We start from the raw sequence: 72,089 nt of genomic DNA, 5'->3' as shown, positions 1-72,089 counted from the left end.
GGAACAGTATAGTTATTATGCACAATATGATAAAAAAGCAAGAGGAACGATGCATCAGATCATTACTGCAAAGTATTACGGTGATTAAGAACAGGATACATCACCAATTACCACCTTAATAACATCATCCAGGCCCACACTTTGGCTGGAAAGCCCCGTTGCAGCCAGTGCCAGAAGTCTTTCAGTAACTGGGATGTTCCTATGCTCTGTGTCCCCCCATAGCTGAGGCTGCTGGCCCCGTCCTGCAGCTGGCCCACCTTTACACTCGGTGAAAACATAACCAGCGTACACACCTGGTGTATGCAAGCTTTTCAGTTTGTGCTAAGCGCAGGCGTGTGTTGTCTCATGATCCATAAAGTCTACGCCAGGGACATTGGTCAGACTCCTGAGCATGGTCGAGTTCCTGCCATGTCACAGCTGCACACACTATTTATTGTCTGGATGGTCCTGGTCACATCCTGCCTGCTCGGGGGGCTCAGCACAAGCACCACCTGTCAGATTCATTAAATGCGATTTATAGTTGTCCTTGAGCTCCCCGAGCTCACTGTCCAAGTTAAACAATTCCTAATTAAATACACAATCAAATACTTTTTCATAAGTAGTAATCAATCATTGTTTAACAAAATTTCACCACAATAACATTTCTCTGTACATGGCTAGTCTGAAAAATAATATAAAGCAGAAACTTTTGGTGTACAAAGCAAGAAAAAGTATTGCAAATATAGGATTGAAAAATACGGCTACTTCAGATCTTTTCAGAAATCACCATTCTGGAAAATGTATAAAATGAAACAATTTTCAAAGGTATATCAGTCAATAGTGAAAAAGAGCAACAGACTAAAAAAAAGTTAACCAAATTTTAATTTCATACACTTTTTAATTTAAAAGCATATGACAAGATCCATTAGCAATTCTCTCTGGGAAAAGAAAAATGCTTGAAAAAATTAAAGGGCATAAAAATTATCCTTGTGTGAAATTTCAGTTTTATGTTAAAAGTTGCCTGAATCATTTTAAGATGCATAAAAATATTCAATAATTTTGTGTATGGCAATTTATCAAAGTCATTTGCTTTGCTGGAATGCAAGTTTTAATATGCAAATGTAAAGTAAAATCACTACTACAGTTGCATATAAATACTATTACTCTTTTCCCTCAAGTTAATTTCTGTGTTGACAATAGAGAAACAAGGCTGCTTTTTATTTAATATAGTTCATTTCATTATGTATATTATTCAGCTATATGTTCTAAAATGACAATTTGATTTGGTTTCACGTGAATATTTGGAAGCTTTTTGGACTGTAAAGCTATACTATGCACCAGAATAAGCTTTAGCTTCATGTTAATATTCAATATTGTGCTTACAAATTGAATTAGTCAGAGAGCTGCAACTCCTATAGGAAAGATTCTTGGTATAAAATGTACAGCTTAGTGCAGATTTTATGCTATCAAGCAGATTTATTATGGCTTTATTTACCAGTTCTGTTTATAATGTGTGCCTTAAGATGACATGTCAAATGGCAATTCTGCTGGAGCAGCACTAGTAGAAGAAGAAACTGCTGTATCTCGTTTGAAAGTATAAAAGCCGATGGTATTAGAAAAATATATTAAGGGAACCTGAAATTCAGTGTTGAAAAAACCCCTTTTTGCTTCTGAGCTTAAACCCCAGTGAACAGAAGGAAATATTCCATTTGGCTGAGGTGGATTTGGGTTCAGGTTTCAAAATAGTGAATAGCAATTCAAAATGCTACTTTTGAATAAGGCTGTAGCAGACCACAAAATAGAGGCTGAGCTTTTATTACCTCTAGGGAGTAACCTGTTCCCGGGGGAATTCTGCTGGTGGTTTAACTCCGTGCAGGCTGTGCTTCCAGAACCACTTCAGCAGTGATGGTGTCTTGCAGTAACACATGAGTGTGCTTATTTTTCTATTTACAGGAAAGTAAAACAAAACCCCAACTTTGGGGCAATTAATTAATGAGGGAGAAAAAATTGCAAAAGAACTGTGTAAGTCAGGTTCATGAAGTGAAAGGAAGAAGATGATAAAATTGTGGGGGTTTTGTTTATCGTTGCTTCATTTTGGGGGAGGAAAAGTGGAGATATACAAGAGAAAGGCATCGTTCAAATGGTTCCAGAGAAAAGACTAGAAATACAAATGGGGGATGGGGGAAATGATGTGTCTAGACTTCTAAAACAAACAGCCTGATTAATCTTTTGAAGGGTATATCTTCATGGACAGTAACAGAACTTCATGGTTTCTGTTTATTTTAAGAAGGAGAGGCAACAGCTTCTGTAAAGAGTAGAATGACAAATCTTCATCAGAATAATTTTCTTTTGGGAAATGGGGTTTGAAAATCAATACACCACAAAAAGTACAAAGCTTGATTTCCTTATTGGAAGCCAGTTTGGTTGCTCACACCTTAAAGGTTCTCCTAATCTTTCTATCACTTTTTTGACTTCCTTCTTTCACTTCTTTTGTTTCAGTGGCTGGTTTTTTATATTTGTATTTTTACATTCCTTTTAAAAATATCAATTTATATGATAATTTGATCATCCAATATGCATATCCAATGGATAAAAAATATTTATACACTACATACTTGATCCTGAATATTATTAAACACAGTTGGATTGCCATAAATGCCTGCAGTATTATTTTTATTTGAGCAAAATGTGTCTCTATGAGCCTTGTGCTAAGCACAATACAAACACGCTAAAAATGCAGGTATGCTTTTATTCTTACCATATTTTTCAATTTCAAACTGTAAAAGAAATTAAGCCAATGAGAGAACACTAGCAAGCAGATAGAGATCATTTGTGTGATTACATATGTATATATGAATGTGTGAAATTTTGCTTCTGAGGCTAAAACAACACTCTTGGATCTGCAGGCTACTATACCCTCAAAAAGCTAGCTGTAATCTGTATCGACAGACATGTACCAGCAGACATGATTCTCTTCCGAGTTATTGGCAACGACTTTTTCTGTCTCACATATGTAAACTCTAAACCTAACACCACTGACAACAAAATCTGCTAAATCTTATTTCACTTACTGTTGCTTTGAAATAGGCCTATGACAGGGGTGCTGGCCAGCACACAGATTTTAAATAGCCGCCTCAAATCTTTGCATCTCACCTTTCTAAAATATCAACATATATTCCTTATCAGTTAACCGGCTAGCACCTACAAACAGTCCCTAAAGGAAGTGGAACGAAGCGAGTTTGATGAATCATTGTGACAATCACTTCCTGCCCTTGACAGTTAAGAGGATGATGATTTTAGAAAACATTGGGTTTGGGATACCAAGTCTACATTTGTTTGGAGACAAGTTGTTAAGGAGATATAATGAATCTACTTCCTACTCATTGCTTAAATGTTTAAGAAACCAAAATTTGAAGGAATAGCAGTGTGGACTTCATTAAGTGGCAGTTACTGCATTTCAGAGAGCAAATGGGGATGTGGAGGGGACAGCATGTAGCCCACTTCCCAAGCAAGCTTCCGGATGAAGGTGCCCAGGTGGGTCAGTAACTCCTGATAGCTGACCCTGTCCTTCCCGATAGCAGTCCTGTGAGGTTTCTAGCCACTCCAAAAAGGCTCAAACCCTTCTTAACAACTCTGCAGAATTACTTAATCCTCACAATCCCATCACCCTTTCCAAAATCTCCTTTTCACCTTTACAGGTTCTAGTCAGAGACCCTTCCAGCCCTCCTCTCACCTGTTCCAAGGCTTGACTACAGCATGGTTCTAATCAAAACTTGCTTCCTGTGGGTAATTTGCTTTCTAGCTATCACCCCAAACCTGTTCCCACCTCAGAGCCTTCAGCTCTCAGGTAGAGCTAGGCCATCCACTTGCTGCTGAGATCAAAGTTGTCTGTTCAGATGTCTGGTGCTGGAACCCGGTGCTGAACTGGATGCCAACATCTGTGTGATCCTCACAGTTGCCACAGACAGTGGAGTTCACCACCTTTCACCAGAACCGCCCCCATTTCTAATTCTTGGGTTTAACCCTTGATTGAAAAAAAAAAAAAAAAAAAATATCTGCCTGGGGTCAAAACAAAAAGAAGCAAAAGTAGAACCATAGTAACACTATCCCAGAGCATCCGTGCTTTGCTACACATGGCGTGAACCTCTTTTTCTTCTCTTTCCCTGAGCAGCCAAGCCCTGTCCTCTGCAGCCTACTTTCTGCAGGGACAGCAGTGAAAACCACGTTTTTCTGCCATGGTGAGGTCCTCAGAAAAAGTTCCACCGAGGCTACAGAATCATCATTCAAGGTAACAGGTTTCTCAGGGGCTGCTTTTGAACTGCCCATCTAAAGCTGTTAAGTTTCTGCTCAGCACCCTCATTCTGACAGTCACTCACAGCAAGTTATTTCCCCTTTTCTCTAGAACCCCTGTGCACAGAGGACTCTAGTCTTAAATTGTTCCCTCCTGCTTGGATTCGATTTCTGATCCTCTATGTCCAGGTCAGAGCAGTGCTTCTCAAATCCATCTGTTCTCTCTTGTCTCCTACAAGATATGGGATTGTGCTTGTATAGGAGAATAAATATGATATTTGAGGACTAAGAAGCTCCCCCTCTCCTAGTAATACAATATAATTAAAGTTTTGTATCGATTAATTTTTTTCAGGAGGAAGACTGTTTATCAACTGCTGTTTCACCAGTCTAGTGACACCTCCATTAGAGAAGGCTTTAGTTACAAAGATAAAAAAAAAAAAAAAAAGATAAATGTGATGTTGCATGTGATCAACCGACTCTCATCTCATGGCTATTCCACAGGGCATGTTCACCATTAAACACTGGAGTTATGAATTTAGTGAAATACAAACAGAAGTTGAATATGTACACCTTTATTTTAGAACATAACTTCTAAGTTTTATATATATATGTGTTTGTGTGTGTGTATATATAAAATACTATATAACTGTGAGTTAAATTCCTAGGAATTGTGCTTTACTTAATCACAGAAGTTAAACATTAAGTAGAAATATTTATTCTGGGTACAAAACATTGCCCTGTTTGAAGACAACTCAATATTGATTGACTTTTCAGTAGCTAGCAATCATGGTGGTTTTATCATATTGTAAGTTTCTGAGATAATTTAAAATAGTTTAGAAAACATTAAGACCCTGTGCTATCCATTGTTTTGCTTTGAAACATTACATGTAATGTGCTTATTTGATGTCCTTCATGTTCAAAAGAGGAGTTTCTAATCTAAATTAAAAATAAACCATTTTCTCAAGGTAAGATTATTCTGCAAAATCCTCACTTTCCTTCCTGGGAGCCCACAGCTTTAGCAAAAGAAAGAGCTTATAGAAAGGCTGAAGTGAAGTATACTATCTTCCTTACAAAATGAATTAGAGGTTCTTAAGCCAAGTTGCCATTATGTGCAGAGAACAGCTATACAAGCTGATGTCTTTGGAGTCTTATTGCTGGAGAAGAATTAAATAGTTGGAGATGTAATTGCAGCACAGACAGGGAAAAACCCTGTATTATGCCATCAGTGGCAAATGCATCCCATTATTATAATTTGTGCCACTGGGCTTGAAAAAATTCACGTCTGCAGGGTTAGCGTAGCCTGAACATTTCTGCATCCATGTTTATTCATAAACTTCTACCTGGCTGAATAGTTGCTAAAAGGAATGAAAGCATTTTCATTTCCACTATTCTCACACTGGTATAACTTCAATGAATTGAAGTTTTAAGTAATTTTATACTAGACAGAGAGGAGGATCAACTAAACGACTAAAAAATGAAACCTTATTTCCCAAGGGACAAAGAATTATACCTTCAATTAGTTTAAAAGATCACTGAAGACATCTCATCCTAATGCATACAAAGAAAACTATCCTTTTATACATATAATTCTACTGCCCAATATTATGTAGTCAAAATTGGCACTATGACTATTACATTTATGATAAATGATGTCTATGTTTTTCTTAAGATCTTTAGATACACATCCACATGCCAGAGTTATCTACCTGCGTAGCCCTCACGTCACTTCATATGTATGCCTGAAAACTGCTAGTGCTTTAAAATAAATAATCATGAATTTGCATTGTAATTTATGGGAAGGTCCTACCCTGTATTTAGATGAATATATTGACTTGTTTTTTATACTGAAGTACACATCTTCAGCTGTTCTTTGATTCATAAGGCAAAAGAGGGCTAATTAACAGGAATAGGGGCTTTATTTAGTTTGCACTCTCGTTTAGGTTTGAAGTATTCATTAGCTGTAGATAATGTATATTCTGTTCTATTCCTGTTTAGGTAATAGAAAAATCTAGTGGTCATTTTACACAAGCATCAAAATTGTGTGAGACACTTTCTTGCTAAGTTTTTTTGGGTTTTATTAATAAATTTGAAATCACAGTGTATGAGTTGTAGCTTTTACAAATTAGTGATTTTATGATTTGTCAGCTGCTTAGCTGCTTAATTCAGGATTCAAGCACTGAACAGAACAATGAAAATTAAACCAAACAAATGAAGATTACAAAAAAAAAAAAAAAAAGCTTTAAAGGATGCAGGATGCTTTCATGCACATTCAGCTAATACTACTCACTTCTGAAAAGAATAATGCTGGATTTTTATTTCTTTCTATTTATTTATATTTCTGGGCTAGTTTTAACTTGCATGCACTTCACTTTACCACATGGCCACCCAGACACTTCTGCTACAATGAGAAGAAGGTGATAGAAAGGTCACAAAAGCAAGTGGCAGCAGCTGAGAGGTGTCAGGGACTGCCTCTCTTGCTTTCAATCCTCTTATAATGTACAGGAAACTAGCCTTAATAGAGTGCTGTTTGTAAGAAAAAGTACCTCTCAGAACTGTGCTCTTTATTTAAAATTTTGAATACTTTGGTTTGCCCTGTGGCTGCTTTAATATTTAAAACTAGCCAAGTGTTTTTAAAATGCTTCTATTTCACTAAACTAAGTTACTGAATCAATTACAGAGCTGCTGACATCCTTATGCCTTATTTTAGGTATCCATTATTTAAAAAGCCTTTAATCTGTAAGCTATCGTATATAGTTATAAATGCTTTCCATTAATTTTCTTTTCCCTTGTGTGTGGAATAGGAAGGACATGTCAATTGTGGAGAGGCTAGATGACTTCAAGGCCTCGATATCTCAACAATTATTTATTGATTGAAAACTGTTACTAAATCCTTATTGAGGTATTTGCTTATAAAATACAATTCCATTTTACACAGCTCAGTTTCATCAATGCTTCAGTCCTTTTTTGTTTGTTTGCCTGGGCTTTTTTTTTTATTGCATGTCCTGTCTGAGCTGCAAACGCTGAAGATATAATCAGGGCAACTTCTACATTACATCTACAGTCTTCTGTTATATACCCATACAAATCGGCAAAGAGAAGTTAATCCCCCAGTTGTGTTGGGAATTAATGAACGTTGCTTTTCAGACCCATGCCAAATAAATCTCTACTAGTAAGTGAGATCTCAAAAAAGGGTAGTCATTAAATGGAGCTGTGAGGTTAAGCATTATTGGAGTTTCTAAGTCTCATGGATATGCGTAGCACAGACAACACTGGGAGAACAATGATGTTTTGAACTGTGCAGTGTTACTGTATGAAATACATTAAAGAATAATCAAAATCAGCTTACTCTAACTTCACCAAGGAGAGCTCCAAACAGGTGAAAGTAAACAGATACGGATATCAGCGTGTCTATATACTCATACACAAGTTCAAACTGTGTATATATATTTTTTTTTCTCAGTTGATAAAGGAATGGGAGCTAAAATCTGTGGTCAGCAAGCAATTTTATAAAAAGCTTTTAACCAGATTAATACTGAAGATTTTGTTTCCTCATTAGCTTTTTCAGTGTGGAATTAATATATAACAGCACACAGTTAAGAATTCAGCTTTATTTGTTCCATCATATAATCTAAATATTTAATTTCAGCTGTAAGAAATTACAGCTATATTTGATGATTGATTTTGACCATGTGTTACAAATGAATCCTTTCTTAATTAATTGTTAATGTAATAGATAGTAATATTTTGTAATCATAGTTTCTTAGTAATAACATTTAATCTTAAAATTTAATTTGCCATTATAGATTTTTTTTTATTGGGATATTCTGGACAGTTTGAATTTCTACAAGTGACATGAAAAGTTTTAAAATCGATTAAAATCACTGGTGTTTTTGTTTTCCTGATTTTTTTGAAATGTAATATACTTTTCTTCTTTTCTACAGTGTAATGATTTGTTACAAATATCGTGAAGCAGAAATTCCATTGCACTGTCTTTAATTTATATTACTTATTTTGTTGAATTTTGCATGGCTAACTGTATTTTACAGAAAGGAAAATGAAAAGTAAGCCATATCCATTTCACTTTTCTGTGGAGTATACCGGAAGATCAAACACCGGAATATATAATTTATGAAACAGGGTACACTAAAACAGAAAAATACAGAGTTCAGAATTCTTGCATGCAAAAATGAAGATTTTTTTTTTTACTTTACTTCAGTCCAGAAATACAGTGAAATGCAGCCTAAATTTTACAGTCTTCACCTGGGTTTCTCTCCCTTAATGTATGTTAACCCATTGCTGATGATGTCAAAGTATACACAGTCTTTATGCCCTGTAAAAGCTGCTTTGAGAAGAAGCTAAAAGAAATGTTTTAATTTTTGAGTAGAAGCTTAATAGAAAAAAAGATATGGTAATGTTCCGTTCCACCATGGAGGCACATCAAGATACGATTCAGTACCTCATTTTGAAGACAGCTTCTAAGTTACTTTGAAGTAACTCATGGAATGCAGTGGAAAAGGATAACAGGAGGTGCTGTAGAAAAGGGTAGCAGTTAGCATAGTTAGGGTCAACTGTGCAATTTAGCACTGTCAGAAGCAACACTCTTGTAAAGGTGCCTACTTCACGCTAGAGGTATGACAGAGGATCATACTCCAGTGTGAAATTATCATTGGGACTTCAATGATTCAAGGGTAGTCTTGAAGAGGAAGGAAGAGATTGGAAATTAGTCCACTTATTCCTGAATTTGTAGAGTTATTGGAATGTCATTGGAGAAAAATAAGGTATTCAAATTTGCAGCAGCTTTACCATTTATTTGTACGCAAGCCATAACATGAGACCAAGTAGGGCATTAGTTTCCATTTTAAATACTTTTAAAGAAAGCAGGTGTATCTGACCATTAATACAGAAAGGAAGACAAGAAGCAACACATCATTGAGGAAACTCTGTCTTTATAGAAGGCATTTCTACTATTTTAAAATGCAAGTCCTGCAGCAAATCCCACAGAGACTGAAGTGGAGAACAATTCTGTCCTTTCACCAGAATGTTTTATTTATAGTTGGTATATAAAATGTTCCTGTATGGAAAGATCTAAATGGTCTTTTGTGTGTTTTAATAGTCTTTCTTTTTCAATCTATTGTAGTTCCTCCTATTAACAGCTGATCTCTTTGTCACAGCTATTCACTACTATCTGTTCCTTGCCTTGTTTTCAAAACGATAGTAAAAGACATAATCTAGTTACAAAAAGGACTGCAGAAAATATACCATAATCCTAGGCTAAAGTTAATTAAACATTTTCACACAAGATTGGAGTGACCTTCAGCACCTGCAACATCCATTAGCAACTGAAGATGAAAGAAAGTCCGAAGAAGAATCTGTTTTTCGCTAATGTTAGCTTTTTTTTGTTTTCTTAGACCGTCATTGTTCATTAATCTTTGACAATAAGATCAACAGCAGCTTAAATGCTTTTTGGCTTTTGGGAAATCATCTTTTTTTTTTTTCTTTTTTCCTTGATAATTTTTTCTACTGCAAATGAAATTTAGCCTTTCTTTCCTTATGTCAATAGTAATCAATACTTATTTCAAAGTTTATGACCATCTCAGTGTTTTCTATGTTGCTAGAATTGGAAGCAAAATGTAAAGAAACTTCATTGCTTCAAAGCAATTGGAAAGTGCTGAGTAAATAACTCCAGTGAGCAAAGAATTTTTGCTAGAAGATCCTGGGAAGAAAAAAGGCAGCAGGACTCCAAATTGCTCTGCCATATCCATCTATTCTTTAGTTCAGATACGTGCAACTGCATGAACTGAAAATTTTGTATATCCTTTGGAGAATACTGTTTAAAAATCTGGTAAAAAAGCAAGTGAGAGAGAGACTTTGTGGCGTGGGTGATTTTCCATTGTGAACTGAAACTTCTAAAGTGGCTGAGCTGATGACTTTATTGTGTTGTATTTATTATAGTATTATTATTAGATAGTGCTTATTATGATAAATAGGCATTAGTTTTATTCTTTTAATAGTATAACATAATCTTCAGGCAAACTCTTTAATAGTGTAACAGGATCCTCAGGCAAACTTTTCACTTCTGCGGCATTCTGCATGATGGCAACGTTCATGACGAATCACAATGCAAAAGTGTTGTGATTGCATCCCTTTTCTCACTGGAGCTAACCAAATAATTTATGGAAAATAATGGATTCTCCAATCTTTATTTCTCATTCTGTTTATCAATGTCAGTTTAGCAGATCATCATTTTATTGGCATATTTGTTGTTCTAAATTCTTGCACAGATTATCAGTCGCTGTGGTCGAAAGATGCCTGTCTCTCATTTCTGTCGTTCACAGCATGGAATTTTAATACTTTGCTTTGTTTGGAAAATTTTATTCTTATTATGGCATAGGGATAAATGTCTTGGGCAAATAGGAGCATATATAATTCAAGATATTGCTCACTTTGATATTTGAGGAAGATAAAGTTGTGATGTTTGCTTACTTGAAGGATTTGAAAGTGCCCAAAGCCTGATCTTTCCATTTTCTTTTGTTCAAATTTCCTGAAAGCTTCTATATGGAGCCACCACTCACACAGATTGTGTTTTTTTCACTGGAAGACACTGTCCCCTGAGGTTTGTTGTGGGAGAGGTGAGGAAGTCTGGAGGGAGCACATACTGTATTCTCTGGTCCAATTTGCCAACAATGCACCATCGCGGGTAAAGGAAAATCTCCAGATCTACACTCACAGTTATGTGAAAATCCAGAGTGCCCATAAAGTGGTTTGCTGAAAATTTAAGTTTCACTGAAATTAATCACAAAAAATGTGATTCAAGCTAGCTGGACAAAACACATGGAAGCAGGAAGAAATATTTTATTTCCCTAGTGCACGTTTGAAAGATGAGATAAGTATAAAATGTCATACTATTTCCCACCTGGGTTTCTGTGTTTGTCTGTTTTTATGGGTTTTGTGTGATTGTTTTTGCCATTTTTCTTGACTACCTTAGCTTCCAGAAGGCTTCAGGGTCCTGCTGTGCTAATGCCAAGACCAGAAGTAGAAAGAGCCCCGTGCTATACCTGCACAAGGGGCAAATGGTTCCTGCCCTAGAAAGCTCTCAGGGGAAGAGTGAGGTGCATAGTAGCAAGCAGAATAGCAGGAGTTACTTTTGTGTGGTGGAGACAAAGTCAAGACAGTGATAAAACTCAGAAAGTTAAGCAGAACTCTTGTTTTTCCATGGTTTTATGCTTAAATTTGTATGTGAGTGATTGGCACAATAATGTCTGCCTTTCACACTCTCTGTTTGAAAATCAGTGTCTGAGATGTGCTGCTGGATGAATACAAGGAACTGTCTTTTTTTATTATGTTTAATGGTATAAACAGATATCTCAGCTTTCTGATAAAAATATGTTTAGATGCTTAAAACAGCCTGTGAAAAATGCCTAGTATTTGATGAATGTGATAAAGTTTCCTTGGAATTCCTGTGAATAAACTAATGTGCTTGAGTATTCGTGTAAAACAATTATAAAAAGGAAATAACTACAGAATGACTGTTTAATTGATATGGAAATCTATGAAAATTCTTATTGGAACATCACTTTGTTCTCGTATTTTGACTGCCAGGTGGTTTATCTAAGCAGTTTCTTTTTTAAAGAGATTTCTAGCATATTTAGTATGTAAAACCGCTATGTTGTAAAAAGATTAGAATCATAATTCTTTGATTATAAACACCACCACAGTGTCACAGAAGCTAGCACAGCTATTCCTGCTCACGTCAGCTGAGAATCAAACGTACACACGAACCCTTGTTTATCTTGAATGATGAGAGCAGACCTCTGAATAGAGCAGGTAGGCTGGTCCACGCTGTGCAGTTAAGCTGCATGAATCTCAGCTTACATTGCTGAATCTACTTCCTATGTAATGTTTTTAGTAGGCTTGAACATCCTGACACTTTTTATACAAAAATCCTATAGCAAAGTAAAACTTAATTTCCTGCTGTGATGAAGTAGTTTGCAAGACCTTGAATTGCCTTTCATTTCTATGGCACTTCTTACAGACCTAAAAGTCTCATTTAGATTTGATGTTGGTCATTCATGTAGATTTAATTTAACTTGTTTCTGTGGACTATATATCTAGCACAATCCCGTTTTATTTTTTATTATGTTTTTAATATAGCAACATATTCAATGGCCCTTGCAACTTAGGTTTTAAATTATCTTTATTGAATAAAAAAGGAGGAGAAAAAATAATTTTCTTGTTACATGATAGTTACTATTTTATTGCCTGGTATATTGTTATCTTGTTTTCCCTAAAAAAACAAACAAACAAACAGCTCTGCTGTCTGCAGTACATGTGACATGCCACTGAAAGCATAACCAGAGCGTATGCCCTTTGTGCCTCCATAGGGAAGATGCTCCAAGGACCATTTCTTCTTTTTCAGTACTGAGCTCTGTGAAAATACTGCTAATTATTGCTGACCTAGCCTGTGACACTATGAGTTCAATCACACAATTTCAAGCAGAATCTGAGCAACAAGCTAGTCCCTTGCTATATCATTATACATCTCCTACCCTCCTCCTTGGGACGCCGGGGGAGCAGATTAAAGCCACAACACATTTGGAAGGCATTGCATGTGACCTATGAACCTTGTAGTTAATCTCTGTTGTCTGAGGAGCAATGAAAAACCTCTCATAATCTGTATTTTTTTAGCTCATATCATTTGGGCTAACACACTATATACAATATTTTCTGCTCTTTGACTCTGGAGAAAAAGGTCTACGAGGAGAAAGAGACAGAGAAGGCAGTATTATAAAACCAATCAGTCCACTGTCTACTGGGCAAGCAGTAGCTATTATCAATAGTAAGTGCTGCTAATCATTAATTTTCCTTGTCACAAGACCATATATTGGATTTTGCATTGGTCGTTCTATAGCTATTGTATAAACAATACAAAGCACTCTTGGTTTTTTACCCTCTGATTTTAAAAGAGATCTACTAATTAGATAATTTGTAGCATTAGGGTAAGTCTGGGGATTTTTCACTCCTTGGAAAAAAAAAGACAGCTGTTTTGCAATCTCTTTGTCCTTGGAGACTGTTGAGAAGGTTATTCTTTATCAGTTTAGCAGCTTTCCAAATGCTTATAGAAGGGTTTGGGGGTTTTGTTTTTTTGTTTTTTTTAATTATTATTTTAATATTCAATTATAGTAATCTTCTGTCTTTTCTGTATTAATATTGAATTATATACTTTTTATTCCTATTTTTCAGTGGTTGAGGTGATCATTATGCTACTGCAAAACAACATGGAATAGCATTGGTTATTAACTCATGCATAAAAATATAAAGCTTACTTTGTTCTTTGTTAAAAGGTATTTTGAGACCATGTGAGCCCTGACTGATGTTCAGTAGCAATGTTTCTGATCTGACTGGTTCATTTCAGGAGGGACACCTGATGACAGAAATCAACAGAAGGTTCAAAACCTGGATTTTATAACTACAGCTGGAATTTTACTCCAAGCAAAAAATAGCTTCATATGGCTAGACTTCCCCTAGACACATTATACTGTAACATGAATGACCTTGCTCTAACTGATAAAATTGATACACTCAAGCCTTAAACATATAATGAACTTTTTTCCACTTAATTTTAATTTATTTTGATAATTAGGGAATGTTTGATTGCACAGCTGCACTTTTTATTCAGTTGGAAAGTTTGGGTTGAATATGTCAAAGCATACACATGAAGACAGGCATAAACACAAAAAACACACCTATACGTAAAATATACATTTATAGTGTACATACATATACATGTGTAAATATATATTAACATATATTTATTTATAACATGAAGTTTCATAATGTCTTTGAGCTAGGGAGTGTATGTCTTTCATGGAGGAGTAAAGTGAAACATGTTTCATTATGGATTTTTTTTTGTAAATTTACAAGATTTTTCTTGCCTCCAGGTTGGGTGTCCAACACGTGATGCACCAGCTTTGATTTTTGGAATCACCAAAGATATATAGCTTTTCTTGATTTCACATATAAAAAGGGTGCTTTCAAAAACCAATAAAAGTCAGCATGAAGATAGTTTCAAGGATACTGTGACAGCTTAGTCAGTGTTGGCAACTTCAGGTTGTAGCACATTCATAGTAAAATTGTATCTTGACCTCAGATTTCTGAGGTGAATTTTTAAATGTGCCATCTAGAAGAAATTTGCAGAGACTGTTTAAGAATGTGGACTGCCATTTATTATTTAATAAATCATTCAAATTATTTCAGGTTTTACTTGATCAAGTAATTCACTAACAGGATTTTTAAAAAATACCCTTTTTACATGAATGATTTTTAAAATGAGGTCTTAGTAAAATATAAATTAGAAAAACTACCTTGGTTAATTTACTGCATTTTAATACAATAAAAGCATACAAAATCTGTGCAGTTTACTTTTCCCATTTTGATTAGTTTTGCCCAGGAATTCTGTCTTTCAGTCACCAGAGAATTAAGATGGGGAACTAATCCCTTTCTGGTTCCCCTATCCTCCTTTACTTCAGCAATGCAGTGTCTTCAACAGTTCTCTAGTGATAGAAAAATGTCCTGACTTTAGTAGGAACAGAAATATATAATCAAATACTTAATCAAGACTGTGCTTAGCACAGTCCCTAACAAATTTCCATCAATAATCTTGTTCTTTTTGCACAAAATCTAATACAGCATGGCAAGGGCTTGATGGAACCTTCTAACACTGCTACTAATACCACTATTGCCACTGTCACTGCAACTTTTATCCAAAAAATAATTAAAAAAACCCGATGATATCACTAACATTTAAAGTAAACCTTATTTACCAGAAATATTCTCCCCTGCTTTCTCATTCCTCTGCAGCTGTTTGCGTATTCTCCAGCGCTGGTCTTAGTCCAAAACTAGGCCTTCCTGACTTTACAGTAATGTGAACTAAATGACTGGCCTTCTGTGTTATACAACTATAAAAAGAAAATCAATTCTTCCTCACACTTCATAATACACCATCCCTTCCTTTAGGAGACTTTAGTGCAGACATAGTCTTTGAGCCTCTTAAAATACATTCTTGGACAGTTAGGTTTCTGTTTGTCTAAGAACATCTATTTATCTTATATACTGATTGTCCCAGATATGATTAAGTTTTTTCTCTTAAGCAAATATATTAAAAGAACATTAAAGCTCTCTGTGTTATCTCAAGGTTGTTATTTAACAAAAGGTTTTAATACTCAAACCTCTCCAATTACAGCAAAAGTAGATGAAATGAATGGTCATCTCTTCCATTTAAGGAACTGATTAAGAAAAAATAATAATCTATGAGTTAGACAAAGTGCCACCTATACTCTGTTGTGTTTGTTTGGGTTGGTTTTGGCTTTGGGGCTTTTTTACAGCTTGATTGCTCATTTATATTACCTTTTGATTTATTTGTCATTTACTGGCAGCTGAAGTATGTTTTCAGATCTTTTGCATAGATTTAATCTCTTGATGGAAATCACGTTTGATTGACACTAATAACCACTGCACTTTCCAGAACAGCTTTAAGGTTTTTAGCTTTAAATAATTTGTGTTATTTTTTTTAATTTATAATAAATGTAGGTGTTTTTGCATGAAAAGAGACTCTACTGAAATTAATGTGTATAATAAATTATTCTCTCGAAGCACAACAATAAAACTTTACATTCAATATATGGGACAAAAATGCATTTAAAATAATTTCATTAGTCTCTCTTCCTCTTACAAATAAACACATCAATACAAATATGACTAATATAAATATGCATGGTGCTAGAAAACTTTCTGCTTAACATACAATACAATCTAATGTACATTATGCTATAAAACGAACTCATAATTTAAGAAAATAAAAATCTGATAATGAAGGTAGACTTTCTTCCTAAACCAGACAAAGTTGCAATTCTTTGATCTTATTACTAATAACTAAACAATTACTTTTGAAATCTTCCACATCAGCTACACAGTCTGAAAATAATTACATATTTTTTCTAAGGTTCACGGTGAAAGTCCTAACTATGACTTTTCTAGAATTTGGGTACTTCTTATAATAATTTCTCTTCTTTCATTTTTTTATCTTTTCTATAACTCTGGTGGTCTGTAACTTTATTATTGGTTACCTGTGGAAAGAATAAAGGTTTATTTATTTCCCTCTTACTCATTGGTAAATAGCCTTTTTTTTTTTTCTTTTATTTATTTTTATTTTTTTTAAATGCATCTACTTCTCAGTGATGGAATCTGAGCTGCCAATCTGAAAGGTTTCCCAAAGTTACTCTGCAAGGGATCCAATATCTATGATGTCCATGCCACTGTCATGGTAAATGTAAATGGTGAAAAGTTGAACACAAGCTCTATTACATGCACAGTGAATTTGTTTTCACTAGAGTGAGACCCACGTACCTCCTCCCCGAGCCTGTTCCTGGATCTGCTGTTCATGTGCACGTGTACTGATAACCCCAAACACCCTTATGCCAGTCCTAGCACAGAATACACACACACACACAAAAACAAACAAAAAAACCCGCAAAAGGCAGCATGTTGGCATGTTTACTTATTTTTTCTGTCATAGCTTTTGCTAGTTACTTGTTCTGTAGCTTGAAAGACTGAAAATACAAGTTTTATCACAGCATCTTTTAAACCACCTAGCAATTTGAAGACTCTCCAGTCCAAATGAACTATAAGTGTGTTTTGTGTAACTGTGGGACATGAGTTGTACCACCTATCTGTGTGGAATTAGTTTTTATTTTCTATACAACCAGTGCAGAGGGGAGAAAGCTAATTATCTTATGGGTTCTCAATCACTCTGCCTCACCTAACCCCATGAAGCTCCTATCTACACCTCCTTCAAACAATGTGAATACTTCTAAGTGTTACGTTTGGTGGGGAACAGGAGTACCTGTTTCTCAGTAAAGTCAGTATTTCTGTAGACTCTGTAAGATTTTCTCCAAGCCAGCATCTCTTTACAATATTATAAACATACACACAAAATTTACAATATTCATTTCCAGTGTGTTCTGTGGTTGTGTTTTTTTTTTTTAAAAGGGTTATCCTCCTGGATAACACCCTTATTTGCAAGTTTATTGCAAACGGTAAAGAGTTGTACACAAGCCTTTTATGTTTTCTCTCTTCTTCTCACCTATTTTTCTTTAGTGTGCTTCTTCTTCTTCTGCCCTTATTAGCACTCGCAATAAAAGGAGGCAGAATGTTCTGATTAGGTTTTGCAATCTAACACCATTTAATCATGTGATTTGTTGCATACCTGTGGTAGCTTGAGATTTCAAAGAAGCAAACAGCTCTAAGTTCTTATTCACCAGACTTAGACAAGGTGTGATTTTATTTAATTAGATGGAACTGGGCATGGATGGAAAAATAGATGTTGTTTGACTTACACAGACTTAACAGATGAGGTGCGTTCAGTGTATCACTAAAAGTTTTTATCTGAGGCCAAAATTGGTGGGGATTTTTTGATTTATTGTTTAATTCTTATCAGCTCCAGAGCTCACCACTGAAGAAATGATACAGTAGGTGAACCAGGATAGGTGAGCTATAGGGAAAACGTGCAATTTTTACTATTCTGTTGGCTGCTGAAGCTTGAAAAGTGGACCTTGACTTATCATTCCTCAAATAATCTCCAGTGAGTATCTCAGCACAAATTCTACCATAACATATGACTTGGTCATGCTGAACTGATGGCAGAAAGTTTGTTTTATTAAACAGGGAACAATTTCACCAGGTAAAATTCTGAAAAGCTTAGATGTTATTTGAAATTGCTTGGTGAATTTTGCGTGAGCCTCTTTGTATGTCTATTTAACACTCATGCTCATAACCTTGTATCCAAATACAAATTCAGACTTCACCTGCTGCTCCATAAAATAAAAAAATTAGTATATTTTATAAATGTTTTCACTAATTTCTGGGGTTTGAGGTTCAGATAACTTATTGTTTGTGCCTATTGTTTATGAATAACAGTACTTAGTCAGGTATTAATCAAGTATTTCTGAAAACATTTACAAATGATAGTTCCCCTCATAAATTTAATAGAAATAAATATTTATCAAAAAATGTACTGGAAGGGTATTGAATTAATTTCATAACTTGCTGACATCTTGTTTTAAAAATACTAAACAAATATCATCAGATATGCAAATTCATATATTTCAAATATTTTACAATAAAATGCAGAGAGTGAATAAATAGAATAAACTTCTGAACAACTTCTTTAGTCTGCAGAGTGTTGGCTATACTAGAAAGAAGTTTGAGCTGGTTTATGCATGACCTGCTCAACAAAAAAAAAGGAGTGCTTGGCTTGAAACAAGGTTTTGTGTAATTAATCTGGCTCTATTTGACAATGTTTTCAAGAGATTGGAGCTACATGGTCTTTTACTTTAATGTTTGTTTGCTCAAAAGATCTTAACTGCTGAACCAGTACCCATGTGAGAGGGATACGATCACTACAGGCACGAAAGTCAGTGTAATGTGAATCTTGCCACTGAAATCTTATATGGAGGTTTTATAGTTCACAGCCATCTCTCTAGAAAGCTCTACTGTTATACCGTACTTAGTTGGAATTTGTACAGAACTTTGCAAAGGAGCTGCAGACAGGTGGAAACTTACTCTGAAAACACTATGATGTAGTAAACATCTGAAGATGCTGGTACAATTCAAAGGAAATTACATTCTAAGCTTTATAAATGCTACTTTACTGTTATTTAATTAGAATTAACTTTTGTCAACAAAAGAATTCCAGGATGTATAGATGAGATCAACATAATTTTGAGTGTCTCTGCTCATTTTATTTAGTTAGTAATTTTTAAGGTGCATTTGATTTTGTTGAATATTCAAGTCATCTTAAAATAGATTTGGCCACCTAACAAAAGCAAGGATGAAGTACAAGAGGCTGTTTCTCCCTTTATAGTATTGGCATTTCCCACAATGAAGTGTCAAAGAATAAGAGCTAGACTCCCAAAAAGACAAAAATATTTTGAGTTCCTTGAGCTTGCATTATTTGGTTACTTCTCAATAACATTTCAAAAAGCTTACTGAAACACAAATTTCAGTAGCATGGGTAAGAATTTTTAGAAGGCAAACCCCTACATTCCTGCATCCACATCTTAAAGCTTGTGGCAGAGCTTTGATTACTAAAAAAAAAAAAAAGTAAAAAAATCATAGGTACAGAACTGGATGCAGGGTTGGGTTATAGAGGAGGATTTTAACAATATTGCCTGGAGGTATAGGGATGGTGTTAGGAAAACCAGAGCTCAGCTAAGCTCAAGACTTGTGAAGGGACTTAAAGGCAAGAAAAAGGTCCCCTACTGCCACTTTAATAGTAACAGACTGAACAAAAAAACCTGTGTGGCCATTGCTGAATGTGAGGAGGTGGGAGGTGATTTAGTAGCAGTGGACACAGGTAAAGCTGAGATCATAGGAAAAGCTGAGGTACTTGAGGTTTTCATTCATCAGCTGTCACTCACAAGGTGTCCTAAGCCTCTGTGCTTAGAGATAGGATTCATGGAAAAGGTGACTACCAGTGGTGATTGAGGATTGAGCCACGGACACCTTGCAGAAATGTCACCTCTACAAGTCTATGTCACCATGCCAAAACAAAGATACACATTTAGGTACAATTTTTTTTTTTTTTTTTTTAGTTTTTTTCACCAGACTCTAAATCGAAACATCTCTGAAACGCCAAGTCAGTCTTTTTTTTTTCTCCTTTCCTTTTGCCTCCTCACCCAACCCCTTTTATTTGTTCTGTATATTTACTATATTTTTTTAGTTTCTCTTGAGACATCTGAAATACTAGAAGATAAAGACTCTACATTACAGTCATATTTAGACACCCCACTTCTGTCAAAAGTGCAAAATAAGTCTGGGAAAAGGGTGTAAATTAGCAAAAATTAAGTGCCCTGCTGATTTCGGGTGAAAGTAAACACCATGAGAGGGAGAAGCTTCTGCACTGATGCTCTCCCCCTGACCGCGGTACAAGGGGATAAAGAAGGAGGGCTCCTCAGCACCTTTGCTGCTGCTGTTTGTGTTTGCTTTGCTGCTCTGTCTGTGCTCTCTGCTGCTGGAGGGGAACGGTCAGACTCAGGTTCTGTGCAGATGGGCTACAATGTTTGCTTGCTGAAGTTATACAACTGAATGTTTCTAAGCTACCATCGAGATTCTCTTATCCCACCAGCTTTGTTGGTATTCTTATGGTGTTTGGGTTGTTTGTGGGGTTTTTTTGGTTGGTTTGTTTTTGTTTGGTTGTTTTTTCTTTTTTTAAGCAGTATTGGAAAACAGCTCAAATTAATCATTTTATTTAAAGACAAATCAAGACACTTTCTTAATCCATTGTATCTCAAAATATATATTTGGAAATGTATGTATATTTATCTTACTACTTATAAAAGGGGTTTTTTTTCTCTTCTTTTTAGAATATTGTAAGAAATTAATGCTATATCTGCTGGTACCTTTAAGCATATTTCCTGCTTATTAACAAAATTAAGACTGTAATCACAAGGTTATGAAATAAGTTTATAGAAAGAAGTTTGCTTGTTTGTTTGTTTTAAATTATTTTAAAAGGCTGTCTCCATAGTCATATTTACATGTAGGAGCACTCAAAAGGCACAGGGCTAAATTCAGCTAGGATTCCTCGTACTATGTCAAATGCTAAGCACCACTGCCAGGTATTGTGTGTATTTTGAATATCTGAACAGCATGTTGGTATAACAGTCTCTGGTGATCTGACAGATTACAAAGAAATTTAAAAGTGTGTGTTGGGTTTTTTTTTCCCTTTCTCTCTTTTCTGCTTACTGATGCCTTCTGTGAGGAAGATCTTTAAGAATACAGCCTTTGCCGACAGCGGATTTTGCAGTGATTCCTGGTGCATATTAATCATGCAATGCTGCAATGAAATTTGTAACCTCCACATAAGTGAGTTTTGGATTTATTAGCCAGATCTGATAAATCAACAGCATAATCGTAAGTAACAAAGTTTGTTTCTAACAAAACAAAAGTTTAGTTTGATTAAGAAGTTGGAAACAAGATTTAAAATTTGAAAAAACTAACAACACAGGCTTGTGCTTTGCACAGCATTTGGTTTCTTTAACTTAAATCTCAAATAACCTTGGGGACTTGAGGGGAATTACAACAGCCACTGGTTTCTTCCTACATGAAAGGCATTAGCAAACAATACATCTTTTGCTTAGGGAAAGTGTTATAGTTACATTGTAACATTATTACTGGCAATTACTTTAAGACAAATGCACACCTGAGAATTCTAAATTTAGTGTTACTTTCCAGTTAGTAGGGGAACACATCTTAAAGGTGTTTGTGGGAATTAAACATTCCAGCAGATGACAATGGAAAAATTTCTGTCCGTATTTTCAACAGTTCCAGGTGAGGTAACATTGTGTCGGGATTATTTTGAATCATTCACTACAAGAATATGCTTGATGTTTGAGTAAAATTTGATATATTTTTGTTCCTTTATTATCTTTTCATCTTACTTTGTTTTACCTAAATACCTTGTCCTTTAAGTACATTTATTTATTGATTGATTTTTCATTTAATTATAAGGTCCTGCTGTTAAACAGTGCAAGAGTTCCTGTGAAGCAGTACTGGAAACCACTGCTTTCTATTTTCTTCATGGTGGAGGGAGAACGCAACAAACCTGGTATTGCCTTTAAAAACTACAATGAACTTCTATATTGTTTGTTGGGTTTTTTTTTTTTTGTTTTGGTTTTTTTTGTTTGGTTTTGTTTTTTTTTTTATGTAGGGCTTTTTTTAAGATTAAGCTCTTTAAAGAAATATATTTGAAAAAATTAAACATTCACAGAATGGTCAGGGTTGGAAGGGACCTCTGGAGATCATCTAGTCCAACCCCCTGCTAAAGCAGGGTCACCTAGAGCAGGTTGCACAGGATTGCATTCAGGTGGGTTTTGAATGTCTCCAGAGAAGGAGACTCCACAAGCCTCCCTGGGCAGCTTGTGCCAGGGTCTGTCACCCTTAAAGAATTTCTTCCTCGTTTAGATGGAACTTCTTATGTTTCAGTTTGTGCCCATTGCCCCTTGTCCTGTTGCTGGGTACCGCTGCAAAGAGCCTGGCCCCATCCTCTTGACACTCACCCTTAACATATTTGTAGACATTGATAAGATCCTCTCTTCTCCAGGCTGGACAGCCCCAGCTCTCTCAGCCTTTGCTCACAAGGGAGATGCTGCAGTCTCCTAATCACCTTTGTAACCCTCTGCTGGGCCCTCTCCAGCAGTTCCCTTTCTTTCTTGAACTGTGGAGCCCAGAACCAGACCCAGCACTACAAATGAGGTTTCACCAGGGCAGAGTAAAGGGGGAGAAGATCACCTCCCTCGACCTGCTGGCCATGCTCCTCCTCATGCACCCCAGGGTCCCATTGGCCTTCTTGGCCATACAGGCACACTGCTGGCCCATGGGCTGGTTCATGCTGTCCGCCATGAATCCCAGGTCCTTCTCTGCAGAGCTGTTTTCCAGCAGGTCAGTTCCCTACTCTATACTTGTGCATGGGGTTGTTTCTCCCTAGGTGTAGGAACTTACATTTTCCATTTTGGAAATTCATGAGGTTCCTCTCAACCAACTCCCCAGACTGTCCAGGTCTCACTAAATTCCCGCACAGCCTTATGGCATATCAGCCGCTCCTCCCAGCCTGTCCCACCAGCAAAGGTGCTGAGGGTGCCCTCTGCCCCTCCACCCAGGTCGCTGGTGAGTAAGTGGAACAGGACTGGAGCCAGCACTGGCCCTGGGGAACCCCGCGAGCTACAGGCCTCCAGCTGGGCTCTGCGCCGCCGGTCACAGCCCCCTCAGCTCTGCCGTTCAGCCCGTTCTCAGCCCACCTCACTGTCCCCTCAGCCCACCCGCACTGCCTGAGCTGGCCTGTGGGGATGTCATGGGAGACGGTGTGAAGGGCCTTGGAGAGGTCCACGTAGACCACATCCACCACCCTCCCCTTGTCTACCCAGCCAGTCATTCCATCACAGAAGGTTATCATCTTGACCAGGCATGATTTCCCCTTGGTGAAACCATGTTGATTGTTCCTGACTGTCATGGTTTAACCCTGGCCAGTGAATAAACCCCATGCAGCTGCCTGCTCACTCCCCCCACAGTGGGATGCGGGAGAGGACTGGAAGAGTATAAGTGAGAAAACTCAAGGGTTGACATAAGGACAGTTTAATAGGTAAAGCAAAAGCCACACACACAAGCAAAGCAAACAAGGGATTCATTCACCACTTTCCATGAGCAGGCAGGTGTCCAGCCATCCCCAGGAGAGCAGGGATCCAGCACAAGTGCCAGTTACCTGGGAAGACAAACACTATAATGCCAAATTTCCCTCCCCTCCCTCCTTCTTGTCCCGGCTTATATATTCTGCATGACATCTCACGGTATGGAATATCCCTTTGGCCAGTTTGGATCATCTGTCCTGTCTGTGTCCCCTCCCAATTCCCCGTGCCCCCCCAGCCCTCTCCCTGGCAAGGCCTGAGAACCTGAGAAGTCCTTGACCCAGTATGAACATCACCCAGCACCAACCAACCCCACCCGTGTGCCATCAGCATTGCTCGCACACCACACCCAAAACACAGCCCTGCTCCAGCTACTGAGAAGAAAATTAACTATCCCAGCTGAAACCAGGACACTGATGACCTTCTCTTCCTCCACATACTTTGAAATAACCTCCATGATGAGCTGTTCCATCACCTTTCCAGGGATGGAGGTAAAGCTGACTGGCTTGTAGTTTCCTGAGTCCTTGTTCTTGCTTTTTTTGAAGACTGGAGTGACATTGGCTTCAATACTATTGGAAAAATGTAAATTTTATGCATGTAAGTTTGAGTATTCTACCATACTTTGCTTTAATAAGTACTCTGCTGGTAATACATCAAGAAATATATAATGTACTTTACAGCTCAGCATGGATTTTTAACCTAATGACTTTCCTCTGGTTATGAGACTGTGTTTAAAAAATGATTTGTTTAGAAACGTAATAATACCTTTGGTTTTAACTCACTTTTGAGTTACTGTAGGGAACTGAAGCATTATGAGAAGTTTCAATTAAATATGTAAGATTAGGCTGAATACCTATGCTGTTTCTAGGTTACTCTGACGCATTTGCCATATAGGGCTTTTTATTCAGGTTATTTTCACAACATAAATGTAACTCTAGTCCATTACAATTGCTTTTCCTTGGACAACCTACATATTAAACTAGATAATCTTCTGCAGAAAGTCATGTGAAATGAGAGAGAAGGAGGAGTCTGTAGATCATATCTAACTCCTAACTAAATACAAAGTATTGGAGCTCAGTTCTGCACCAATGAAAATCTAAATAACATCCGATTGCTTATTCAATCGATTTCTAAGCTACAAAACTATCTGTAGCCTCAAATGGATCTTATTACCTCTTTAAAATGAGTACAGGGATGGAAGGTATGTTTGATGCACCATCTCTGAGGAGTCTCTCACCCATGTCCAAAATTCCATTGGATGCCACCTGTAAATGTCTGTTCTGGCAGCTTGGCAAACTGGGGGTTATGACATATTAAATGTGCTGCAGCAATCCTTAGATGAGCTCATAAGAAAGCTGAGTTCTACTAAGTGAGGAAAAAAGCCCAATTCTGTATCCAGTTTTCAGTGGAAGTCCAAACATGAGATTGTCTTAGAAGTAGTATCACTGAACTTTGCTTTCTGTACCTCTATCTTTTTAAAAACTTAGACTGAAGACTGTGCTGCCTGGCAGAGAAAGCAGGAGAACTACCTCTGGTATAGAAAGGACTGTGTAAATGGGAGATGTTCCACTAAACTCTGTTTTAGAGGTAATTCTGGTTTTAAAACATGTAGCTAAGTTTGACCTGTTAATCTAAACATCCACCAGTAAGGGGATGTCCTTACCTTGACCTGAGCCGGGTAGGAAGTACTTGCAAACCCCAACTAGTTGTGCAGATAGGAGTCCTTCTGCTGCATGCAGAACTCCCTGCAGAGTTCTGAAGAACACAGTGTGTTTTATGGGGTCCTCCTCAGACCTTCTGCAAGGAGGACCCACTGTTAAACACTTGGAGCTTTCTTACAAAAGGTATTAAGTATGTACAGTGACCACAATATATCACCTATATATCATATTTTGCACTGAAAGGCATTAGTCAGAACAGTCTTAAGTATATCAGGAACTGGGTATTAATTGAGAGCTCTGCTTTTAGAAGTACATACCTATGAGGAAACAAAATTATTTGTAGAATTTGTTGTAAAGCTCTTGTTCATTTCGTCTTTTGACTCTAACCTCTTTTTGTTGTGGTTTAAATAGTTACCAGTTTTCACCATCTCATGGCAGCAGCTGTCAAATTTTAGTTCCTAACTTTCTTAATATATATTTAAAAAGTGAGATGATAGTTTAAAACAGAGGTTGCTTTCCTGTGTACGGCATCAGGAGCTGCCACTCTATTTCATCAGTACATGTGGATTCTCTTTGAACATGCTTAATGGTTTCTCTGACACTATTGTCAAAAATTTCATAGACTGATCTAGTCTTCCACATTTGCCAAAAATGAGGCAATTAAAATGTTCTTACGAACAACTGGGATAAGCTTTCAGAGTCTGGAGCATTTGTGGCTTAGAAACCAGAGAGACAAATTATTAATGAAATGAATCATTCGATAATAGTCTCCCATGAATTTTAAATGGAGTTTTCTGAAGTTCTCATGGGTAATAGGATGTGAAGTGACTTGCATTGACCTATCAAGAAAAATGCAAGGTGCTTTAGTAGAGAATTAGCTTAAGAGAATTAAATTTCTAAATATACTTCTCCAGAGTTAGAGTGCATTAGCATTCTAGTTTAATTTCTGTTCCCACGGTTGATCTTGCTCTACAAAGCTGATACTCTTACTACCATGACACTCTTATCATCAAATTCCAGCTTGGGTAGTGGTGCTGTATTTCACCAAAGTAAATTCCCCCTCAGCTTTCAAGTGGGTCTACGCACTGTTCATCTTAGTTCAATTACAGTATTTACTGAAATAAGTAGGCTGACTGCCTAGGCTTTTAATTTCACCTTGCATAGACAAAGTCAAAGAAGTCTCAAACATAAACAAGAAGAATCAGGATGTGGCTCAAAGGATCTGTCCTCAGAAGAAAAATGAGCAGGATTTAACTCTTACATAAAATTCATCATCACTTCTCTTGTCTGGCAGGTAGCATTTCTGTTTGTTGATAACATTCATATTTCACTTGATGCAACAAATTCAGAATATTATAGATAAAAGACTGTAAAACTTAATGCTGAAGGTTTACTATTAGTAATATGTCAATGCAAAATTTAGTCCATAGTGTTAAAGAACTTTACTACAGAGATGCTTTAGCAGAAGAAAGAATGAATGGGTCCTTACTGTATTCTGAAAACTTAGCTTTTTTTTAGTAGCATACACTTCTCTTATTCCCACTGAATTCTGCCATCATATTGCACATAATTCCTTAGGAATATTTTTCCTACTCCTTTCAAAGAGTGTGCACAATATATAGCATCATACTGCACAGAGAAGAAAGCTTTCTGAAAGAAAATGTTCACGCTGATTTTCTTCATTATTCAGTTTCTTCTTATAAGAGTCTCAAAATCTGAGGCAGAGTTATGCTGTGTAGCCAACAAGGCAGCCCGTTTCAAACGAATAAGCATATAAGGTCTGTATCTGGAGAACCGTGTTGTTCTAACCTGGGCATACTGCTTTGTTTGTTTCCTAATTCAGCTTTGGTTTCTACACTGTCTTTCATACTAGAGATGAATGATTGACTTAAAAAAGGCCAAATGAAGGATTTGTTGATGGAAAAAGTTATTTTGAGGATTTATGGAATATCATTGGATTTTAGATCTTAGCTAAATCTTACGAGAATAAATGTAGTTTGTGATCACAGATAATTACAGAAACCAGCAGAACATCAGAAATTGCCATTTGCCCTCTCAGGTCTGAGAATCAACATTTCCAACTCAAGGCACTGTACAAAAAATGGTTTTGCTGATGTATTTGAACACAACTACAGCAGAGTCCTGCAGCCAGTTAGGTTAATCAGAAAAAATGTTATTACCTTTTTCCCCAAGGATGCCATTAATTTAACACTGGCAAGTTATCATTAGTGCTGTGTGAAATGACTAATTTTCCCTCAGGAGGTGATCACATACGAGGCATGGGGTTTTCCATACGCATACACAAGCCTGTGTGGATCACAGGTGGAGACCTGCTGCAAGTGTCAGGAAAAAGCTGCATATGGATTGCTGCTTTTGCTTTCAGTGTTGTGACCTTTGAAACACTTCATGCTGTATCAGAATTAAACCTTCAAGACTCACTTGAAAGAAAGAATCAGACACCTTTACATCTCCAAAAATGCTTGCTCTTTCTTGTTCAGCTCTACTGGCACCTGTGTAATGCTACCTCTCAGAAGGCCCTGTGTCTCTATCATGGTCCTGCTCTAGGTGAGGAAAACTTTTTCGTTTGTTTCTAGAAAACAAACAAACAAAAGAAAGCAAAACAAACAAAAAAACCCCACCAGATGAGATGATATTTTTTTCTTTCATTAGAAGGCAGAACTCTGTGTTCAAAGAACAAACTTCTGATTCCTGTTGTTTTAGCATTGTTATACTGCTGGTATTCTGCCTATTGCATACAGAGTACATACGTACACATAAAGTTGTTTTTTTAAGGGTTCAACACAATAGAATTCAAGTGCGTAGGTGCCGTGGCTGAATTGTACAAGCCAGAAAGGATTCAAGACACTTACTTGCAGAGGAAGGTAAAAAGTACCCAACACTAACTTCCATACCCAAAGTTTCTTTTTAAAAAAAGAAATAAAAATTTAAACAAAACCCTAACAAAAGCAATCCAAGCAACTTACTTGGCATATCAGCAGCAAGAGTGGTGGTAGTGGGGGGAAGGTGGGCAGAAAAAGGCCTGTGGGCTAAAATGAGCTCAATTGCCAGAAAAAAAGTATCTAGGATTAACTCCTTACCCATTGTAATCACCATCGTTTGTTGAAGTTAACACGGTAGTTACATGGCCTTGTATTGGCAAAGTGGTTTGTAACAAGACCAAAACCTGAACAGGGAGAAAAAGAGATCTGAAAGACTGATCTTCTGTTTGGTGTTGGTTTGGGGTCTTTTGGGGAGGGGTGTGGTTTGTTTGCTTTTTGCTGACTTTGTTGTGGGTTTTTTAGTGAAATTTTGCTCTCTTGAGATGGCTTTGCAGTGTTCTCTTTCATTCTGTCTGCAGGCAGTGCAAAGGGCATGCAGTAATCATTTGAGTGCACAGTGCTGGATGTTAGTGGGAACACGTTTGCCTTCCCTTGCTACTTTTCTGTAACGTAGCAGTCAAAACAGCCATTGTGCTCTCGGTCTCCAAACTACGGAAAATTCTTCAGAAACAGATTATAAACTTACACAATTTTATTCTTTGTCAGGAGGCTTGGGTTTGTGACATTTTGGAAGTTATTTCAACTTTTTAGTCCTCTTGGCCTCTTCTCTAATATATTTTGAAAGGTAGCTATTATTATCTACATGTTCAATATTTAAGCCGAACAGGTCCTGGACAATAACTATATCTTCACAGAATGCAGGTATAGAAGGGACAAATAGTATTTAAGTTCATGTATCTTTGTCTTCCCTAACTCTTGCATATTTAACTTGTATTGACCAACTTTTATCTCCAGGTGCTTCTATGCATCTTGCTGCGTTCCAACTGCGTTCCATAGCCTCATAGCCTTCTTTCAGTGTCAGTAAGTTACTTCTGCCTCCTCCTTGTCCTGCTGCAATTCCTATAAAACTTTGCCTTTCCTAGAAATGATGATTAGATCAGCTCCTCTCTTTTCAGTTGTCAGCACGTTAGCTCCTTAGCTGACTAAAGGAGGGGTTTGTGTACATCTAAGTGTACTTAAAATTTGTAAAAACAACTGTAAAACTAAATCAGGACTATTTGATAATTTTAAATAATTAAAATTTTGTAGAATCTCAGTTTCAGGTTTTCAGCACCAGGACAGATTGCTGGCATTTCTCCTGACAAATTTATTCCACATCTAGTACTGGATCATTTATTCTGGATACGACAATCCTGAGAAAGTGGCAAAATGGAGCTTAGCAGAGTTTCAGAAACACTGGATATGGGATTATGAATTCTATATAATCAATCTTTTTGAAGTGTTTCTAGCAAATCCAGGTCTGCTTTTTCTTGGATAACAGAGATGGGATATATTTTTTCTACTGTCAGATACAAAACACCAGAAGAAAGCACAGATACCATTGAAACTAATTTACAGTAGGAGGCACCTTCCTTCCCTGCTCCTCGCCTCTCCCCCACCGAATTTCTCAAACTAAATGAGTTCCATAATTCTCAAATTGAATGAGTTCCATTTGTAAGTTCGCTGTGAATAATTCCACATTATGCAAGTTTTTTGGATATTGTTATTCAAGTCACTCCTTATGTTGCTTGCACACCTTTCTCTAGAATGACAGCTGCTTCTTGCAATTGTGTTTGTGATTTTTTTTTTTTGTTTCTGAAAAGAATCCAGGCTGAAACAGCAATCCTTTTAATTAAAGCCCTGTTTAGCATAGCGAAAGAGAAAGGGCACATGTGAGAGCTGATTATCAGAGAGATTGAGGGCATATAAAACTGTAGAAAATGAATCTAGAGAGAGAGTGGAGATGAGATTGAGGGCACATAAAGCTGTAGAAAACAAGTCTAGAGAGAGAGTGGAGATAGAAGACTTGCTCTTTCCTCTGGTACATGGTGAAAGCTGAGGGGAGTTCCCCATTTGGAGAAACACAGGATCTGAGGAGCCCATGCACAACCCGCCCCTGGGGGTGGCTGGGCTGGTCTTTCTCAGCACTGTGTAGTCATGGGCAGTCATGTGCTGTTCCCTGCATGCAGATCTGCTCTAAGGACAGAAGATGCTGAAGCAGTGCTACTCCAGCCCCTTCCCCTGGCTCCCACCTCCCTACTGCCCCACAGTGAATCCCAGTAACTCCAAAGGATCATATCGATGATTACTGCCCACAGGGACCATACTGCTGGGTCTCATGAGACAGGGACAACGTCTATTTGCTTTCACCTAGCTGGAAACAAAAGTATTTTTATATTTATTTTCTTGAATTGAAAATAGATTTTTATATGGAAGAACCCCATTGCGATGGAAGGCTGCCCTTGGGATAATTTAAACTTCTAAACCATATTTACCATGGGTCTTTTTGAAAGCTAAGTTACCAGTCAGCTTTGACCAAATGCACACCAGCTAACTTTATGGATATAATCCCTTTCAACAGGTAGATTGTGTAGTGGATCACCAGTGAAAACAGCAGAGAACATCGAAATGGTAGAAGATCAGATATTTAAAAACACACTACTCTTTCCTAAGACAATATTGGTTTCTGTTCTGTAGTGATAGTGATAGTTCCTGCATTATTTCAGTATTAGGAGACATAATCAATGTAGACAATTTCTGTATGTTAACAGATACTGTTAATAAAGGATCCTAGAAGCTGGGTCAGCTTGTATTTAAATAATTAAAGTAACTCTATAATTACATTTAATGAGAAAGACTGCTGAACATCTTTGTCTATACAACTTTGGTCATTTATCTTGGAAATATAAATTGAATCCGAGGATAGAGTATTGAAAGGTAAGCAGGTCTGGGGATCAAACTGAAAGGCTTAGGCTTCTTTGTTTAAAATCGTTTTTCAGAAACCAACAAAAGAATTGCTAAATCGAGTCATAGATCAGTAATCACTCTCTCTGTATTTTTAGCATTGTAGATGGCACTGATAATCATGCAAAATATGAAATTGCATGGTGTATCCATGGCATGCAGCAGTTAATTCATTATCTTGCTACATTGTGAACCCCACAAATTTTGCATGCTCAGATAGTGCTGGAATTATATTAAAGGTTGGGTTTTTTTTTTTCCTCAGGGAGGATGACACTGTGGGTAACTATGCCTTAAAGTTTACCATAAACAGACTACATGCCTGTGAAATATTACTGAGAGCATATTAAACAAATTAGGTATTGTATAGGTACTACCTTGTGAAAACCTTGATGCTGTCTTCTGATAAATGCCCCTGTAGTGTGCTGATTTCCAGTCACAGGCAGTGAAAGCACACTGCTTGGTTCAGAGACAAACACTGCAGACCCAACAATATTTTATCTTAATTTAAACCTTAATCCATTTAAATAGAATCTGCACTGTAATAGTAGCATTAAATCACAGAAACAGGAACAGTGTTAACAACAGGACATTATCTTTTATTGAGGCCAAGCAGCAGGGTTGCTGCTAATGAGGACATCATCAATTTATCAGTTAAAGGTCAATCTAAAAGAATTTCTGCCCCTCCCCCCATGTTTTTTGCTCTATACTACCGCTGTCTGGATCCTGAATCATTTTTATCAATCATTCTGTGCTATGACAGGATACATCTTAATGCAATGTCTGCATAATATTTACAAGAAGTAGTTTTGCCTAACAGGGAAAATTCTGCTTTCCTCCTCATCACTTACCAAGCACCAAGTTGCTAAAATATTTCCTGTTATCTTTCTATTTCAAATATTAGTTTAGTATTTTTCTGTCCTGTCATTTTTCCTTAAGTTGCTGGTCACTTTTAAATCTTAACGCAAAAGAAATCTTTGATGGAATGAATTTCTTGGTGACTGATACAGTTTTACTGGAATACATCTTGCAAACGGATTCAGTAACCTTCACATATTATGTGGCTATCAAAGACAAAAGCTTCTTAATTCAATATTGAAAATTACTAGTGCATATCTTCAAAAGGCTTAGTGATTGCAAAAATATGAAATAAGTAAGATATAACTCATTGCTTACAGTGGTATTTTAAAGATTAGAACAATTGAGTAACAACTTATTCCATAGTAAAATCAAGTTTAGATTTTATCGTAAGAATTTAATTATTTTTTCCCCTCTCAAGCTTGTACCATATATTAACTACAGCATGGCAACCAGAAAGCAATTTTATATTTCTTTAGTGGAGCTGTCAAACTCATATGCTCCTTTTTCACAATTCATGCTGTCTGGTATGGTTTTGCACTTGCCAAGGAATGAGAGCCTGAGAATCAACTAAAAGAAACAGTATACTTCTTGGACCTAATTGGGAAAATGTTGTTCTGTTTGACAACAGCAACAACAGCTAGTTGCTTGTAATTTCATTGTCTCTGGACGAAAGACACCTGGAAACGGTTATACTTTTGCTTTTCCTATTTTTGTAATTTATTTTAATATATTAGAAGCCTAAGCCTTCATATTGATTCTTGTCACACTTTTTTTTCTTTGTAATTTCACCATATATGGATTTGTAGTTTAGAAACAGCAATTTAAAAACCCTGACAAGAAGATTGCAAGTTATTTAATTCTTCACATGAATTCAAAACGGTCTTTGGTCTAAACAGGCCTTTTTTAATGTTGAAAGAAAATTTAGCATTTCTGCACAAAAAAAAATAAAATGCAGAAAAGCTGTTATTTAGGACTGTAACTTTAGAGTAAAGCCACACTTACACGCATGCTTACACTGTTTTAATGTTATGATTACCATGATTGTACCCAGGAGCCCCTCTCAATGGCAGCATTCCCACTATGCCAGTTTGTGTACAAGGTCCAAGTTACCAGTTTCGAAGGAGACTGGAGTCTGTGCAAGAAATGTGGCAGAGGGACATGGGGTGACAGACAGATAACTACCAGGAAAGAAGGTGACAATAGTGATCATCATGATAAACACTAATCTTAGCACGTGTTGTTAAATTATTAGGTTTTTAAACTAATTTACTTAGTGGATAGTCTTAAACAGGTTAAAAATGGATGATATATTGATTTTGCTTAATCTTGTGAGGAATCTCTTTAACCCAGGCTGATGTTTCAGGTTTAAAACAATTTAAGAATGTCTACACAGGAGTTTTGCAGCACTTCAACTAAATTAATCTTGAACCAATTTAATTTGGGCTGTATAATGTTTTGGACAGGAAACACTATATAAAATACTTAAAAGTAAGAATAAAGTGGTTCTAATCCTAAACTAATGATCAGACCCTGCCTCCAGTTACTTGTATGTCATGCTCCATTAAAATTAGTAGGATTGCACTACATCTGGGAAAACAAACTTCAGCCAAAGCTTTGCCTTATTGAAAGCCACTGGTTTTTAGAGGTGTGACTTCATCCAGATGACAGGTGATGAGCAGAAGGCTTTAGAATATTTTTTTTTACATGTAGATAGAACTTCAATTTAACGGTCCCAGACATTTAGGTGGGTATTAGTAAATTCCACAGGAGGGGGCCGGAAAAGATAAAATACAATGACAGGCTGTGTGTTTACTATGTGTATATAATTCTGATTTGGGCTGCCTCTTGTCTCTTCTTTTAATCTTTAGGTAGATAATCTATTTTATATCTCAAATGTCTGCCTTGTTCCTGTCTCCTCTTCTGAGGAATGCATGCATGTGCAGACAGTCTTCATACAGCCTCTGCTTCAGGTCTGGTTTGTGTGCTGTCTCTTCGACTCCATTCAGCTCTTGGGTCAGCACTGCATGCTGTACCATTCAGTGAGAACCCCTTTCCTGGGATGCATTCATTGAAGCTTTGTCCCAATTTCTTTCAGAAGAGACACCTATGGTATAAGCACATTCTAGCTTAGGACTGAGTCCTTCAACTTCCCTTTCTGTTATTTCTTTCTAGCCATAGAAGAGTAAAGGGTAACCACTTTCTTGCTCCTGCCTAAGGGTAGGTCATCTCACAGCAGTGCGGTGTCCAGTCTTAGAAGACATATACATGCAACTAGGTAGACAGCATCTTGCAGGAGCTTTGGCACTAGCAAATAATGTGGGACTTTAAAGGTGAATTTGTACTCAGACATACTCAGACTCATGTAAAAATGCACGGTTAGATATATGCCTTGCAAAAATGAAGGACTCCAACATCTTAAATGTATTGGTGGTATTGTAGAAACTGCATGTAGAGGATTCTTGTTTTTTTGTTTGGTGATGGTTTTTTTTTTTCCTTTTATGCAAGGGCAGGAGCATAAGTAATGTTTGATAAATCTCATTGATAATAAAGATCAATACACATGAGTATATTTATTGCTGTTTGTAAACAAAAAATATAAAATGATTTCTCAACTGCTGTAAAAAGTGTTGATGAGGCCCATTTAATACATGGATATTGCTGATATTTTAATTCAGTTGTAGCATTAGGGTGATAGAAACATATATCTCTTTGAATTTATGTTTGCAGCAAAATGAGAGCCACTAAAAATATGGTTTAAGAGAAAGTTTGCTGCTACTTTACAATAGCAGAATCCTACTTTCACTTGATTCATAATGAGAAAAGCCTTCATTTAAAAATTCTGTCCTGTAGTTTATAGTTTGTCACAAATGCCAGAAAAATAATGTTGCAGATAAAATGTGCCTGTAGAGACACTGGCACACAATTACAGAATAAATATGAGTGTAGCAGGCTTGGTTCTAACTTAACAATTTTCGAAAATTTACTGTGGCAGGTTCAGCTGGGGATATTTCCCTTTAACCACCCAAAGTGAAAAGGCAAAAATTCATAGATATTGGGGTCAGCAGCACGAGTTACCTTTTACAGTCCACAGCTCTGCCACTTCCCCACCCCCAACCCCCTAATACCACCCTACCCCCTCACCCCCAAGACATTTCTTTGTTTTCAGGTACGTTTCCATATCTGGAAACCAAGTGTCATGCATCTTCTCGAACTGACTAAATTGACAACTTCTTAAATCTTACCTTTCAAAAATAAAGGCCCAGTGAGAGGGAGAGACAAAGTTGCTGAAGCATTAGCAAATAGTTTAAACTTTCCAAGCTGCTTTAGAGGCACCCAAATGTTAAACCATATGGGCAAAATTCTACTGTCAAAATCACACATGTTACGTACTGAAAATTAATTTAAAGTAAATACATTATGGGCCAGAATGTCTACTTGATGCTCTATGGGCTTTTTTCCATGTTCAAAACTGTGCTTTGCTCCAGATCTCCACACTTGCTGCAGATGGTCAAGTTTCAAAAGGGGCTTAGTTTGGCCAGTAAGTGGTTTGCCAAACACAATTTGCTTTCTACTTGTCTGAAGTGGAATGAAATTCACCTCACAGTGAGCTCTTTCTGACCACCACATAAACACATTTCACTTTTTTTTTTTTTTTATATGAATTGCATAGTGAGTTGATGCATATGAGATTTGTCATGGGGGAAGCCTGTGTAGTTATTGATGATGATACAAACTGAGTGTAAAGTTATTTATGCAAGTTTGAGCTGGCATAAATAAGGAAAGTTCATCAGTGAATCAGATTCCTAGTTTGAGCCAGTGGGACTGGAACAAGTTACCTGGTGCCTGCCTTCACCTCACCAGCTATGCTAGCCTCTTACCAAATAATAGAAGACATTTTAATTCCCTTTTCCCACAGCTGGGCAAGGGTTGTTCAGAGAAGGTGATTTCCAATACTTATAGTCCCTAGTTTGAAATTTTTAGAAACATGCATAACTTCCTCAGGGACCTTATCCATGTAACATTCAGCACCAATAAGAACAGCTTTTTGGGTTATTGCATTTGGTCTCCCACTACTTTATAGCTCTGTTTGTCATACTAATAACTGTAGCTTACAGTTTGTCAGATTTTACACCCTTTTGCGTCATTTATTTAGTTGCATGTTCTGTTCTCATGAAATATCAGTAGCTGTTGTGAAAGAGTTGGGGCCAGGCCATAAAAGAAGTCAAAGCCGCAATATTCCATGCTGCTGAACTAAATTTTTAAATTATGCATTTGTTTTCACAAAGTTTATTCAGCCCTAAGTCAGCAAACCCCGGGACTAGGCAAAGAAGCCATTGGGTGGCAGCTGAAATCTGACACTGAAAAAATAATTGCAGCATAGTTTAATGCAAATAGAATTTACCTCTCTTTCCTCTTCCCACATTCTCAAAATGAAAGACTGAATTTTTTTTCTTCTGCATAGAAAAGAGTAATTTCAGACTCTTTTTGGGGAAAAAACCCGAGCTCTATTAACTTCCCTTCCCTTCCCTTCTCTTCCCTTCCCCTGAAATCTAAGGGTCCAGAAAGAGACAAAAAGCTCTGTGTCCTCTCTGCATTGCTTTGGGATTGCCCCCTGGCATTCAGCCCTAGAAGTGAAACTGGTTTCCAGCCTCTATCCGAGAGCTTTTAGACAGATTTCTTCTCTGCTCCCCACCTGAGAGTGCTCCCTGGCCACTGACATCCCAGCTGCTCTCCTCCAGCCACCATACATTTCTCTAGCTGACACTGATTTGTTCTGTAGCATGAATGTTCACAGGAAACGTAAAAGAGAATCCCCTGTAACTTGTACATGTAACTTGGTTCTCAAGTGAATATCCTACTCACTGGAGTAAGTGATGTTGGAGTAAATTACACAGCATGGAACAGTTCCAGCTGGGGACTGTGCAGTGTGATGGTTTCAGGCTTCTGTTTAAAGTTAAACCCCTTTTCATCAAGTATAGATTTCATCCCCTTAGATTAATGCTGTCGTTCCACTGTCTTTTGGGGAAGGATACACATTTTAGCCAAGCTTCATCTTTCCACACCTCTACATCCTGCACACAATACATTAGGAAAGGACAATTAAAAAAGCTAGCATATTAGATGAAAGGGTTGCTCTCTGCCCTCCTTTCCAGCGCAAGAATGCAGAGTAAATGTATTTTCCTGGGATCTGAATACATGAGTTTAATCTACTGAGGGAAAGGAAGGAATAGAACTGATATTTTCCATATTTCTCTACTGAATGTCAGTGTGCTAATGCATTATCTGATCCCTTCCAAACACATCAGGGTTATAGCTTATGTGCAAGCCATCTGTGTGATACATATGCAATTTGTTCATAGCTCCCCAGATGTATTAAAGCCACTGCATAAGAGCTGAAGCCTAGGGAACAGATCTGCACTTGCACATCCATATATGATCTTTACATGCTTGTTGAGTATTTGACTGAGAATTTTGGAATTAATTCAATCAGCGGTGCAGCCTGCATAGAATCCCAGAGAAAAGGACAAGGGCTGGAACTCTAATAAAACTTTCCAAAGATAAAATCCTCAAGCAAAAAAAAGCACAGAAAAACAAAAAGCAAAACGTGCTGACCTTGTTGCTCAAGCAAATTTGCACCTAGTGGCCTGGCTTCTCAGAGCCCAGTTGGTACACCCTGACCCTCTGCATTTCTTAAATGACTTGGCTCAGGTCTGGGATTCCATCTAATGAACATACCACAACAGATAGGTACTAGGTTGTGGAGGTTATAGAGGGGAGAAGAAACTGAAAAAACATTACTTAATATAGAAAGGGGGCTGCTACTGCATTTGAGGAAAAGTTTGAAAGTATTACTTTGGGCAGAGCCTTAGCAATGAAGGGAAAAAATACCTCCTTGACAAACTAAAATTTTACAGCATTGTAAGAATTCTCATTCGTGACTAGCAACCCTAAACAGGGGATCGGAAAAGAACTAGAGAGCTAGAACAGTAGGAAAATTTAAAATAATTCAATCTGAATTTTATTTATTTGTAGCATGTTCAATCTTTCATGTTTCAAACATTTCACACATTTTTGGGTATTTTCTTCTTCCAGTAGAGAGTAGCTGAATCGATCGGTTCTGTTCTGTGCATTTCTGAAATTGTTGCTGTTTGGAACTAATACATTGCAACTGTATGACAGCTTCTAAATGAGACCAAAAATAAATCAAAGGTTTGAAGGGTTGCCTTGGGCACCTACAGAGGTTGGATGATTAAGTGAAACTGAGTGATTAATGCGTAGTGAATAATACACTCAAAGAATTCTTATCCTTTTTTTCTCTCTACTATTAATGCGACTGCGATCAAATCATGACTTGTACAAGTTTGCTATTCATCTTAGCTGACTTATTCTTAGCAGTAAGTTGGTTTGTTATTTTTATTTTATGGACAGATCACAGTTGCTACTCTAGCATACGGAAATCTGCTGTAGTGATAGTTAGTGACTGATCACTTTAGGGTTATATTTGTAATTTTCTTTGACTAGGTGTGATTTAGGACAGACAGCAATAATTTTTTTTTTTTTTTTAATAGAAATTTTATTAACGCCTTTGTACACTGTACAACCCTATGCAGTGTTATTTATTTATGAAACAGTGATACCAACACAAATACCATCAGAAACAACTGTAATCCAGTTGTGTGATCAGAAGCTTGGGGCACTACAGTTTTAGCGGTTTTGTCTATGGTTTTGTGCATGCATATTTCCTGGTCATGAACATGGCCCAAAACATTTGTCCTGTCACTGAAAAAGACTAATGAGATGCTCTTTGTTTCATAAGCTTTAACGGATAATGGAAGTAAGCTGTCTATAAGCACCAGCAGTACACCCTTTCTTTATATAGATTAGTACAACTTGGCAATGCAGTTGGATAAAAGTAGCAGTAGGGGTTCAGAGAGAGTTAGTGGCTAAACTATTTTTAAAAATCTGATCAAAATTGGATTTGATGAATTGAAGAGGTGGGGTGTGGATGTTTTTTTGATCCTCTTCATTTACTGTGGCACTAATAAGTTTATTTATATGGTGCCACAGGCATGCCAGACATTTTATAGGCAGTCAGACTGGGTCCTGGCCCTAGCAAGCTTGCAACTAAATTTAATATTCCCTCAAAGTTTGAATAAAGGTCAATGTATGGCATAACTTTATGCATTCTTAGGGAGTCAGTGAATGTAAACTGCAACTACATTATATGTGTATTAATTAAAGTTCAAATGTTCCCTTAGTTTTTTGCTCCAGGCTGAGAATAGTAAGTCAATATTTTGTTATCACTGGAGTACAGCCTCAGACACAGTGCAGTCCTGATTTTAATATTGATTTCTCCATTGTACAAGAATTAACATGTGTCTTGCTTCTTGAATCACAGATCTTATTTCCTGTATATACATCACAGAAGAGCTCTGGAATAGCAATGAGCAGTTTATTATTTTACCTGTTTAAAACTGGACCTGAGCATATAGAAAGCACAGTAAATGTAGACACATGTTTTCCTAAAAAATTATTATAAATGTGTGTTGTGTGTTAGCTACAAGGATAAATGTCGTTTCTGGTTTGGTACGGAAATTGTGACAATTCCCCTGAGTGCATGAGTTGCCTTAAAACCTGACTTGTGAGCAAAAGAGTATTGACTTTTTATTCTATTTATTATTTATTAATTTAGGGAGAGGAAAATGCTATGAATAAAGGTTTAATATTCTGAACTTCATTCTGACTCTAATGCATGCTGTTAATCTGACACAGTTTGGTGATCCAGCTTGTTTCTCAAATGCTATCAAAATGCAGAATACTGGAGAGGAACAGATTATGAAATTGTTATATTCATTTGAGACACTTATTCCTGAAAACTATCCATATTAGACTGTCATTTAAACCACTGTTTTGTAATGAGATATGTTCTGGGTAAAGTCAGTGATTTTTGGTTACCATAACCTTAGAACACCTGGACCTCAAAATTATCTATTTCATCTCTCCAAGGCATAAAAACCCAATAGTTAATTCACTCATGACAAATGTTTGCTTAGTTTTGCACTTTTTTCTTTCCTTTGAGATGGACAATGGGATGATTCAAAATTTCTGATGCAGGTCTTTACATGCTTCCAAGTGTTCCAAAACGTATTTTGCCTTTTGAAATTGTTTTTAATATCAGACCTTTCATGAAGTATACTACTACATATAACGAGACAGTCCTTGGGATCCATAATCTCTGGTAAACTCATGTAATTTCTTGGTTCACTGTGCATTAAAATTACATACCTCCATCTTCTGGTACCCACCTAGTTCTCCTGTAACATATCTGGGTATAACTGCTTAAAAAGCTAAGCAAAATAGGATTGCTGCTCCAGACTATAGCCTGGTTTATTGCAGTTCCTTCTCCTATCCTGCAAGAACAGCTAGCCTCAGGAAGATGAAGGGAGGAAGAGCTTGGATGGTAAAAATAAAAATAATTGTGTGATGATGAACCATTTTTATCCAAATCTCACTATCCCCAGGAGACAGCAGCTGAATATTGCATCCACAGGTAAGTACATTTGGGAGCCTAAAAGATCCCAAAGAGAATCCACTTAATGTTTCAGAGACCACAATGAGCTTTACTTAAATCACTTGTCAGAGATACACATTTGCGGGTCTGACTGTTGAATTCCTCCCTCACAACTTCACATTTTATAAGACATGTTAGATGGATGCTGATTCTTTATACAGTTTTGCATTCCCCTCCAAGGGTGTGTTGCTTCTATAATTAGTGCTGTTCTTTTGCTGCATCCAAGCATAATTTTCTGTTGTATCCCCTGTTTGTTTTCATTAGGTTGCCATGGAAATCTTGGAAATCATTTACTTGAAATGGATTTCTTTGAAGTTCAGCAGCTGTACAAGTAGATATGAAGCATTCTAGTTAGGATTGCTTCCACTAGACTATACAATGCTACCCTCTAGTTCTTTTACAGTACAATAGCACCTTCCTCTGATTCTTTGTGCAGGTGTAGCAGACTAAAACCATGTTTAATAGATCTGGACATTTTTTTTTTTTTCATTTTGACTATTGGCTCCGATGAAAAAAAAAAAATCACCCTACTTCAGTGTGCCTCCTGTTGAAAGGAAAAGGGCTTTCCAAGAGTGTTTGTTCTTGAGATTAGAAAGTTGTTGAAAATATTTGCGGCTGTATGAGGACATTAACTTGCTGCTTGTCTTTTGCCACTGCAAGCTGTCAGAGAAAAAAACCCTGAACAAATGCAGTCCTGATCTTTTGGGAGCTGAGCTGAACTGGCTATGTTGCATTCTGTACTCATCTGCCTGATAAGCACTCAGCTTTCAGATCCAAATCTTTTCAAGAACAGCAGCAGGAACTAAGATAACCCACAGCCAAAGCTTCCTTTTTATCTAGATATGAGGTTGCTTAACTTGAAAATACAGTAAACTGTTGACCTAATTAATGAGCTGTATGGGTGAGAATTGTTCAAATATAGTGGTTTTCAAGCATTTGACATAATCAATATTCACGTATTTTGGTATATTACATAGTTTCTTCTATTGTGCTTCACATACTGAAATTTATGATTGTCACCAACTCTTTTTCCTGTTTGTCTCACTGCCCTGGACATACCAACAAGGAACAGATCCTGTGTGATGTACAAGTGCACAACCCCCTTGTCAGAAAGTGCTCATTCCTTTGTAGATCACAACACAGAACAAATGGAGAGATTTTCAGCTAAAATAACTGTGCTTGTTCAAGTTACAAAAATGACAGCGTAAATATGCAGGAGTTAATATGGAATTACTACAGTGTCTTACATACACTTTCATTTCTCAGGCTGGGACACTCTTTGTTGGTACGCAAGGCATTTAAAATGCAATAGTCACCCTTACTGTAAGTATTGTAGACATCTCTTGTTCAAACCAGTTTTAGCACAACGTTCAAACAGCATCTCGTTACCTTTCACATGAAAGAAGTTACCTGGAATAGCAATGATTTGCAGAAATGTAGTAAAGTAGAATGAAATCAAAACCTATTATTAACTTTTGAGAGCATTTGAATATTTAATATCAATATTTGAGATTTTATATTTTCCAAAATGTTGAAAAGTCTTATTCCGTGGTCTGAAATACCATTGTTTGACAGTTATATTAGCTTTAAATAATAATTCATGCTGCCTTTTCTTCCCTATGCACTTCCATGTTATTCACAACGTTCCCCCAAATTGGTGGTTTTTCCATTATAAAAGCATGAAAGAATTTAAATATGTAATGAAATACATTAATAATAATGTCACTGGAATAATTAATAATAGCTTATAGGTAATCCTCTAAAGATATACAATTTGGTTCAAAAGTTTACCTGAAGCTTATCCAATCTATTTAAATCTTCTGGAACGTACAGTATTTTATAGGAATTTGTTCAGGTGCATCCTACATTTAGCTGGCCTGAAAGAGAATGAAAAAACCCAAACTTTTCTGAGTGGTATTTCAGGGCTCAAGCTTCAGCGCTATCAGGAACTTTAAGCTACAGAACACTGCAAAACTAACTTAAGTGAAATGAAGAATGATGGGTGAACATTAGAAAAAATATATTAAGCTTGAATTTCAGGTGAGAGTTTGGTGTACATTGGTTTTCTTAGCTCTGAGAATTAATCTAGTACTTAGTAATGAATTTTTTAAATTGATGGACTGTCTCAGACTATTTTGATAATTTTTCAAAAATGACAAAGTCTGTTTCCTTCCTCTCATTTTTAATTCCTAATGTTGAGAAATCTGGCCTTGTTGAAGTTAAAGCATGTGAAAAATATGACTGCTTTGGATTCATACATTCTTGATTGTCATTTTGGCATGGGAGGATTGTATGGGAAAGCAGCAATCAGTTCACAAAAAGAAAGGTCTCACTTGAATTATAACAAATGATCAAAGAAAGAAGAGAGAGATTTGGGATTTTGCTTTTCTTTTTATTTTTCTATTTATTTGTTATGTAGATTGGGCATCTGTTAAGCTGAAAATCTTATTTGTTGTCTTTATACGCCCCTTGTCTCCTGACACACAGTAGCATACTATGTGTTCAGAAGTGTCAATGATGGCAGGTCCACATGCAGCAGATGCAATTCGTCTTGGGTTCCGCTTCTCTGAATGTACAGGCAGTGTTTCCAGGATGACCAATGTTCACAAATGTGTAAGTAGAAATCCAGAGAGGTCAGTCTGGGAAGTCTGTTGCTGGGATTTCAGATTTATCTGACAAGTCATCTTTTGTGAATGAATGCTACCTCATCTTTCACAAAATCAATACAGAACAGCACTTCCTGAAGCAGGAAAAAAAAGAAACTGGGTTCCCAGCATAGACCCAAGCAAAACTTAGTTCTTTCAGCTTGTGATGTCTTGGTGTATGAAGACAGTTCTTAATGTCTCTATACAGCTTTACACAGAGAAGTTATTTTTGCCTAATATACTATACAATGAAGTGATATCTTTGCAAAGTTGGCAATAAGTAAGCATTTTTAAAATCCAGCTGCCCCCTCAGGGAGGGGTGGGAGAGTGAGGATGGTGAAGGATCATGATGTCAGGAGAGCATGGGAAGCCTAATGACACCTCGTCCCTGGAAGAGGAGGATCTATCCCTTCATTTTGCATCTGTCTTTCAATTCCTGACAGCAGCCCTGTCCCCACTTTTTCTCTACATCTGATGTTCCCTTCACCCTTACATGAACTGATCTGTTACTTCAGTATTAGCAAAGTGAGTCAAATTAGCTTCCAGAAAAATGACAAGGGGTGGGGATGAGCAGTGGCCAGAACAGGGACAGCAAAAGGAAAGAGGTGGAGGGGCCAGTAGCAGCAGTGAGCCACCAAATGTCTTCCCATCAGCCTGTGGCCTAACCCATTAGGCCAGGAAGAGTTTCAGGAAAATCTTGAAATTCTTGGTGAGTTTCGGAGGTCAGTGGCTTTCACAGCAAAACCAGGTCAAGAAACCCCTGCCACCTCCCAAAGGCGGCAGCATGTTTCCCCTCTCCGTCCCCATCCCCTGCCTGGCACACCTTGCAGTCCCTCGCTCCTTGGTTTTACTGCCCTAAAGGCCGGTGTGTCTGTGCTGTAAATTGAACCACAGGCACTAACAGGGTCGTGGCTGCTACTCCTGCGCCAGGGGAAGGGGGAAAGCGGTTTGTCTGCACAAATGCCAGTGATCCAGCTCCTCGGTTCACTCGCAGGGGGCTCTAGTAGCTGCCAGAGGAATAACAGCGTGGTGTGTGGAAAACAGCCGGTGTCTGGGTTTGAAAATGCCTAAAGGTGATCCCTTAAAAAAGTGATCCTATTGATGCAGTTGTTAGCGCTAGAAAGTTTTCTGGAGAAATAGGCTGGTTTGATTTTGATTTACTATCTCTGAAATGCCTCGGATCACTTTCCGTTGAGAAACACTGCAAAAAATTTAACGACTTAATGTCCGGCGCGCAGATGCAGCGGGTCTGTCAGGGGCCGGGGGCACCGCTGGGCACGGCTGGGCCCCGCAGCCACCACGGCCGTGGGGAAACCTGCGTGAGGGAGGGGAAACGGGTCAGGGACAGCCCGGCCAGCCCGAGGGGGGGGTGGGTGGGGGTGATCCAGGAGAGCGAGCAGGGGTGCCCCTGCAGCCCCAGGAGAGACAGTGCTGGAACAGGCATTTTCCTGCAGGCCATGGAGGACCCCATGATGGAGCAGGGGAACAGTGTGAGGAGGGGAGAGCTGCCCTGAGCTTACCACAGCCCCCATTCTGCATCCTTCTTGCCACTCTAGCATGGAGAGAGGCAGCGGAGTCAGTGATAAAGGAGGGAAGGTGCACCTGGGAGAAGGGGGTGGAGGGAAGGAGTTTTAATTTTTGTCTTTCTCACCATCCAAATCTGTTTTAACTGGCAATAAATTAAATCAATTTTCTCCAAGCCAAGTGTGTTTTGCCTGTGACAGTAAATGGTAAATGATCCTCCTGTCTTTATCTTGACCCAGGAACTTGTCAGTCTTATTCCCCCTCCTGCTCCGTCCTGTTGAGGGGGTGAGAGTGCGACTGGGTGGGCATTTGGCAGCTGGCCAAGGTCAACCCACCACAGCTGGGGAAGTAATTTGCATGTTTAGTTATAAGAAATAGTGCCTAACTATAGGGAAAGAGCCAATCTGCAGATGTAGGGAAGAATACCAGGCACCACCATCACATAGGCAAGCTCTAAAGCCAGACTGCAGAGTCCGCGGAAAATAGTAAGGTGAGGTAGTGGATGTAGCCTACTTGTGCTCTCATAAACCTTCTCAATTTTGAGTGTAAATGGATGTCTTTAGTGTTCATACACCAAGCTTTCTTCCACAGCCCTAAAAAGGAGAAACAATGTCCTGACTGGCCATAGCAGAGCCTGAGGATGCTTCTTCTTTTATCAGATGCCTTGCTTTATAAAACCACGTATGTACTTAATACTTCCAACATTTGTTGGATAATTGGTGGGGGCTTGGGGGGGTTGGTTTTTTTTTTGTTGCTGTTTTTGGTTTTGTTCCTCATCCTGACTGCTTTTCATAGCTCTGCTTTCTTGTAACCTAATGGACTCTTACACTGTCTATTGACCCTGGGAACCCTAACAGCTTCTGAAAATCATTAGATCTGAAAGGAAAATACGTAAAGTAGAAATAATGGAGCCTTTTGTTGCAGGATTGCTTGTGTTTCTAAAAGCTGCTGAATGTCTTTTGAAACTGAAGAACATTGCATCCTCATCTGTAGTATTGCACAGATAAACACAAATACATGTTGCTGTAACGTTACTGCTGTTACAATATTATTTGTATAGTCGACTGATTTCTTCAGTAGTGTTTCAAGATATTGTTTTTTTTAACTCTAATGGTTCTACATAAAAATTTAATGGGAAATGAGGTAGTGTATCCAAACAGAAAAGCATGAATTATGTAGTTTGATTCAATTGTGTTTTAACAGTGTATGTTCCCAAGTAGTTTGCAAGACAGTCCACCTTTTGAAAAAGATTTTCTTAACTGAGATATTATTCACACACACACAAAAAAAGAGTAATGATAATGAAGTAGTGATTGATGTTTCAGAGTCTCAGGACAAAATCTGGCAGATAAGCTACTAGATAAGCTCATATGAACAGAAAACTAACATATCTGTGGAAAGAGTTAAATTACTTTGCAGAATATTAAGCCTCCACCGGTGAGGTCTAGACAAAAGAAAGCCCTGGCTGCACAAAGTGATCAACGAGAGATGATTCTTGCACCATGGAGCTCTAGTGGAGTCAGCAGCACAGGAGCTGATATCTGGATTAAATGGCAGAATCACATCCTAAGGAATGACTGAGAAATTGTCCGAGACTAGTTTTTGTACTAAAATATTTTGATGCTGTGTTCTTTGCCAGGAGATAAATTAATTAGGGAGTTATAAAGCACCATGAATGTCACCTCTTCCAGTCCCACAGCAGAATTTTAATTCTCATGCCAGTGGCAAAAAAAAATATCATGTAGACAGATGGAGCTGGGAGTCTCTGAAAACCTCTAAGACCTCTAGCTCTAAAGAAAGTGCAACACAGCCGCACTCTGGTCTTTCAGTGATCTCTTTGCTTTCTGTTGTTTACTCTGTTAGTTTGCCTGAAGCCATTTGTTCTGGTTGGTTTGTATTTGCTTGAGAGGATGTTGCTTAACACAGATTGTATCTGGTGTTTGCTTTTTGAATTCAAACACCATACTACTCTCATAGTCAAAAGTTGTCTGCAGGACCAAAAATTCAGATAATTAATCTTGAAAAAAAAAAATAACTGTTTTAAAATCCCTTTGATTATGCTGGAAATGAAATGTGGAAACTTATAGAGTTTAAACCTGCTAGGCAAGCTTTAATTATGCTTAATATTTGTCTGCACTCTCTATTAGCAATATCAACAAGTAGGTAAGGCAATAACTGGCAAAGGGAATGTGGTGTTTCCATTAATATTTTTCAAATATTGTTTACTCAAAAGCATAGATTGTATCACTGTTTTTTATATACATGTAGCTGTAAATGGAAGTGGAGTTCCTTTGCACCGAGGATGTTCAGCCTGTGGTTATTGCATGAAATGCAGCTGAAGAACAGCTGAGGTGCAGCTTGCTGCTCTGCAGGGCCCTGGGGTGATTTCTGGCAGGGCTCTGCTCATAGGGCGTGCGTGTGTGCATGTGTGCGTGCATGTGCTGCTGCACTTAGTCCCAAGTAGAGTAGGAGGTGATCTAGCAGGAACCGGAGGGGCAAAACCTGCTAATCTGCCCAGGAATGAAGCTGCATGGCAAGCACACAGAAAGGTGATGAGACTACTAGGAACCAGCCACCTCTTACCTGTGAGCTACCAACATCCTTCTGTGCAAACAAACGGGGGGAGCCTTGTTGCCGAAACTCACACCTCAGCTGAGTGCAAGGAGCTCTGTCAGGCGCCCGCTCCTGACCTTGGGGTGCCAAATCTCTTGACAAGTGCAACGTGGAGTGCAGTGGGACAACTTACAGGGCTGAGAGATTTTATGAGCACAAAATGATTTCACATAAACTTTCCCTCTTTTTGGCTATCAAGGACTTCTTTAAATTCTTCTAAGAGAATAGTAGAGACAGATAATGAGCCTCCAGTGTTACACAGATAAAACTTGAAGTAAATTTACCCCCTTCGTTGGCTTTGCTGGCAAAGGCACGTATCACTGACTAAAACCAGAAAAAAATGGCAACATCACTAGATGTAAACATATTCCTTACATTGCAGATTAGTATTTTACAGACAAGAGTTCTCCTCAGCCCTTCCTGAGGGCTGGAAGGCCCGGGCCGGTTACAGCCCCTCGGCACGGCTGCCCGCCCTCCCGCCGCTCTGGCGAGGGCCGCGGGCTCCGGCGGCGCGTCCCAGCAGGTGGCGCTGTTCCCCCGGGCGGCGGCGGGCCCGGCGGCGCGGCGGGAAAGGCGGGCGGAGGGGAGCCTGGGTGCTCTTTGTGGGAGCTGCCTGGTTCAGAAAGGTGACCTGCATGAAAGTCCTGCTTGAATTTCATCTGTTTAAGCTGTCCAACACCATCTCCTCCTTTTAGTTTTATTGAGCAGTTTTGAAGACCCTCAGTGTATCATCCTGGGAAGTAAACTTCTTGATAGGCCGAGTTACTGCCTTCTTATATAAAGGCAGTTAAATTTATGTGCGTCCTTTGATTCTTCTCCATCTGCCGGTGTGCCTGTATAAATCAAAGGAATATTAATACATGTAATTATATATAAAAAAACCAAACCCAAACCAAACAGACAACACAAACCAAAACAATTGTTTTCATAAATTGTGTTTTTCACAACAGAATAAATGGTGAATGAGACATGAAACAGGTTCTGGCTCTTGGACAACATGGGCAAACACTGATATATTTCAGCTTAGTGTTGAAGTACACCTGGCTTAGCCTAGACCAACCATCCATGGTGAAAGGCCTGGTCAGTTGGGGTGGCTTGTACAAGGCGGCCCACATTGCCAGTGCTGGCAGATAACATGTCATTGAAGCAAAGTGGTTGGGCATACTTTTTTTAATTCTGTCCAGACTTTCATCTCCTGACAGACTTGTGCAGCTAAGCAATACAAGAATTGTATTTGTTACATTAGGAAGGATGTTATTTCTGAGAGGGTACTGGAAGTAATGAAAGTAATAATTTAGGTGTTGATGGCGGTTTGTTTGGTTTGTGTTTGTTTTGTGGGTTTTTTTTCCCCTCTCCTATTTAAGGATTAGGAAATATATATTTCTCTCAACATGAAAACACTACTTATCTGATGTGCTTTTATTTAATATTAGGTTTTTTTAGAGAGAGTTATAAGAATTGCTTTATGAACTACTTGTAGCAGATTTTTTTTTTTAAGGGGTGTATATCAAGCACATTTTTTATCTAATTTAATACTTCAAAAACTAATTGGGTGGATGTTATAGCTAGGAATGCAAATCCAAAACAGATTGGCCCACATAACCACTAAAACCAAAGATAATGACAGATAAATCTGTCCTGAGGTGTTGTATGTAAGAGTGTAGTTATGAGGCCAGAAAACACAGCTCAGGATCTACTACTCAAAAGGTAGGTTCTGTTCCTACTTATGGCAATGTTTAATCCTTTAAGAAGACAGTTGAAATTCTTTATAGGAAACAGATAAACGGTTATAAAAACTAGAAACATGTCAGGTTTTCAATGGCAACCTAGAATAGGTATTGTTCCTCATTTAAAAAGTAAGCTTCCCATGAAGGGTAAATGATGCACAACACAGATTTTGTCACCTTTGTTGTTCAATGTCAATATTAAGTTTATGATGTGTGAGAAACAGTAAAGTTTCTGAAAATAGGTGTTTTATTCACTAGCTGCCTGATCCCCCTGCCCTGAGAATCAATGTAATGTGAAAAAAGAAAGAAAATTATGCACATTTTTCCATTCTTCTTTTATTACCCGTACCCTTCCTTGTACATACTCGGGTAGCACTTCTTACAGAAATCCCACCTAAAACGAAACTGTGAAAATGAATGAATTATATAATTGTATTTCAATCATAAAAAGTAATGGTGTATATGAAGTCATTTTTATCAAAGAGCTTTCCCAGTTTAAATCCCATCTCACCATATCCCTCTCAAAAGGCAGAAAAGAGGCATTGAGTTCAGAGGACTGAGATAGGCTTTTCAGTGGGTGCTACATGGGAACCCAGTTACTGACTGAAATCCAGAAATCACCTGGGAGGCTGATCCAAGGTTCTGCAGAATACCTGTGGTATTCTTACCATGTTCTGACGTTTTAAAATCCTCTGAAAAAATGATACTACATGTATGAAGTGTGAATTTTGGATTACTGAATATAAGGTCATGTGGACTTCATGTTATGGTTTGATCATCTTAAAGCAATGAAGGGGGAGGTTTGCATAATATCATAGAAATCTGATAAGTATTGCATTTTTAGATTTACATTCATCTTTTAAAAATTAAATTGGATAGCATTCCCTATGTACTCTTATATATGTGTTTTATAGAATATAAGTTGGTGTTGCAACCTTTTATATCTTTATCTTTTAGCTGTGACATATTTTGGTGTAAAATGGCACTTTACAAATTCATTTTGCTTAAAGTAAGATCTAGTTTTATGATGAGGAAACTGTCCTGAGTTCAATCATATGTGTGGTTTCAACAGGGCTCTCTAATTTTGTCTCCATCTCAAATTATAGTTTTCAGTTTTTTCAGGAAACTTCTTTCAGACTGCAATTTGAAGAAGGACCTTTGAAACTGAAGCTGAGAAGCTGATTTTGTGGAGTAGGAAATCTATCAGAAAGTAGGAATGAATGGCTGAATTTTTTTTTTTTTTAACAAAAGCAGAAGACTGTTATAGAAAAGTGGTGTTCAAAGATGGTTTATGTTGTACATTTGTATTACTTCTGGATAAGTCATGCTATTTAATGTAGTATTTTCTTGAAAAAAATCTATTTGACTGTTTTCCATCTTCATTCCTTTAAGGGGAAAAAAAAGTAGGAAAATTGCATATTGCTGTTAAAGAGAAGGAAGGCGCTATCCCAGAACTTTGTGTGTTTATCATCTGATCATGAGCAAACCTTGTTCAGTGCAGGGATAAACAGAGTCACGTTAAGTTTGCTGTGAGCTCGAGCCTCTGACAGTGCTCATTTTATCAATAAAGACAAATGAAGGAGCAGAAATAGTAGCATGGCCTCTACTATTTCATCATTGTCAACCTTAAATACAATCATTCACTCCTGATAGGTTTTTCTCCGTCCTTTTCCCACTAATGCTAAACTGTCAGAATCCCTCTTGATATGGTCCAGAGCCCCAGCAGCAGTGATTAAAAAAGAAAGAAATTAGCTTTTCTAATCTCTGTCTTGATAAATATCCTATTTTCAGAGAAAAAGCTCTGAAATTTTTTCTTTCTTGTTATAGTTTCCATTTCATTAAAAAGAGGTGAAAATAAATAGTAGAGTGGTTTGACATTAAGTGTGTGTAGAAACCAGTGATTAGAGGCATCACACATTCTCTTAAAGACAGTGAATACTGAAGAAGAGTGGAAACTCTGTTGTCAGTGGATGTTTATTCTCTGTGCAGAATTCCACATGAAATGCCATATAGAAAGATGCACATATTTAGGAAATGCCCAGTCCTGATTCATTTTACTCATAATGTGCTCCATGGACATGTTGATCTAATGACGCCAAGGAATTACCTCAGGTGAGTAATGGCTCCTCAGCAGGAAGAGTCAAAATCTGATCCTAAATTCCAGTGGTTGATTTTTAATATTTTTTTTTTAAGTTTTTTTGTGAAAGAACTGCCTGATTATTTTTTTTTAATCTGTCATTTGCTAATGTGAAAAGTTGATGGACAATCTCAAGAGTAAAAAGTATGGTTTGCCAGATCAGCCTATATCTCAACTTCAAACCTGCATGATCCAAACAGGTGTTAAATATTTCTATTTATTTACATAGGGAAGATTTGGTCAGGTCACATTTAACATAAGACGTTCAATTAGTCAAGGTAGATTTCAAAAATACCTATCTAACCCTTGCAAAACAGGATATGAATGCCCATCAGACTGTTCATGTCTTCTATGAGAAATCTAGTACAGAATCCAAGGATAATTATGTATTTAAAGAAAACAACTTTGAAGAGTGTAAAATAGGAAAACCACAAAAGATTACTTTGAAAGATCTCACGCTTTGTAAATGTAGAGAAAGGGTCAAATGATCATCTATTGGCACAAACTCCATAAGCTACAATGTCCCACAAATTCTGACTAAACAATACAGAGGCATAATACCATGTCATCTAATTAGTCATCATCAAGAATATATGGAAGATTTTTTCTTCACAAGCTGAAGGATGTCATAGTAAAATAAGTACCCACAAATGACTTTTAATTCATATTCCGTTTAACTAAGTTTTAATATAACTAGTAGCTCTTTTAGGTCTTAATTTTTAGCAATTTTTATGACGGTTGAACTGTAGTTTCATGGCAGGCTTCAGAAATAAGATCAAGTAGAGTTCTACAGATTGGAACACAAGAGTCTTGCCAAGCTTTGCTGAACCTATTTCAAGACAGACAACAACTGAAGTTACTGTAACTTTGCTTTAAGGACTTGCAGAGGTGAAGCAAATTAATGGTGACATTCACCTCCCAACCTAGAAGGCTCATAAGGCTGCACACCTCATAAATCCTTTTAAAGCCCCATTCAGAGAGTTTAAGTAGGATTTAAGTGATGCATATGCCCTGTGCAGGCCAAGAGCACTGGTGTGAATTTCACTTTAATGACCTGCATGTCAATAGAGTTAGACTAGTATGAAAAGAGTAGAGAATCACTTAGAAGACCCTACGATGCTGTAGCGCTGTCTGTTATTTAAATGTGTTATTTTGCTGTGCATCTATATTAAAATAAACAGATTCCCCCTCCACAGGATGTAACAGCTATACAAAAAGATTTAAAGGGTAATTATAACATCAGAAGGCTCTTCAGATTTGGGATTTCATTATTACCTTAGAGAACAAACCAACTTTGAGTGTGAATAAAATTTCCATTTTCAATAGCCTTTATGGTTTTTAATCTTTTAAAAAATTAATGTTCTGGCATACTTTTTGCATGTTAGCACAACCTCTTGTTAAGCCTTCAGACCAGCAGCAGCCTCACTTCAGAAAGCTGGATCCTCAGCTTCTGAAATGATTTTCTAACTGAATTTAAATGCAAATTTTACTGATTGACATCAGCCTAGGATTTCCAGAGGTACAATATCGAGGAATTAAAAAAGCATATATATGTTCATGCAAAGCAATTTTGTTAAAGAAACAGGAGTAGGAACAGCAGGTACCTTAGGTCATATAAACAATGAAAGGAAACAGATGAATTTACTACACCGCAAAACCCAGCCTGATATTCCTTTAATAGTTGCTGAGAATTATGCCTAATGCTATGCCAGCCATTACTAGAATGAGAAGAAATTCTCTTAATCTTTCTGTGGTGGTTCAGCAGGCAAGCCTAGGGGAATAATGGATGAAAGACTGGGTGTCAAACTGAATATGGAATCAAAGATATGGCTTCTTCTGAAAAGAATAATGGTTTCAAGTTGCAAGTCTATCAGGTTTCACTGAAATGTAAAGGGACAGAACTGTGTTTTCTCACCTGGGATGGGCTGCTGAAAGTAAAGTCCTGCCCCCCTTCCCCACCATCCCCATCCCTACACACACCCTGCCCCCGCTTCTTATTAGTCCAGGGACTTCTCTAAAAACATGCTTATTTCCATGGAATCATTATCCAGATGGAACTACCAGTATGGTACATGAAGCTGTTTAGCTAGCTGAAATATTCTGAAAACAAGGATGGTTTTATGTGCTAACTCCCACCTTGCAGTCACCTCCACAGACTTAGTTAAGTCATTAGCATACACGTAATGGAGATGCAGGGCACATTTTGATTTGGTTTATATATTTATTTATGATAAAGGCAAAAGTGAATATACTTGAGCAGGGAAAAATTTTCCAAATGAGCAGGTCTCAAAAGATTTGTTTGGTGCTATTATGTCTTTTGTATTACTAGAATTCACTAATTAGAGATAACTAGAGATAATTAACACTGATACCCTTTGTCTCCTCTTTGCATAGTAGAAAGCTGGAAGAGATCAGTGTGTGTAGGGAGAGATGGATTCACTCATGGTGTTATACCCAGTTAGGAAGGATGTTGGGATACAAATGCATAGAGGGTAACTAGAGGAGGAAAGCAATTGTCAGAATTAGAGAATACTTGCCCTTTGTCTCTTTGCAAAGAAGGGAAAAAATCAGGTGCAAAACACGTAAAGAAGTTTGTAATGAGAGAGAAGAGGACAGTAGTTAGAGGTATTTTGGCACTTGAGGATAGCCAGGCTGTTTTCCTTTTGAGGGAAAAAGACTCTCTATTATAGTTTTATGTTTGCATGCATTGTACATCTTATACATCACAATAAATATGTCTGACATAGCATGATTTCACAATATTACACATCAGCTGAAAAAATTGCAAAACAAATTGATTTTCTTTAAATGGCTATGGTGTTTAACAGAGTTTTCCTCTCCACAAATGTGATTTATAAGATATTTATATTTATATATATATATATATTAGACTTGTTACCTGTAAAATTGATGTGTGTCCTATGATGCTATAAACGGATAAAGAAACAGAGCTTTGTAGCACAGATATTGTGGGGAGACAACATGACAAAGAGATGAAGTGTCACAAAAATGCAGTTTTGATTTAGAGATCAGTCTGACTTTATATTGCAGATGGTGAACTAGAAAGGGTACTGGGAATGTGAGATGTTTCTAAACTACAAATTTACATCCATGTTTTATATCACATAAATTTATAGGGATTTTGACATGCCAGTGTTCGATAAGGAAGATAAATTTTCTTTGAATTGTCAGGGGAGGGGGAGGGGTGGGGAGAGATCAAAACCATAGCTTTTCACAGTAGAAATGGGAATGGTGTTGTATTGTGTGAGGAATAAACACAATCCAGTTGGCTGTGTGCTTTCATAAATATAACTGCTCTTATTCCTGTCCCTGATCACATAAAATGTCATCCATATTACATTGCCATTGATTCTGCTTATGTGATTTCTTTATTTTCTTTTCCCCAAGGCAAAGAGCCTGCAATGTTCATGTCTATTGATCTCCTTGCTGAAGACCCACAACCACAACATGCCAGAGAATTTTTTTTCTACATAGCTTTGCTGGGTGCTGAACACCCTCACTATCCCTGAATACCTACAGGAGGTACTGGGAGACTGAGACTTTCTATCACATTTTAAACAAATGCCACCAGGCTTTAGGCTGAAATACTTAGAGAATGCCCATACAATGTAACTGTGTTACAAAGATAATACTACCCAACAAGGAGGTGAAAACAGGCAGAAATTGGACAGAAAACTATACTTTATCTATTAAGAAAATGTAATTCAAGCTCTGATATTTCCACCCTTGCTTAGCCTTTTAAAACTTAGGAGACAGTGCTATTTTGTCTAAATAACAATAAAAAACTATTTGAACCAGTGAATAAAATTGTGATGTTAATGATAATAATATCACAGACTTCTCTGACAATGACATTTCAAGTTAAAACCTTTAAACTCTACGTAAGGAACACTGAGTAGCCTGGTGTTTTGTTTTGTTTTGTTTTGTTTTGTTTTGTTTTGTTTTGTTTTGTTTTGTTTTGTTTTGTTTTGTTTTGTTTTGTTTTGTTTTGTTTTGTTTTGTTTTGTTTTGTTTTGTTTTGTTTTGTTTTGTTTTGTTTTGTTTTGTTTTGTTTTGTTTTGTTTTGTTTTGTTTGAAAGCGGATTTTTTAAAAAGTGTTTTATTTTAAAGTCATGATTTTTTTGCATCTCCAAGTGTAACATCATTAAATACTTTTTCAAAACTTTATTCTTTTTTAAAGCATATTCTGGATAAAGATGTTTAACCAGTATTTCCCCAGGTTATTTCAAGGGCGGGGTCTCTGATTTCTTAATCCAAACAACAAAGTAAGTAAAAAAAGAAAAATTCCTATCCAAATTACCTTGCTGTCCAGCTGTCTCTGAGTCCAAACTGTGCATGCCGCAAGATTCAAAGATACAGAAGGAAGCCTTGTTCAAATCCCTTTTCCTGTTCTCTGAAATCCACCTCCTCTTGAGCATGTGGACTCAACCACTGTAACTTAGATCAAGAAAATTATCCTACAAAAGGTTTCTTATGCAAGTAATCTATCACTCTCCCCTATGTCCCATCAAATTCTTCATCCAGAATGAGATGATGAACACATTTTCCTCAAAACTGAGTAAAAGAAAACTGTGTGCCAGCATTTGAATATGATGGTTTTTGTTGAATAAGGCATCAGGCAAAAGAAAAAACATAAAGCAGAGAAGAACGATACCCAAAGTTATGCATATTGATAGCCAGTTAATATTTAACTACAATATTGTACATTTCCTTGTTCTTTCTGTGTCCAGGTCCTGAAAATCTAATTAATTACAAATGTTATAATGTTATAGCTTATGTGTCGCTTGTGCCTTATGGCTTTCATAGAATTTACCAGTGCTAGAGGGTTGAACAGCAAATAGATTTTGTTATCAGAAGAAAGTAAACATATGCAAGGTAGTATTTTCATTCCATACCTTTTCTTCTGTAAATAAAAAAAACTACTCAAATACATATTAAAAACAATGGTTAAATGAGAGCTATGTAAGAGTACCACATTCAGTTTTCTGAGAAGAAAAGGATATATAAAACTTCAGTTGCTTGCAGCTAAAATGTCTATAATCCTGGCTCTGCATGAACAAATGCTGTTGAAAATGAGTTATTTCTTTGACTTTGGCTTCAAACAGGACTTGGGTGGGCTCACAGTTTTTCTTTCATTCCAAATACTGGAGTAGTTATTTAGCTGGCATAAATTGTCATAGGTCCCCAGCTGTCAATATATCTACAACTCTTTATAGCAGCTGATCTAGACAGCACATTGTAGAAGCCAGGGAAATTTTACACCTCCTCACACTCCCTTAGCTACAAATCCCTGATTAATCTAGTTCTTGTTCTTTTCCCAGCATGATTTTTTTAAAAATGCAAATATCTAGCAGGAACATTAGAAGAATTAAAGAAAAAAAAAAAAGTAAGTGCAACGTTTTGCAAAAAGGCACTTTTTCTTTTTTTTTTTTTTTTTTTCCATTGAGATACTATTTGGCTTGTTAGAATATGCCTGTCTTCGTGGAGAGGATCCTCATGGATTATTTTCCTTAGGTCAGTGCAGAGGTTATCTTCACCTCCCAGTCATGAGCAGGAAGGAGAGAAGGGTGGAGATAGAAGAGAGGGGAAAGGAGACTTTCAAGAAGAGGCATGAGAGGAGGGTCATGAAACTGAGCTGAGGGAATAGTCAGGAAGGGGAATTTGATAGCAAACAGTGGGAAGAGAGGAGCCATGTAGGGAGACAGAAACAGAATTGTTGTGCAGTGTACTAAATTGTTATAAAAGGGACTGTAATTAAGGACACGGGACTCCAGAAGGTATGAATGGAGTAAAATCAGAAAGGCTCCTGGAACAGGTAGATAGATTGTAGCAGTAGTAGTTTTTTAAGGAGAGGGAGAAGGATTAAAAAGTAGCACTCAAAGAATACATGGGGTGGGGGGTGGGAATATTGCAATTATTTGTACATTTATGCAATGGGACTTATTTGCATGAAAATTATCAGATGCCATTTTACTTTCCACGTGCATTTTCAAGTTCCGCTGAAACATTTGGATGTCACGTCCTTGGCATTCTGGTTTCTGTGATTGCAAAAGTAGAAAAATAAATTGTTTGGACTGGTACAATTTCTCGGAAAAAAATGAAAAAGAAAAGTTAACTTCACAATAAATATGTTCAAAGTGAGACAGTTTAGTGTATTCGCTCCTCATATTTGTTTTTCCTAATAAGTCCTATTTTGTGGAATTATTTGTGCCTGCTTTATTTATTGGACCAGGAAATATTTCAGCTTTAAGAGAGCAGCACTCTTCAAATTACTCTGGCTTTTACCTAATGATCCAATAAGTTAGTGATTGTTTGATGTGTATTGTAGTTCAGGTCTCAGTGGGAAGTTGCCAAGACTTTTATTGAGGTTTTATTGCTGGTTTTGGATTTCTCTGAGGATCAGCAGTTAACATAGTGTTTTCTGTAACAATTAGATTAAAGTGCCAGAGATTTGTTTTTCTTTCATTCAATTTTTTTTTTAATTGGGTCATTCCTTAAAAGGTTATATTAATATAGTAAATGCACTACCTCTATGAATGAGGCATGCTAAATGATTCATGGATTTTTGTTATTAGGGCTCTATACTTCTTACATAAAATTTACATCCTGGCAGAAGTAATGATAAGCAGTAAGTTACAGAATAAAATAGACTGTTCTTCACAAGTGGCTTGTATCATGGTGTAACTCCAGCCAGCAACTACATACCACACAGCCATTTGCTCTGTCCCCACCCCCCCAACTGGGATGGGGATGAGAACTGGGGAAAAAGGTAACTCAAGGGTTGAGATAAGAACAGCTTAATAATTGAAATAAAAATTAATAGTAGTAATTAATAAAATCATCATTAAAATAATAAAAGGGAGAGAAGGAGAGAGTACTAAACCCCAAGATAAAACAGCAAGTGATGCACAATCCAACTGCTCAGCACCCACTGAATGATGCCCAGCCAGTCCCTGAGCAGTGACTGGCGGCACCCCGCCAACTCCCCCAGTTTCTATACTAAGCATGACGTTCTATGCTATGGAATATCCCTGTGGGTAGTTTGGGTCACCTGTCCTGGCTCTGCTCCCTCCAAGCTTCTTGTGCACCTGCTCACTGGCAGATCCGGGGAAATTTGAAAAGTCCTTGATTCTGTAGAGTAAGCACTACTTAGCAACTACTAAAACATCAATGTTAACATAATTCTCACACCAAATCCAAAACACAGCATTGTACCAGCTACTAAGAAAACTAACTCTATCTCAACTAAAACCCAGACGGATTGCTTGCAAACAATACCAATAATCACAGAAATAGAACGAAAATCCTTAATCTTTTGATGTCATTGGTCTGATCTCTAGCAGCAGTAAACTGGCCTGGGCCCATTTTGGCGAGCAGTATTATGTCAACTTGTACTAGCTAGGGGGCTTATCCTAGGGGGCTGTGGAAATTATTACTTTGGGTTTAGTTTTCATTGATACTGCTTCAATCTGTGAATTGCTGTAATAGGCAGTAAGAAAATTTTGATTGCTATATTTTTATACCCTAACGACAGATTTTGAATTGAGTGGGTGGCTGTGACTTGCTGGGGTTTTTTGAAAAAGTTACTGAAAGCTTGCAAGCTATTTTGGCTTAGCCTGAGTTGCAATTTGTTATTCATTTGTTTGCAGTTCCTTTTCAGTCTTCAAGTTTTCTCTCTCTGACAATATGAAGAAATAAGCGTAGACTGGTGAAATAAACTCTCAGCCTTTAATAAGAAACATGGATTATATTGGCCTTTTCTGAAATAAAGCCTAGAAAACACACTTGTAACTCCCTAGGTAGTTCAGAGCACTTGGTTGTCAAAAAGGTAAAAATTTCACAGAATGAAATACATCTCTGAGCACTTTGTTTCTTGTGAAATGAGAAGTTATCATTAAAACAACAGCCTAATGAAAGTTTTCTTTTGATGAGGTTTCACCTCCCTTTATATGATTGTCTATAGTATACAAAATATTTAATAGAGAACCTGCAAAACAGACAATATTTAAAACTTCATCTTATAATGTACCTTTAAGTCCACCAGAGTGGACTAGCATTTTACACCCTAATACCTGGAGTGTTTGTTAGCCCAGTCATCCAGCAGACCTTAGCGGCAGTTTCACATAGAGCTAACATAGAGAAAGAAAAGCTCAGATACAATAAATTACTGATGGATCAAAGTATACAAAAAGGTATAAGCCTTGATGGTAAACCCTTTGATGCACACTAAACTTTTTCCCAATTTGACTGTAAGGGACTGTAATATTATTGAGACTTTTATCAAATTCTGGAAGATTCTGACCTTTCATTTACTATAATGCTTTTATCGTTTACTGTAATGTTTTTAAAGCATTATAGATATCATTTTATTATTAGGTTTAAATAGTTTATTTATGCAAAATTTCCTTCAGACCCCTGTGGAGCTTATAAAGCCATTCTGTTACATGCCATAGACAGGACCAGTAACACACTATCCTCAAAGCAGTATTTTGTAACTAAAGTAGGCACTGAGTAGTGGAACCAGAGAGAAGAGACTGTGAAATCTTATCCCAAGGCATCAGGATTCACAACCAGAGGATTACTAAGGTAATTACTGTCCCTGAACTGCTAGGCCATACTGCTCTTGAAGGATGATTCATTCTTACATTTCGTTCTGGTGTGTTGACACATGTAGTCACGTGTATGAAAACCTAGGTACTAGGTGAAAATTTCAGCCTTCTACTAGGTGGAAATTTAAAAGATAATGAAAGTGATTTGTGATCTCTAATTTTAAAGCTTGTTCTCTTGTCTGGGATTTTCTTTGTAGTGTTTCATTTTGCTTTTCTTATTCAAACCATGCAGTATTTGTAAATATTACCCTGAGTAACCTGCAGACAGGCACATAGAAACAATGTGATTATTTACCAAGCAAAATTTTAATTGAGAAAGAGTGGTATGGTTAAGACTAAATATATGAAAAAGATATATTTTTCATTTGTGTGCCAGTCCAGGAACATTCTGGTGTTTGTTTAATAATAAATTGACTTAGATCAGCCTTAAATGCACTTCTCTGAGCACTTCTGGTTCTGAAGATGAGAAAAACTGTTGTCAATCTTGACAGAAACATGCAGAGTAGAAACATTGCTCACCCATCATCCATCCAAGGTGACTGATTAAAGCATTCTATCCATCTACTTAGCATACCAAAATTAGTCAGGCTATTTTATTAGTTAATGTTGCTATTAATTATGTAGCAAGCATTGATAGCGTATTAAATTCTGTATAAAGATGCAAAGGAAAGACAGGATTCCTTCCTTAAGAGCCCACAGTCTTAACCAAGAGGGTCACACAGACTCCACCAGTATGTGGGCAGCCCCAGAGGAAGGTCTACCTTAACAGCACTCTGGGAATTTAATCTGTTTTATTTATGTAGTGGGTATTCTGGTGACACAGATTTTGCAGGAGTATGGGGATGATTGATCATGTTGCAACCTGGATATGTAACCTTACAAGGTTGGATGAGACATGCGTTAGAGCTGATATGCAAAGGTGTCTGAAGAGAGGAGAGAAGCAAAGGAGAATTTTCTCTCTATCAGACAGAATTCATTAGAAATTCACAGCTTCTAGACTAAACTATGACCTGTATTGCTTGTTTTTATGCAACAGTTTTTACATAAAGGAGGCAGGCAGCTCTCCTTTCTATAGGAGAAGACAGAAATACTTGAAGCTTCTAACTAATTTTATCTCAGTGTATTCTTGCACAGTAACTGCAGTTGATTCCTGTGACTGCCAGTGCTACTCCATGGATACTTTCAGCAGTGGGTACCAGACATTAGAGTTTAACATAGTGATTTTTCTCTAACTGGTCTTCCCTGAGAAGATTTCCTGTAAACAGTGATGTGTGTACATTTTCAGAGAAGACATTTCAGCCACACACATACCCAAATTTAAAACAAACAAACAAAACAAAAAAAACAATAAAAAAATCTGTATCTGTTTCTGGTAACAAGAAAAATAAAGCCTTCTGAATTTTACTAAAGACCCATCTGAATTCTTAAGCATATACTCTTAGTTCCAATAAATCATATGCCCACAGTACGGGAACTAACATTATTCACACTGGCAGTTGTTCTGTCCTTTGTAACACAAAAATATATATTCAAGTAAAAAAACCTGAAATACCAAAATGCCATTGTTGCATGCCGGTCTGAGAGCGAAGCGTGGTTCTGTTTGTATTCTCAGGAACAGAATTAAGGCTCAAAATGGAGTCAAGAGCCAAGGAACTTTATTTGGCCAGCAATAAATCCGCAAATGCAAAGGGAGAGAGAGTGAGAGGTAAAGGGAGAGAGAGTGAGAGGTAAAGAGAGAGAAAGGAAGGAAAGAAAGAAGGGAAGAAAAGAAAGAAATCACAGCAATAGCTACCACCCTGGAGCTGTGGCATCCCGACAGTCCGATTCGTTTCCAAGTCCGGAGGGAGAATGTTCCGTCTGATGTTAGTTGGTTCTGGTTTTTATAGAGTTGTTACAAGCTGTTCTGCTTAACCACGCCTTCCACACAGCAATGGTATACGTGCCCCACGTTCCTTAGGGGCCTCCAGGCACCTTGATCCCCCTGACCCCAAGTCTGGGCGCATGCACAGGGGTTTGGTTAAGTTTTGCAGGGTCAGCCTCCCCCGTTGCTCCATGGCGTCAGTCGGTTTCCTCCTTAAATCTCTGCGGTGGCAGTGGTGTTATCTTCCTGCCTTAACAATGTATAGATCATTCACTGTGGTGATGGCATGAGTTTCCTGCCAAAGCAATGTTGAGACAACACAACTGCTGTGGCGATGGTGGGTCTCACCGGCGCAGTCTCTCACAGCCATATTAAAATCTGGGTAAAAGTTACTGTTCTCATTTTATATTTCTTGTATGAAATAATAATATTCTTATAATATTCTTAGATTTCTTTTTAGCTTAGGTGTTGTAAGTGACAACAGACCATTATATTTTTAATTGTATTGATCCTTCTGTATTCTCTTCAGAATCATGTATTAACACGTAAGCGGAGTATAGTGAGTGGTCATATTTGTGATTTGTGTTAATGTAGATTGCCGTATGGAAAAAATGAGAAATGGCCTCTAAATAAAAGAGAGCTGAGAGAATGTTGGATTCAAAATAAACAATCCAGACTTTGGTTGAAGGCCAAACTGCCTGTAATATATTACTGATTTTTATATTTGCTGCAGAGACAGCAGATCAGTAGTTAAAATAAGCTACTTAAGTACTCCAGTATACTGATTAGAGGAAGCACTATTCTTAAATACTGATGAAGAACCAAAAGCCTGAAATACCACTTGGTTTTGACTGGTCTGTTTAAATCAGAGCAAGCAGACGTGGAGCCAAGTAAAGGAAACCACTGTGTTAATTCAGGTCTGAGCTACTAATGTTGTTTGCCTTTATAGCACCAAGTGTTATCAGACCAGCAGGAGGTCACACTGAGGTTTCATGCATGGTGGAGAGTACTACAGGATTTGTGACTGTAACCAGGTGAACGTCATAGGTGAATAATATATCCTTTATTTACTGGAATTCTGTCTGGGATTTACTTCCAAGCACAAAGTTGAGATCTGGAAAAAAGACCTTTCACAGAGAAAAAGGGGAAATTACACTGCAGAGAACATGCAAGATTCTTTAAAAATCTTTGAAGTCCCTTCAAGACCTTCAAGCTCATACAGGAAAACTGGTGAGACACTGTCACAGGGAGAGAAGTTGGAGAACAGTTTATCTCTTTTTATCACCATTTCCATTTCCCGTAGTGAAGTCTAGTAAGGAAATCTCTCTTTTGTGGTGCAAAGACAAAACTTTTCTTCTTCTTACAGAGTGTACTATACAAAAGTCCTCAGCCTCATTTTAAAAGCTCAGTAACCTGGATGTGGGATCACTGATTTTGGTGCATGGGGGAGGGGCAGAGGAGCCAGTGACATTTCTTTCTGATAAGCTCTTCAGCATCTGACTGTAAATGTAAAAGTTTGATGACAGGTCTGCTCTCCTCTGCTTAGGCTACCAAGGGGCAGGCATCTATCAAATAAATAAAAAAACCTTAATAATTTAAATAAGGTGAAATGCAGACACCATAAAGAATTAATTAGGAACCTTCAGTATTAAGAAATACTGCTCTGTGTCATGCTTGGGGCAGCCCTCTCGGGTCTGTTGCCAGTCCTCTGGGACTGAGCATGCTGAGCAGGACTGAGTTCTGAGCAGTTCCTCTGAGTCTATGGCACAGTTAGTGAATAACCCAGCTAAAACATCTAAGGGTGACTGAGCTACAGCTAAAATACAAGGGCAGAACTCAGAATATTCTTTACCAATTTCCTCAGAACTCCCAGTTCTCAATCCAGTAGTACTCATTTCATGACACCAGGTAGTTTCCACTACTGTGCACTCTTCAGGCTTCCTAAGTTTCCACATTGTCCTGGTGTCTACCAAGCAACCTTATTTTTCCTGGCCTCCACTTTCTGTATTGTCTCAAGTCCCTAAAATTTTCCTTTTATTATCATCCACCACTTCCCCAGGTGTTTAAACAGAGGTTACACAATGTGAACACACAAACTAATTTGCTTGGTCCTTGGCTGTCCAGTTAGCCATCCTCTGTCCCACTTTGCTTTCTAATTCAGAAAGTGTATTTAGAGAACTAAATGTGGTGTAAATAAGTTCTGGGAATTTCCAGGGAGACACATCAAATTGCCTCATGAATAGGACCTGGTCCCTAGATTACCCCTTTAGCCAGTGGTTACAACCCCTTCCAACAAATATTAAATGAAGGGTTGGTTCTGTGGAAAACACAGCAAACAACTGTAAATATGAAATTAAAGCCTAATACAGCATGTGCATGAGATGGGTGAATTAAAGCTATAGTCGTATGTCATAACTTTGACTCCTTAACTCTATAAACATACTTTTGCTGGTCCCATCCATGTTAGGTTAATTAAGTATTCCACATCTTTCTTTATAAATGATTTTTCTGGTGAATTTTTAGATACTTTTTTCTATGTCTGGCAAATGTTTAGGGAAAAAAAGTAAATCCTAACAATCTCATTTCATTATTGTACACTTTTTCTGCCATATAGCAGAGCAGTTACATCCCAAGAGAATACTACGAAAAACATTTTTAAAAAATCACATCTAAAATAGAAAGTATATTTTTTAAAATTCTGTAACTTGATTTTGTTTCTGATTTAAGACATGTGAGTAGCTTCTTTTCCAAACACTGAAAATTCTTCTCTGTGGAGAAAAGAAATGAAGACCAAATCAAACACTCAAATCTTCTTAGTTTGCACAGCGTGTTACACTGCGTGCAGAAGGATCCACTTGAAATTCAGAATAGCACTTCATACTTTAATCAACTTCCATACTGCACAGGGTGCACTAACATTTGTGCTTATCTAAGGAGCAGTTATATACACGGGAATGAAGAAGTATTTGACACTTATTACTACAAACCAATACCCATGCGAGTCACACAAGACTAGAGCCAAATAAAAAGCTTCTAGCATTTAGGATCATGTTCTAAATCAGGGACACCAAATTTCTTCTAATGGTTCTGAACACAGACCTTGGTCCTGTGTTTCACAAAACTGCTGCTGACTAGCAATGTACAAAAATGTGGGCATGTTGAACTGTGTACAGCTAGACTGGTGGTATTCCAAATAATCTTCATAGACACAAGTGAGGAATATTAGCCTGTTTACAGACTGTGAAGAGGTAGAGCTGTTACTTAATTTTACTGATTTAGTTGTCATATTGGATCAAGTAGCTGAAAGGGTCAAAGTCTATCTTCAAAGGGAAGTCTTAATGGGTACTATGGATCCCCTGGACTAGGTTTGGACTAGGTTTGTGAGGTAAGTATTGCCTGAACATATCAAGGGACAGGTTCTGACACCCTTATGTGCCATGTGTTTGAAAAAATCAGATATATTCATAATAATTATCCATATAATTTTGTGCATAATATTAGATTGTATAAATAGGAACACATTAATATATTTCTTTACCAGTGGAAGATTTTTTTATGTGCTGTATTTAATAGCATTTAATCCAATCTAGGTTAGAAGTCCAAGTGATGAAATAATAGGCAATTCTACCTCTTCAGATATCTGGGCATTTTCCCAAATGTCTACCAGGGCTTTGTTAAGTTCTTTTCCATGTCTAGTTTTCAATAATTCAACAAATGAATTGCATTTTCTCATATGCTTATTAAAAGGTTGGAGGAAAGTATCCTTTTTATACTGTGCCTTATTGAAAGGCAAATATTATCTTGGTCTTCCTACAGAAATCGTATCTGTACTCTCCGGGATTATCGTTAACTCATTACAGATAAGAGTATTTTTTAATATACTATACTATGCTCTCTATTTTATACTTCCTAATAGAAAATGTAAATGCTCATTCCTTATCAAAAGTGTCATTCATAACATTTATATTGAATCTTTATGCCAATTAATTCTATTCTTCTGAAAGATTTAATATATGCAGTAATAATTTTGAGTCTTGATGCAGTCATTCTAAGCATAAAGTGAAAAGAACTTTACCGAAGTTTTTCATACATCTGTACATCTCTTTCACCCTCTCTGTGCATGTTGCAGGTCCTGGGTGGATTCAAGGTGATAAGCCCTTGAGAAAACCATAATGTGATTATCTTGCAGCGAGGTGGTAGAATAAATAAAATTATCAATAGCAAGCTTAGCTACTGATGAGTTCAGGCTGTGCTGATACAGAAAGTCCTGACACAATTGTAACATAGTAACAGAAAAAGTACACGTTTGCAAAAGAGAGAATACTGCTTGAACTGTGGAACCTTCCATGATTAATGCAAACACACCTACAACCCTTTACATACAGACGCCACTGTATTTTCCACACTTGTTTCATAGACTATTCTAGTGCAGGCTTTAAGTCTCCTTATACATATCAAAATTGATGTTATTTAAAGGGTGATCATTTTTTGCTAAATTTACTTTTTTTGACTGACTTCAAGAGTGTTGCAACATTTCCTTGAGTTTGGAGTTACTCCTGATCTGTGTGTGCTGTCAAAGACAGATTGCATTATGTTTAATTTATTTGTGGTTTTTAGGTAATATCCATTTTGAATGTTTCTTGTTTTAATCCATCTTTGACTCCTACACTTCACACACCTATAGGTCTTCTTTTCTCTTAATTACTCCAACTCCACTGGAATGGAGTGGAAAAATTGTTGCTGTGGAAGATAATCTGATCTGCAGTACTTAATTTAGGCTTTTGGATAAAAAGGAACATATGTAACTGTTCTATCTCATACACCATTGTCGAGCAACAAGAAATTTTATTATGATTAATTTTCTAATAGTACTGATGTGAAAAAACCAGCATATACAGAAATGAAAAGGTTTCTTAAGTATTAAAATGAAGTGTAGAATTTCAATATGAAAAAACCCCAACCTTTTCTAAGCCAAGGTTTTCAGATACTGATAACAGATTCAGCTTGCAACACCTTGATTTCCAGAAGCTTAGTTTACAGGGTTTTTAAAGACCATTCGTTATTTTGTCATGTCATCGTGTAGGGAATTAGAGGCAGGAGGCGGTTTTGGCTAAAGAATCCAGTTTTAGATAATCAGTTTAGAGCCTGAGAAAATCCTCCAGGTCTAGATAAAATCCATTTTTTCTAAATGATCTCTAAGGTGAGAAACATTTTCTGAGATGACATTGCCTTGGGCTATCCATTCCTTTGTGCCAAGGAAAGAAAGTATTTTAACTAAAAGAATCAGTGGCTTTAAGGCTCAGTTGTGAGCAGATAACTAGCAACAGATATGTGTTTGTTATTAATATAAAATTGGTAAAATGCATACCTTTTCTAACTCTGTAGTTGAGGTGTCTGAAATAAATACCTGTGAAGCAGGTACAAGATGCAAATAAGAAAAAAAAGGACACATGAAATAGATTGTTCTGTAGAGATTTCTTAAAAAAAAAAAAAAAAAAGAAGAAAGAAAATATAAAGAAGTCAACATCTTATCTAGACAGACAAAAAAGAGAACCTAATGACACTGCATTACAGATTTTATGTCCTAGAGCTTGATACTATTAAAAAACAGCAGACCAAATGTTGAAACTTTACTGGCAGTTCATCACAGGTTGTTATCTATTGCAAAGCTGTGCTTCTCACACAGCTAGAATTTTGTCATTGGTGTCATATAATTTAAATAGGGGTCATTTTGTTTTCAGGCATCTGGAAGCCAGAACCTTTAAGCAGTCCTAATAACAAGGTGTAACCACCATATTATTCCAGTAGTAAAAAGAAGGGTTTTTATAGATTACGGCGGGTTTTTTTTTTCTGTAGTGTTTAATAGCAAGTCTCTAATCTGCATATATTAAAAAGTACTGGTCCTACAAAGCTATACCTTTTTGCATAACTATGGAATTAAATTCAGAATGTTATATTTATTTCTTAAACCAAAGCTTGGGTGTCTTGGTTTTTTGTTTGTTTTGTTTTCTTTTTCTTAGTAAAAAAAAATCATATGAATTTTTTTATCAGTCAACAGACATATAGGGGAAACTTCTGTTGTTCTTGCTTTTTTCTGTCCATTTGAAAGTCTCTCTTCCAATCATGAGAAATTAACTGGTTTTATGAATAATACTATTTTAAGACAAAATCATTGTAGAAGGGAAGGAAGTGTGGAGGAGCATTCCTTTATTGCTGTATTGCTGTGTGAACCAGGAACTGACACAATTCTCTTTGTTTCTAAAGTGGTAAGTAAAAGTAAAAGCCTTTAAACAGTTCGTAGTAGAAAACAGAACATAATATATTCACACATGTATATATTTTTTCTTGTTTAAAAAGGTACTCTGGAAGCAGTATGATGCAGTGAGATCTTTGCAGTTAATTTTAGTGTGAGTGAGGTCAGAGCCAGATTCCTCTTCAAAGGAACTAACAAGTTGCTGTTAGTGGACCACTACAGAGGCTTTGGAAGTCGAATGCCTGTTCATTAGTGCCTGCAGAGAAATATGTAGCCATATAGACAATCGGCATCCATGGTGAGGTTACATAGCTGCCACCTGGTACTCTAATGAGATGGAAGGCAATTAAAAATAATTACCACTGCAAACTCATTAAAATTCTGTAGGTTTGTTCAACTCTGGCCCCTCATAATTGCTGCAGAACATTTTAGTATATCTCAAAAATTACAGTGAAACTCAATGATATTTTAAATGAGAAACTAAGAGAGAGTATGACTCACAAAGGTTCATTTCAAGGAAGATATCGAATAGCTATAAGATGTTAAGGTTAGTATTTCAATATTATTGGAGTATCACACACACACACGTGTGTGTGGTTTTGGCTCGAGTGCTTTGAAAAGCAAAACTGTCAGAATTTTTTAAGTTTTCAAGGCAACATAACAAGACAATATAATGCAAATGTTAAAAAAGGGAGAAAAAGCATATAACTCACCATGCAATGGTTTCTGTAGTTATTCACTAGTGGTGTCCTAAGAGAATTCACAGTGCTCTGTGGCATCTGTGAGAGGTCTTTTATTTCAGTGACAATGAGAAAAGAATGGTCTTTCCAGACAGGACCTTGCTTCTAAGCAGCTAAGCAGTAAGTGTAGCCACTTACATGGCAGGAACTCCTATGGGATCGTGGTGTCTCCTTTGGGGGATCAGCTTTAGGTTGTTTTACAAATAATTCACTGGTAAATTCATAAGGCCGTTACTGATAGGACTCTTTAAAAAAAAAAAGGCTGTTCACCCTAGCATGTAAAGACATTACATGGTTCTACATCTAACAGGCATAGTCAGTCTTATACCCTGTATTGAGTTAAACTTTCTGGTCTGAAAAAGATGTGCAAGCCTGGAGTAATGAAGTCGGGTATCATTAACGAGATCTCAGAAACAGAACTGAAGTATTTCTTTTGATTCCTCTGAATTCTGGTTCTGTAAATTTTAGCTAGACAGGAAATACAGTACAGCATACTTTATACAATATACATATACCATACCCTGCATATAGTCTGAGCCAGAAGTGAGAATGTAGCTGATAGATACAAAGCTTGTAATACTTGCATAGATGTAATCTTGAAAACTAGAATAATTTAAGACGACTTTAAAAAAGAAATAACAAATTCCTCCCCAAGCTAATAATGAAATAACCTTTAATAATTAAAACATTGTGGTGTTGTAACCTGAAGGTTTGTGTCACCTTCTGGGAGGCACCTCGCCCCTCACATACCACTTTCCAGATAGGTGTCAGTGTCTGGCAGGATAAAGAATGTTTCTGCAAGAGAGGCAAAGAACCAAGATCAGAGAGATTGGAGGGGCAGGAGCTTTGCCAACGTTAAAGAGGGAGGAGGCTGGCCTCCAGGCTGGACTTGACTAGAGTCTAGGTACACATTTCTTGCATCCCCTTACACAAGATGTTGAACTTCTGGCCTTTGGTTTTCTAAAGATAAAATGCAGATGCAGTAATAACCGACTGGAATGTGAGATACACTGAGCAAGCTTCAGGTTCATTTCACATAATTCATCCTCTGTTTGGGCAGAGTTACACTACTACTGTAAAGCTGCTTGTGGTATGATCATAACTGAGGCAGTTATGACTGGCCTGGGTACAGGATTCTGTACAAGAAATTTCAGTTTTTACTGAAATTCATTCTAGCTACGTAGTTTTATTTCACATTATCTGAGAAATACTATGCAGATTTTTGAGGAAATGCCATATCTTAAATCAGAAGTGTAACAGACCAATATCCAACAGCAGAAATGTTCAGATTTTAATTCCTCATTGTCTTAGTTATATTTTTTACACCTGTTCTTTCTTATGAAATTAATGAAGACAAAGCATGTGCCAGGGGATTGATAATTTTTTGTAAATCTAATCAATTTTTCTTGCCATTTCAGACTCGATTATTAAGGATGGCACTATATTTTTTCCTTTTCTTTTTCTCAGCGATGTGTTAGTCTCCATATTACCAGAGATAAGTCATCATACTGCAAAAGCGTGCTGTCATTTGTCATTACGGAGAACAATAGCTACATAAGATAGCAACTGTGAGTTTTGCTGTTGGTTCATAGGCATCAGGTATGTAATTGCATGCTATGTTGTGTCAGCCAGGAAAACAATACAACGCATCAGCAGAACAAAAATGGCCTTCAGCAGTATGTGCAAATTCAGAGTGAAATGCTACTTCCTGTGGGCCTTTTGTGTTTATATTCAAAAAGTTGCAGCACAATAATGATAGTTGAACATGATTTCAGAGGTCTAATGAATTAGTTTTTTCCTTGGCTCTGTTGAAAATACTAAACTCAGCAGTTTCAGCAATGGCAAGCCCATCTCATTAAATTAAGTGCCTTAGCCACCAGTGCCAGCAACACTTCATAAGGCTTATGTACGAAAGTTTTGGGATATTGCTAGTCTGGCAGGTGTCCCAAAGAGATGATTGTATGCGTTTTCAGATGCAATAAATACTTGAGAGTCACCAAAGGTAGACAGGAGGTTGCTGCACTGAGGAGAGGGAGGATGAGAAATGTGAAGAGTTTTCTAGATTTTTCCCTAGAATATTTTTATACATCTATCCGAGAGAATTGCTCACTTACTGTATGGCCACATTTCACTGCTTTTATTCATCTTAAGACATAGTCACATTGGCTTAAGTGCATTTCTCTTGCAACAAGGTATTCTTCCCTGCTACTATAAAGGGAGGAATCCATCTTTATATTATCTCCAGCATAAATACATTTGGAAATGTAGACCCAATCCCATTTCACAAATAATCCCATGATTTTTAGTCGGATGAACTGTAAGCCAGGGCATTGTTCAGCTGCAGTATATGTTGTGCGGGTGCAGAGGGTCTGTCAGGGGCCGGGGGCAGCCCCTGTGGGGAGCGGCCGGGGCTGCCCCGTGCCGGGCACAGCCGGTTCCAGCCGGCTCCAACGGCCCCAGCGCAGGGCACGGCTGGGCCCCGCAGCCGCCATGGCCGTGGGGAAACCTGCGTGAGGGAGGGGAAACGGGTCAGGGACAGCCCGGCCAGCCCGAGGGGAGGGGATGGAGGTGACCCAGCCACCTGAGCAGGGGTGCCCCTGCAGCCCCAGGAGAGACAGTGCTGGAACAGGCATTTTCCTGCAGCCCACACAGGACCTCATGATGGAGCAGGTGGACGTGCACTGAAGGAAGCTGCAGCCTGTGAAGGACCCCATGCAGGAGTAGGCTCCTGGCAGAAGGTGCATTCCATGGAGAGAAGTTCATGCTGGAGCAGGTTTTCTGGCAAGACCTGTGACCCCATGGGGGACCCACACTGGAGCAGGCTGTTCCTGATGGACTGCACCCCCATGGAAAGGACCCACACTGGAGCAGTTCATGAAGAACTGCAGCCTGTGGGAAGGACTCACATTGGAGAAGTTTGAAAAGCACTGTCCCTGTGGGATGGACCCCACACTGGAACTGGGGAAGACTGTAAGAGGAAAGGTATGGCAGAGACAAAGTGTTACAAACTGACTTCAAACCCCATTCCCCATCCCTTGTGCCTCTTGCAGGGGTGAGGCAGAAGAGTTATGACTGAAGTTGAGCTTGGGAAGAAGGAGGGATGGGGGGAAGGTGATTTTAGTTTTATTTCTCACTATCTTACTCTCTTATTAATTGGCAATAAATTAATTTTCCCAAATGGAGTCCTTTTTGCCTGTGATAGTAATTGGTAAGTGATCTCCCTGTCCTTATCTCAACCTATGAGCTTTTCCATCATATTTTCTCCCCCTGTCTTGCTGAGGAGGGGTGAGAGAGCATCTGAGTTGGCCTCTGGCAGCCAACTAAGGTCAACTTGCCATAACTAAGAAACATCACGACCTGATTATAATGAATGACATTTCTGGAGGCAACCAAGCTGTGGTTGAATGAAAAATTGAGATCTGATGAATACTAAGTGTCTGAAAACTGAGTGAGAAAGCTTGGATAAATTTGAGAATTGCTACTAAAAGTTGCAAACAAGTTGTCAAGAAAAAGGAGTTTCCAAAATGGATTCTGAGCTTAGACTTTCTTCCTGCTGGCAAGGAGAAAATGCAGCAAATATTGCA

This window comes from Falco rusticolus, chromosome 2, assembly GCF_015220075.1.
Source record: "Falco rusticolus isolate bFalRus1 chromosome 2, bFalRus1.pri, whole genome shotgun sequence".
Taxonomy (NCBI): domain Eukaryota; kingdom Metazoa; phylum Chordata; class Aves; order Falconiformes; family Falconidae; genus Falco; species Falco rusticolus.
This window is presented reverse-complemented; position numbering follows the sequence as displayed.